General features: G+C 37.2%; 2 protein-coding genes, 2 non-coding genes and 1 pseudogene across 7 annotated transcripts; 3 read left to right on the forward strand and 2 right to left on the reverse strand.

Moving 5' to 3' along the window:
• Positions 1-18,137: 18,137 nt before the first annotated feature.
• Positions 18,138-18,244, forward strand: LOC141699534 (small nucleolar RNA R71). The gene has a single exon (XR_012565986.1). It is a non-coding gene; the product is annotated as a small nucleolar RNA R71 (small nucleolar RNA).
• Positions 18,245-25,310: 7,066 nt separating this feature from the next.
• Positions 25,311-28,477, forward strand: LOC141695215 (receptor-like cytosolic serine/threonine-protein kinase RBK2). Of its 4 annotated transcripts, none has more exons than XM_074499471.1 (9): positions 25,311-25,467; positions 25,872-26,235; positions 26,320-26,571; positions 26,684-26,838; positions 27,017-27,096; positions 27,212-27,347; positions 27,452-27,601; positions 27,791-28,002; positions 28,108-28,477. In XM_074499471.1, the coding sequence occupies exons 2-8, from the start codon at positions 25,890-25,892 to the stop codon at positions 27,974-27,976; spliced, it is 1,305 nt and encodes a 434-aa protein (XP_074355572.1). In that variant the 5' UTR covers positions 25,311-25,467; positions 25,872-25,889; the 3' UTR covers positions 27,977-28,002; positions 28,108-28,477. The 4 variants fall into 4 exon arrangements, with proteins under 4 accessions (XP_074355572.1, XP_074355571.1, XP_074355569.1 ...); XM_074499470.1 differs by having other exon boundaries at positions 27,791-27,994; positions 28,108-28,476; XM_074499468.1 differs by having other exon boundaries at positions 27,791-28,477.
• A 911-nt stretch (positions 28,478-29,388) lies between these two features.
• On the reverse strand, positions 29,389-30,341 carry LOC141695216 (NAC domain-containing protein 41-like). Its single transcript, XM_074499473.1, has 3 exons — positions 30,116-30,341; positions 29,689-29,960; positions 29,389-29,574 (listed from the first exon to the last, which is right to left on the reverse strand). Exons 1-3 carry the CDS (start codon positions 30,300-30,302, stop codon positions 29,515-29,517), a joined length of 519 nt encoding a protein of 172 aa, XP_074355574.1. The 5' UTR covers positions 30,303-30,341; the 3' UTR covers positions 29,389-29,514.
• A 15,849-nt stretch (positions 30,342-46,190) lies between these two features.
• LOC141695892 (uncharacterized) lies at positions 46,191-50,739 on the reverse strand (annotated as a pseudogene).
• Positions 50,740-51,157: 418 nt separating this feature from the next.
• LOC141698969 (small nucleolar RNA R71) lies at positions 51,158-51,264 on the forward strand. Its single transcript, XR_012565463.1, has one exon. It is a non-coding gene; the product is annotated as a small nucleolar RNA R71 (small nucleolar RNA).
• Positions 51,265-72,089: the final 20,825 nt, after the last annotated feature.

Genomic DNA, 72,089 nt, shown 5'->3' on the forward strand with positions numbered 1-72,089 from the left:
GGATTCTGGTGAGACATAACAGGCGTAGCATACAGAGGTGACATAGACATTTTAGGCATGGAGGGATTTGAAGGCATGGGAGCATTTTTAACAGATTTGCAATTGTCAGATAGGTGATTAACACTTTTACAATGCACACAGCTTTTTTCTAGGAGCATACCTATCAGGTGTGTAATTGTTATGTTTATTAATCCCTACCTTCCCATTTCTTTTAGATTTTCTTTTAGTTTCCTTCTTATCCTCAACCAACTTGAGCCTATCTTTTAGCTGATCTAAAGTCATGTGTCCTATATTCACCTTACTGACATCTCTGGATGTGCTAGCTCCTTCTTTGACAAAGTTCTTGAGAGTTGAATCATTCCTTTTATTGAGACTTTTATTTTTAAAAGAACTTGCCTGTTTTAATTGATGAGCCTTCAACGGATGCTCCTTTTCTTCCTTCAACGGATAACTTTCATCATCTGTTGATTCCACATCCGTTGACAATCCATCAATTAATTCTAACTCATTTTTGTTTTTCTTCCAGGCATCCTCACAGAATGATTCAATTCCCTGAACCTTTGCAATCTGAACACTAACATCCCTAGATGTTTTCCAGGCCTTGATTACCTCTTGCTCACTTTCTAACTGTGTAGAAAGAATTTCTACTTTCTTAACAGCTTCTGCTAGTTCACTCTCAACAGTCAAGCATTTAAGTTTCATATTTTCAAGCTCAATTACCTGATCCTCTAACACAGCATTCCTATCACTTAAAAACACATTATTCTCCTTGATCCTAGTGTTTTCTTTTGCTAGTGATTTAAGGGAAACACGCAAATGATATAATTCATTGGTCATATCATTTATGGCTTCATTGCATTCATGTTTAGAAAGCTGAGAGAGATCAGTAGTAATTACCTGGTTGCTTGATGAACTAGTTTCATTTTCATCAGAATTAGCCATCAGGGCTAGGTTGACATATATTACATCATCATCTTCATTTACCCCATCTGCTGCCCAATCATCTTGAGTGAGAAAAGCTCTTTCCTTTTGTTTGAGCAAATCAAAATACTTCTTTTTGTAATCAACTTGCTCAAATTTCTTTTTCTCAGAATTTGGCTTCCTACACTCACTTGCAAAGTGTCCACTAATGCCACAGTTGTAACATTTGAACTTTGATTTGTCCACCATGTTTTTGTTTGGCTTAGTGAACTTTGTGTTTTTTCTGAACTTCATTTTTGCAAACCTCCTGGACAGAAAGGCCAAATGTTCTTCAATATCATCAGATTCATCCTGACTGGAATTGTCTTCATCCTCAGCAACTTGCTCTTTACCCTTGCTTGATTCTGATTTGCTTGTACCAATTTTGAGACTTGGCATTGTCTTCTCCTCATTCCTAGCTTCCATCTTCTCACTGTCAGCTACAAGAGCAACTGTTCCTCCTTTTCTCTTTCCCTTTTCCAACAACTCATCCTGCTCCATTTCAAGTTCATAAGTCTTCAGAATTCCATATAATCTTTCAAGTGTGAAGTTCTTATAATCTTGAGAATTTCTCAAAGAGACAGTCATGGGCTTCCACTCCTTTGGCAGAGACCTAAGAAATTTTAAGTTGGAATCCTTGACTTGGTACACTCTACCATACAGCTTCAATCCATTCAACAGTTTCTGAAACCTGTTGAAGGTATCATTTAGTGATTCACCTTCTTCAAAGTGAAAATATTCATACTGTTGAATAAGAAGCTGCATCTTGTTTTCTCTGACCTGCTCAGTACCTTCACAGATGATTTGTACAGTATCCCAAACTTCCTTTGCCGTTTGGCTATTGATGATATTGTCAAACATATCTTGATCTAAGCCATTAAACAAAATGTTCATGGCTCTCTTATCCTTGCGGATTTCTTCCATGTCTTTAATAGTCCATTCTGCTTTTGGCTTGGGAATGGACTGTCCAACAGCAACTGTTACAGTAGCAGCTGTGGCTACTTTGTGAGGGATGTGAGGACCATTTTCAATACAGTTGATGTAGCTTTCATCTTGAGAAAGAAGATGTAAATGCATCTTCACTTTCCAGTGATGATAATTATCTTTTTCCAGGACTGGGATCTTTACACCAATATCCTTCCTATTCATGATGTTAGCAGGAGGATTCTTCTGTGCACTCGTGATGTTAGAAGAATAGATCTTTAAACTCTTTGTATGTTAAGAGCTTGCTCTGATACCAATTGTTATTCCCAGTGGACTAACAATGAGATTTACAGAAGGGGGGTTGAATGTAAATCTCAAAACTTTTTCAAGTTTTGAGCAGTTTCTAAGGCTAAGTGTTTGAGTGATCAAATGTGTGTGAATTGCTTGAAGCTGATGCAGACAGATATATATTCAAACACAAATGTAATGAACACAAGGAACTTAAAAAAAAACTTTTCTGAGGTGGATTTGTTGTTCCACCAGAGATGTGTTATTTCAGAAAATCTGTGATTAAATCACAGCTGCTTCCTAGTACAAACTAGATGATTTTCTCTTTTGATATTTCTAAACAGCTCAAGGAAAATTCATATCTAATTACTAGCTGCTATTTGGTTTATATATCTCACCAAGTTTACAAGTGAAGATAAACTTTAAAATACAATTGAAAAGATTCTTTACATGTTTCTTCTTCATTTCTCTATCCAATGCAATCTAGAGTAATCTGTAAATCTTTGATTACTTCCTTGTTTGCATCAGAATGGAAATGCTGCATTTTCTTGATTCCCCCTAGAGGCTTCCACATTCCAGTATGTCTCTGTCAATCCATGTGCCTCTGTCAGCTTGTGAATTGTCACTATCAACTGCTAATGAACTAAGCATCCGTTGAAGCTTTCATCCGTTGATGCCTTATCCGTTGAGGCTTTATCCGTTGAAGCTTTATCCGTTGATGCATTATCAGTTGAAGTCTTTATCCGTTGAAGCACTTATCTGTTGATGGATATTATCCTTTGAAGCATTTATCCGTTGATGGATATTATCTGTTGAAGCATTGTTTCTTATCCGTTGAAGGTCTTCAATATCCGTTAACACTTCTTCACTTATACAAAATTACAAGGCATGAAATATTTACAATTAGCCCTCCTATTTGTACATCCATTAGTAGTCAACATGACTGATTATTTCCTAACAACATCTAAGAATTACAGCTTGATACCAGAGAGTGAAATGTGCTACAATACTAAACTTATTGCTAAGTAAAGCTACTCCTTCAACGGATAGCCAAGATGGTCTTATCCGTTGAGGCTACAAACACTAGATTTCTACTTAAGTGTTTTGCTTAACTTATCATCAAACTAATACACATATTCCTAACATTAGTCTTCACCAAACTTGTTCTCATGGACATTTGTTCTAGTGGACGTTTTAGTCTACACAAAACTTTTTCTCGTTCGGCGCCAAATTTTCCAAAAAATTTCAAGAAATTTCCTAGGAGGGTCACCGGAGATCCTTCAGGAGGTCCTGGATCAACCTTACAGGAGGTTTTGGTCGGCCCCAAGACCTCCATATAAAGGACTCGGCCCCTCTTGCTCTTGGTCGGCCATGGATCCACCTTTATGGTGAGCTTGGTCGTCCGGGAGGTGAACGTTCTCCGAACTTTTCTGTATTCATCCCCGTAAATGTTCTGAGCTTGTTATGGTAAATTTCCTACTCTTTTTGGGGGGGACATTCTACTCTTTTTCTAGTGAACGTCCTGATCCTATTCTCGTGAATGTTCTGCTCTTCATGAAAGTTGCTTCTCAAAATGTTCCCATAATCAAGTCGTGGCTATAAATGGTCATTGATGTTGAATTAAGAGCTTGATCTTGCTCTAATCTTTCTGTTTTCACTAATCTTTGTGATTGGTGTAATACATAACAAATTAGTGTGATAGGGGAATTGCTGCTATTCTTTCTGAAGAGCCTGGGTAAAAGAAAAGTTTGAGAGTAAGAGCGAGTCATGGGTATGGCTCGTGAATGGGCTAAGAACACCCTACTCCCCAGGCGGAGTGTTTCACGCATTAGCTGACCGAATTAAGACTTACAACTTTTGTTTAGCCTTTATCAGGTATTCTTGGAGGACTGATACGATAAGCAATGTTCCTGCATCACTTTGTTCATTTATTATGTCCTTTTTTCTAATTTCTTGATTATTTTCCTACAATTCTTTGGTCTTTTTTTGATAGATACCTGCTAGCACGAACCAGGATGAGTTGTGACCTGTTGTAGCAGGTACCTCTTTTCCTATAAAAGAAGATGAGAAGTTCTCATTTTTATTTATACTTTCATTTCGCAACTCCTCTCAAATTCTCTCAAGTTTTATAACTCTCAACTTCTCAAGTTTTTCAAGATGTCTTAAGGTCCTAGCTACCCTTCTATCTCAGCTAAGGAAGCCATGCACAAGAGAGCAACAATTCGATCACTAAAAGGTATAGCTTTCATTTCTTTCTATTCCCTTAACCGTCATTCTAACAATTTAAAGAGAATGCTTGATGAGCGGCTAACGAGTATCTGAGCACCATTTATTTTGATACATTTAAGCACAAGAGCGTGCTCGATGAAGAGGACATCGATAAGATTCAGTCAAGTTACCCCCGGCTTTACATGTAGAGGTTTGCAAGGCCAAGTCCAATGAGAGGACTTACAACCTGAGTGCCAACAAATTGTATATGTATAAGACAGCTTTGAAATCCGGGGTAAGGTTTCCACTGCACCCATTCATTATGAGACTCCTTGCTGAGTTAAAGGTTCACCTGTGCCAGCTTTACCACAATGGGTAGGCTTTCATCATTATTTTCATCATGGGATGCAACAACCTTGGCATTCCACTGAATGTCTCAATATTTTGAAGTATTTTTATGTTGAAGGCATCCCCTTCCTCTAGGCCCGGTTGGGTTCTTCTATAACACAGTCCCCGTGTTCTTCATATTGTGAACACACACTCTCTCCACAACTCTACTCAACAGTGGAACAAAAATTTTGTGGTCTTGGAGTAGAAGGAGAGCGAATGGGGAGTCTACTTCAGATGTGATTTCAGTTGTCCACTAGACAGTGTTCACTACATCCTCCACCTTACAGAGCTGAGCTTTACGATCGTGATCGCCTTATTGACGATGATGGAAGAACCCCTTATTGGGAGTTTGTTACAGAGAGGAAGCTCATGAAGGCTGACATTAGCATCCTCTCTAAAGAGGGTATTCATTTTTATTTTATCTCAAACTTGGTCAAGTTTGTTCTTATATCCATCTTTCCATGGTTTGTAACCCAATTGTCCTTCGGGACTAACTTGTTATCCTTCGGGAACTTATCTATGCATCATTTGGTTTAATTTTATACTTGTCTTTTATTTTTGGCATTTGGTCCTTCAGGACTTACAATTTTTAGATGCTCGTACTTAAATAAATTGATAGACAGGTTGATAGAAAAAACTTGCATAAATAGATAATATCTTTGAAAAACGGGCCCAACCCTTAGATAAGATGGTTTTGTCGACCTTATTTATATATCTATTACTAAGTACTAGGAACATGTTGTGAACGTCCTAAACATAACAAACCTTCAGGTTTGAAGTGTGCCAAGTGCGGGGAACTTCATCACCGTTCAAGTTCTCTAACTTGTAGGATTCTCGTCCTAATGTCTTCTTGACCTTATAAGGCCCTTCCCAGTTAGGAGCTAGTTTTCCTCTCTCCCTGACTCCCGATGCCTCAATCTTCCTTAAGACCAAGTCTCCTTGCTGAACGAACCTTTCATTAACCCTTATATTGTAATAGAGGGAGGCTCTTCATTTATGCTCTGCATTACGGGCGTTGGACTCATCTCTGACCTCATTAATGAGATCAAGAGCGATCCTCATGTCTTCTTCATTAATTTTTGGTTCATAAGCTTCAACTCTAGGAGATCCATGGGTTATTTCAAGGGGTACCACAGGTTCGGCTACATAAGCCAGCATGAATGGGGTAACTTCAGTTGTTACTTTGCAGGTGGTTCGATATGCTTAAATTATTGGCAGTAACTCATCCGCCCAAGTGTTCCACAAGTGTTTGACCCTTTTCTTTAGTCCATCAAGGATAATTCGGTTAGTAACATCTTCCTGCCCGTTTGCCTATGGATGGGCAACCGAGGTAACGTGAAGCTCTATGCTATTACTGTCACAGTATTCCTTGAACTTTACATTATCAAATTGTCTCCCATTATCTCTGACAAGGATGTGGGGGATACCAAACTGACATATCACATATTCCCAAAAGAATTGGGTAATTTGCTTGGTGGTTATCTTGGCCAGTTCCTTAGCCTCAATCCACTTTTTGAAGTGGTCTATGGCTACCAAAATTAACTTCTTTTGTCCCAATGCCACATGAAATGAACCAAGTATATCCACTCCCTACATCACAAAAAGGATAGGTGTGCTGATGGATGTAAGCCTCTCTGGGGCTATAGTACTATTGGAGCATGCCACTGGCCTTAGTCGTTACAAAAACCTTTTCATCGGCTAACATCGTTGGCCAGTAGAACCCCAGTCGAGTTGTTTTGTGAGTGAGGGCCCTGCCCCCTAAGTGCTACTCACAAATCCCCTTATGGGCTTTCTTAAGCGCCTCATCTGCTTCAAGAGGTCTCAGGCACTTCAAGTACGGAATAACAAAGGACCTTTTGTACAAAAGGCCTTCAATCTACGATTATCTCATTGCTCTCACCGAAAACTTGCGTGCCTTATGGGCGTGGTAGGGAGCCATCCAGTCTCAAGATGAGTTTTAATTGGATCTATCCAACAATTTTCCACACCAATTGGTGCTATCAAATTTATGACATATATAGTGGGGGTCTTCAGACCCTGAAAGTAGATACTTCTCGGGTAGTTCTCGATTTCAGACGAGGCGAACTTAGATACGACATCGACCGTAGTGTTTTCTTCTCTCAGAATATGTTCAGCGTATCATTCATCAAAATGAGTCAGTATTCCCTTGATGACTTTCAGTTACTTGGCCATTGTATCCTCCTTGGCCTCAAACTCTCCATTGGCTTGAGCAACCATAAGTCCCGAATCTTCACAAATCTTAAGATTTTTGGCCCTCACGGCTCTAGCCAAGCCTAAGCCGGCTATCAAAGCTTATTATTCTGCTTCGTTGTTCGTAGTCGGGAAATCCAACCTCAAAGCGTACTCAATCATGAACCCTTCAGGGCTTTACAAGACTAGGCCTGCACCACTAGATTTTATTTTGGACGCTCCATTAGAATGAAGAACCCAATACTCTTTCAGAGTCACACCTTCATCTTTCTCCTTTTTTCTCCTTCTGGGATTACTATCTCTTTCCCCCTCGACTTTGTGATCTCCAATGGTGCACTCGACCACGAAGTCTGCTAAGGCCTGAGTCTTGATGGTTGTTCGAGGCTTGTATTTGATGTTAAATTCTACTAACTCAATTTCCCACCTTATGAGTCGGCCACTTGCCTTCATGTTGTGAATAATGTTCCTCAAAGATTAATCCGTCATGACTTCGATCTTGTAGGCCTGAAAGTATGGTCTTAACTTCCTTGAGGCTATGACGAGGGCAAGTGTGTTAGTCGCTAAACACGCGCTAATGTTACATGCAAGTATACGCGTTCGCAAGTAGTATAAGATATAAATCAGATTTGATCCCACAGAGACTGTATTGGTTAACTAATCAACTCATTCACTTAAGCAACAATGTATGGTTATTATTCAATGCTAAGAAGATAACAAAATAAGGTTGTTTATAACTAAGAATTAAACTAATTATTATAACTACGAGAATAAGATAGACTGAGTTAATATATATGACAAACATGTGATTCTAACTTCATTAAGTACTTCATTAGCATACAATGGTGATGACACTAATCAGACAACACGAAACTAATAAACACCAACTTTCGTTGCATGAGTACCATTCTACCAAACATCCACAAAAGAGATAGAAGCTGAATAGGCACCAATTATATTGAGACCCTATATGTCTATAGAATTTGACGACATAACGGTTTAAGCACAAGTTATCTATATTAATTACATAGGGCAAGTAAGATGGTTAAAATTACCTACGAATCTTGCATAACAATATATGAGCCTATGCTAGCATGGAATGTTCTAAATCCTTAAATTTACTTTCGCTTCATTAAGAATTAACACACTATCTTATAAGTTCGCGACGCTCACAAGATGAATACGCACAACCATAACTAGGATATCATACAATCACCACACACTAAGGCATCGAAACAATTTAACTAAAGAAATCCATAAATAAATCCGCTAGAACCCCACGATAACGATTAGCCCATAATCGAACTCATCGCCAACGTGGGTTCTAATCAAAATATGATATAGCAGATGTAGTCTTTAAACGAATAAATAAACCAAAGTACAAACGAGAGTAAAGGTTCATCAAAATAAGAAACAAGCATCCAAATTACAACTTAAAATAAAGATTCACAAGAATAAACTAGATCATCTTTGCCTTTATTGAATTGTGCCCAAAAGGCCTCTTGTCGTCTTCTGCTTGCTTGATGTCTTGATCTCTCTGAATATCTCGTAAAAAATGACCTAAGTTATGTTTATATAGCAGTCCATGCATCCCAGGAGTCCAGCAATTCGAATTATAAAAGAATCAAGATTTGTTTATCCCGACCCAGCGTGGCCGCGCACTTCACCAGCGTGGGCGCGCTGACTTCCTAATCTCCTGGCGCGGCCGCGCGCTTCACCAGTGCGGGCACTCCTGCCTTCTACCAAAAATGATTTTTTCCTTTTCTTTATTCCTTGCAGCTTTGAGCCAACCTTTCAAGCTTTTATTCCAGCACATCCTAAACACCATATTAGCATCAAAACAATGTTAACTCACATGATTCACGAAGTAAAGCCTGAAATGCAAAAACACTTGAAAAAACGTTAAAACACAAATAACTTGAGTATAAATACACCAACTCAAAGCTTATTAGAGCATAAATAAGTGTCATAAATACCACTTAGTACACCCCCAAACTTGAATTGATGCTTGTTGATAAGTGGCATTTTATACCACTTAGAGCGTCTCATAACGGCTTGAATTGGTGTCTTGAACTTGAGTATTTTGTGTATTTAACGCATTTTCTAGTATTTTTGCATTCCAGGGTATAACTTGCTTAGATAGGTGGTTTTCATCAAATAAAGCTTAAGAAAGTGCTTGGAATCAGTCTAGGGGAGATGAGCGAAGAAATCAGCAAAAAAAGAAGCAAAATAAAATATCTTTCCAAATGGGTAGCAGGCGCCCGCCTGGAGAGAGCAGGCGCCCGCGCGCTAGCATGCGCCCGCGTGGAGACAACAGGCAACTGCCTGCGGGCGGAATTTTAGAATCTGGATTTTATTAATTCTATTACAATTGGGCTTCCGTTAGCGCTGGTTCTCTTGGGCTATTATATAAACCTTATGGAAAGACATTTTCTTCAGAGAAGAGATAATCAAGAGCGAAGGCAAGAAGATTGAGAAGACCGTTTTAGCACGCAATAACGAAGAAGAGGGATCATACGTTTATCTTGTGATTCTTTTAATTCGTTGTAACAGTGGATGCTAGTTTTCTTTATGCTTTGAACCTTAATACTCTTGTGACGTACTTCATTATTTATTAAGTATTTTTAATCTTTATATCATTGTGTTTTTATCATGCTTTTATATGAACCCATGATGACGATGAGTTCTATTATGGGCTAATCGTGATCATGGGATCCTAGCGGATTTACTATAGATTTCTTTAGTTAATTGTTTAATACCTTGGTATGTGGTGATTGTATGATATCTAGTATAGGTTGTGCTTATTCGTCTTATATGCGTCGTGAACATGTAAGATAGCCTGTTAATTTCTTGTGAAGCGACAGTGAATCTTGATATTTAGAACTTGCCATGCTAGCATAGGTTCATGTATTGTATGCATGATTAGTGGGTAACTCTAACCGTTTTACTTGCCCTGTGAAATCATCATGAATAACTTATGCTTAAATCATTATGTTGTCAAATTTTGTAGACATATAGGGTCTCAACATAATTGATGCCTATTCAACTTCTATCTTAATTGTGGATGCTTGGTAGAATGGTATTCGTACAACGAAAGTTGGCATTTATCAGTTTCGTGTTGTTCGATTAATATCATCACCATTACTTGCTAAGGGTAATAACAATAACTATTGAATGAAGTAGTAATGAAGTTAGGATCTCATGTGTGTTTAATATTATTAATTCAAGTATTTAATTCTCGTAGTTAATATTAGTTAATCAACCTTGATTGTTATTGTCTTGGCATTGAAGAATAATCATACATTGGTGAGTAAGTGTTAATTAGATATAATTAATAAGAGTCACTGTGGGAACGAACTAGAAATCATTATATATTACTTGCGAACGCGTATACTTGCGTGAATTATTTAGCATATGCTTTGTGCCTAACACTTGTCCTCAAGCATAAACAGACTCAAAGAACAAGAAATAAAAATGCATGAATGCAACTATATGAATGCAACGATCCCCAAAGAATAACTAAACCAATCAACCAGCAACACCTCAGCAAATGCAATTATTCGCATAAAGATCCATCAAATCTCACAAATCAACCTACACACCAGAGACATGCGTGTGTGCAAATGCATACAAATATACTATCGCAACTGGATCGACAATTATAACTCACTACTTATCAAAGCAATCGCAAGTTTATAAATAGAATAAAAACTAGACTCAAAATAACTTATAACACTTCAACTCTTATATCGGAGTTAACATAGAGTCATGCTTTATTCACAACAAAATAACATAAATATGCTTATTTGATCGTGCAATGAGTGAGGTCCACAAAAGACTTATACAATAGCACCCATGTGGCGAGCGTTAGGTTAGCGGATCCCACACTATAGAAGCCTTAGGTCACTAGGCACAAAGTCCCCTAAGAACTTAATAACTTGATTACTAAAGAGCCCACTCGTGATCAATTATACATAACACTTATTCTTTTTCTTTTTTTTTCTTTTTTTCCTTTTTTTTCAACAATTTCTGAATGAGTGCGTTTCACTCCATTTCATTCAACCCTAGACTACTCATAAAAATATGAGCCGACTACTAGCCATTTGACACCTAGCCACATAACTAGCCATGAAATCCAATTTCTCCAATATTTAAATATCCATGTCTTTTATTATTAAGAGCATATCCTAGATTCTAAATATAAACAAGCGATTAAACCTCGACAATCAAACAAATCATGACTATGATCTAGCACTCTAGCAACCTATAAGACTTAGTGAAATACAAGTGTCTCTAGCATGCAAATCAATCCAATAAGACTCAACATCACTAAATACGACATCACTATACTAGCATCACTATCATCAATTAATCGAAAAAATTATCTAAGGGAATCATGATATAATGCAAATGCATGAAACTATATGAACAAACTATTATCATAAAAACTACCAAATTAAAAAAAACTATATGGAAAAATATATGCAACTATATGAAATAAAACTATCATGAACATGCAAACTATATGAGACTCACACAAACTATATTCATGAACATGCAAACTATATGAGACTCACATAAACTATATTCCTTCAACTACTACCCCCAAACTTAAAATATTCACTATCCTCAGTGAAGTTAATAGTAAGGAATCAGACATACCTACTGTGAATCAGAATCCTCACCCTCAAGGGGTGGAGTGTCAGGCATGTCCGGAGGTTGATACACGCAATCCTCACCAAAAACTGGCCACTGAATGTCAACTATGGTGGCTCTAAATGCAGTCCCAAGTGCCTGGGTGAGATCGCATGCAAACCAACTGTGGATGTCATGCATCGCATCCATCCTCCTCGCAAGACACATATACTGCGTCGAACTTAAACCAGCTCCCATCTCTGCTCCTGCTGCCTCCTGTTGCTGCTGTGATACTGACGGTCCAGCCTCCTCTCCATACTGAGCTCTCCAAGCTGCTCTACATGCATGCTGAGAATCTCCTGTTGTAGCTGCTTCGATAGGCACACCACCTGAAAAATGATCATATGTGTAACCAAGCCCCTTAGGATTGGGCTTCCCTCCATACCACTCAACCATGTTGTGCAGTGTAGAACTGTCAATAGGAGCACTGGGAATCTGAAGTTGCTAATATGCGATCCAATGAACACCAACTGCCACGCACAACTTCATCACAATAGACGCATGCGGAATAGCCCCGGTAGTACTTCCCCTCAAAAACCTCAGGATCCCCCTGATATATCACCATCCCCAAATCAATGTAATCACCCTGCAGAATACCCCGAAGCAGACGAGCACGCTCCACAGTAATCTTATGCACATACGAAGATGGCATGATGTTAGCACAAATAAATGAGTTCCAAGCCCGTGCATACCTGTTCATGCATGAAGCAGGGAATGTGAAGTAATCAGTAGTGCCCCTCTTGAACTTCCAATGAGTCTCAGGCACACAGAGAGTAGCAACGATGAGATCCAAATCGAAGTCCTCAAGAGTCTTATCGTTCCAAGTGTTCTGGCCCACCTTCTTCGCAGGCTGCTCAATCACCATCCTGATAGCCTCGGCACTGTACTCAACAGTCCTCCCTCTCACCACTGTGAAACCATTCTTCTCCGCCTTAGCGTTGGTGTAGAACTCCCGCACAACACTCATGGGCACAGCAGCGGGAGCCTCACAAAAAGGAACCCAACCCATCTCCAAAATCATCTCCAACAGCTTACCATCGTTCCCTGATGGCAGAAATCCTCTCTCCTTAGAAATAGGCTTCGAGAGAAGCTTCGCGTACTCCTCCTCAGCCTCAGGAGTAGAGAACCGGGCCTCACATCACTCGCACTAGAAAAATCGGTGGTGCTGCTTCCAACTTGAGTTCTCTGTCTTTTGGGTGCCATCAGGATTGAAAAAGAAAGAATAAAAGCTTAAGTGTTAGAGAGAATTTGTGTTTGAGAGTTTGTGGATTGATGGAGAAGTTGTATGCAAGTGTATGTATTTATAGGTGGAGGGGTGTGAAATTGATAAGGAATAGAAGTGGGAATTGATTATGGAAATCGTGGGAATAATAGAATTGATTAGGAGAGGGAATTATGGGATGTGGAAGAGTAAAAATCCGGTTAGAATTGATTTTGGAATTAAAATCCTGATTTTCTCTTAATAAACTGCTATTTTAATTTTTTTCTGAACAGGGACTCGGCGCGGCCGCGCGCTAGGACAGCGCGGGCGCCCTTGGTTTCTGGAAAAACGGCGCGGCCGCGCGCTTGGCCAGCGCGAGCGCGTCCAACTTCTGTACTTGGCCCTAACTTTTTTTCTTTTTCTAATTTTTTGTGTTTTTCTCTTTTCTTCTTGCTTCCTCTACCTACTAATGTACAACATACTTGGGTTGCCTCCCAAGAAGCGCTTCTTTTACGTCGCTAGCTCGACGTAGAATCTTGAGATCAAGTGGATAATAAAACGGCACTAACCACCTCGCGGTTTGCCGTATCACCATAATAATGCTTCAACCTTTGACCATTTACCTTGAATGCTTGGCCCGGATCATTCTCAAAAATTTTCACCACTCCATATGGAAACACAATTTTGATTATGAAGGGCCCTGAACATCTTGACTTCAACTTTCCAGGAAAAAGACGAAGATGGGAGTTGAATAAAAGAACTTGTTGCCCTAGCATAAATTTCTTGAGCACTAGACCCCGATCGTGCCACCTCTTGACTTTCTCCTTATACATCTTGTTATTCTCATAAGCTTGAAGTCAAAACTCATCACGTTCATTAAATTAAAGCATCCTCTTCTTTCCAACCGCTTCCAAATCCAGATTTAATTTCTTCAAAGCCCAATAAGCTTTATGCTCAAGCTCCACAGGCAAATGACACCCCTTACCATAAACCAACTGAAATGGCGACATTCCCAGCAGAGTCTTATATACTGTTCTATACGCCCAAACAGCTTCATCAAGCTTCAAAGACCAATCCTTCATTGATGGACATACACTTTCTCCAAAATGCGCTTGATCTCCCTATTAGATACCTCAGCTTGACCATTTGTCTGAGGATGATAAGCCGTAGCAATGTGATGATTTACATTATACCTTTTCATCATGGCAGTGAACTTGCGGTTGCAAAAATGCGACCCCTCATCACTGATTATGACTCTTGGAGTCCCAAACCTTGTGAATATCTGCTTGTGAAGAAAATTAGGCACCACTTTCGCATCATTTTTTGGCAACGCCTTAACTTCAACCCATTTTGACACGTAATCAACCGCCAACAGGATATACTGATTGTTGCAAGATGAGACAAATGGCCCATGAAGTCAATTCCTCAAACATCGAAGACCTCAACCTCGAGAAGCATATTAAGAGGCATCTCATCCTTCTTAGACATATTACCCACCCGTGACATCGATCGCATTTCAAAATGAACTGATGAGCATCTTTAAACAACGTTGGCCAAAAGAAACCTGCTTGAAGAACACGAGCTGCTGTCTTTTCTCCACCATAATGTCCTCCATAAGCCATTGAGTGGCAATCTCGCAGGATCCCCCCCTGTTTCGCTGTAAGGAATACATCTCCTGATGATTTGGTCAGCTCCTTGGCGAAAAAGAAATGGCTCATCCCACATATACCACTTCACTTCATGTAGAAACTTCTTCCTTTGAGCATAAGATAAGTCAGGAGGCATGATGTTACTCACAAGGTAGTTCACAATGTCTTCAAACCACGGCTCTTCTTCTTGCACTCCAAACAGCCGCTCGTCGGGAAAAGACTCATTTATCAAGGTCTTATCCAATAAAGTAGCATTAGGATTCTCTAAATGTGAGAGATGATCAGCGACTTGATTTTCAGTTCCTTTTCTGTCCTTGATCTCTAGTTCAAATTCTTGGAGCAAAAAAACCCATCTAATCAATCTAGGCTTCGAGACCTTCTTTGAGACGAGATATCGAATTGCAGCCTGATCAGTAAAAACTGTCAACTTGGTCCCAAGTAGCTAAGATCGAAATTTCTCAAAACCATAGACAATAGCCAAAAGTTCTTTCTCCGTAGTAGTTTAATTCAGTTGAGCACCGTTGAGGGTCTTACTAGCATAGTAGACCACATGAAATATGTTGTTCTTCCTCAGCCCAAGAACTGCTCCAACTGCATAATCACTTGCATCACACATCATCTCAAAAGGCTCATTCCAATCAGGTGCGCTTATGACAGGTGCCGTGATTAAACTTTTCTTCAATGTCTCAAACGCTGCAAGGCCCTCGTCATCAAATTTAAAAGGAACATCTTTCTCTAACAGACTGCACAAATGCTTTGAAATTTTCGAGAAGTCCTTGATGAAACGCTTGTAGAAACCCGCATGACCAAGAATACTGCAAATTCCCTTAACAGAAGTAGGTGGAGGAAGATTCTCAATGACCCCCACCTTGGCTTTGTCCACCTCTAGACCTTTATTAGAAACCTTGTGCCCGAGAATAATGCCCTGACACACCATAAAATGACATTTCTCCCAATTGAGAACCAGATTGGTTTCAACACACCTCTTGAAAACGTGTCCCAGATTCTACAAGCATTCATCAAAAGAATCGCCAAAGACTGAGAAGTCATCCATGAACACCTCCACATTATGGCCAATCATGTCGGAGAAGATGACCATCATACATCTCTGAAATGTGGCTGGTGCACCACACAGACCAAAAGAAACTCGTCTGAAAGCGAAAGTACCAAATGGACAAGTGAAGGTAGTCTTCTCCTGATCTTCTGGGGTGATACAAATCTGATTGTAACCCGAGTAACCATCCAGAAGACAATAATACTTATGACCAGCTAACTTGTCAAGCATATGATCAATAAAGGGCAATGGAAAGTGGTCTTTCCTAGTGGCTTTATTCAGCTTCCTATAGTCCATGCAGACTCTCCACCCCGTGACTGTCCTTGTAGGAATAAGCTCATTCTTCTCATTTGCTACCACAGTAATTCTACCTTTCTTTGGCACACATTGAACCGGGCTTACCCATGAACTGTCAGAGATAGGATAGATGATCCCTGCATCTAGCCACTTTAGAATTTCCTTCTTTACTACTTCCTTCATGATAGGATTAAGTCTTATTTGTTGCTCGACAGTAGGCTTGCTACCTTCTTCTAGCAGAATTTTATGCATGTAGTAAGAAGGGTTGATTCCCTTGATATCTGCTATAGTCCATCCAATTGTTGATTTGAACTCTCTCAGAATTCTCAAAAGCTTTTCCTTATCGCTACCTGAAAGGTCAGATGTAATAATAACAGGAAGAGTAGATGCATCGCCTAAAAAAGCATACCTCAATGTTCAGGTAAAGGCTTAAGCTCGAGAGTAGGAGCTTCCTCAATTGAAAGCTTGAGGCGTTTAGGAGCCTTGCTCAATTCTTCCATTCCAAGAGATTAAAAAGGCATATTGATCTTCCTCTTTCAGAGAGAAGCATTCAAATATTGCAATTGCTCATCACCTTCGTCATCTTCACTGTCCGAATTTCCCAATAAGGCTTTTTCTAAGGCATCAGACCTCAGCATTTGATCAAGTTCCGTTATGACCACCGAATCGACCAACTCGACTTTTAAGCACTCCTCATTATCAGTAGGAAATTTCATAGCATTGAACACATTGAAAGTTACATCCTGATCCAACACTCGCATTGTAAGATCGCCCTTCTGCACATCAATCAAGGTTCGGCCAGTTGCCAAGAAAGGCCTTCCCAAGTTTATGGGAATCTTCTTATCCTCCTCAAAATCAAGAATGACGATATCAGCAGGGAAGATGAGTTTATCCACTTTGACCAAGACATCCTCCACAATACCTCTCGGATATGTAATAGAACGGTCGGCCAACTACAAGGTCATATAAGCCAGTTTAGGATCAGGTAGATCTAACTGCTTAAAGATTGACAAATGCATCAGATTGATGCTAGCTCCCAAGTCACATAAGCATCTATCAAAAGACATTTTTCCAATATTACATGGAATAGTGAAGCTTCTTGAATCTTTAAGCTTTGGAGGCAACTTCTGCTGCAGCATAGCACTACATTCCTACGTGAGAGCGACAGTCTCTAAATCATCTAGCTTCACTTTCTGAGAGAGAATACCTTTCATAAACTTTGCATAATTAGGCATCTGCTCGAGAGCCTCAGCAAAAGGTATGTTGATATGAAGTTTCTTGAACATCTCCAGAAACTTCTCGAATTGCTTGTCCAGTTTTTTCTTCTGCAGCCTCTTAGGAAAAGGCGGTGGAAGATAGATCTGTTTTTCCCCTGTATTACCCTCAGGCAGAGTGTGCTCAACAGTAGTCTTCCTTGGTTCCACTTCTTCATCCTGCTACTTTGCTTTTTTCTCATCCCCAGCTTCTTCATTCCACTCTTGAGTTTGTACGGGATTCGCAACCTTCCCAAACCTCAAAGTGATTGCCTTTACCTGCTCCTTAGCTTCCTTCTTTCCTGTCACTTCAGTGTCACTAGGCAATGTACCAGATTGACGATTTAGCAAGGCATTGGCAATTTGCCCAATCTGATTTTCCAAGGTCTTGATAGAAACAGCTTGACTCTTGCACATGAGCTTCAACTCCTCTAATTCAGATTTTTCATTAGCTTGTTACAACTGGAGTTGTTGTTTTGGTGCATACTGCGGTTGACGAAAACCAGGGGTTGTACTGCTTGGATGGATACTACTGATAAGGCTGTTGAACCGCATTCTGAGCGTTGCTCCAACTGAAATTAGGATTATTGCGGTTGTTAGGATGATAGGTGGTTGGCACAGGTTGCTGCGATCGCTGGAAGTTGCTCATGAACTGAGCTGATTCACTAGAAATTGCACACTGATCAGTCTCATGAGCACCAGCACAAAGCTCACAGACACTAGTGATTTGATTAACTCCATAATTAGCCAAAGTTTCCACCTTCATTGTCAAAGCCTTAAGTTGGGCAGCTATAGCAGTTGCTGCATCCAACTCCAGAATTCCTGCAACTTTCCCCTGATTTAATCTCTAGGAAGGATTCTGGTACTCATTAGCAGCCATCAGTTCAATAAGTTCATAAGCTTCATCATAGCTCTTAGCCCACAAGGCTCCTCCTGATGCTGCATCAAGCATGGGTCTAGAAGTAGCACCCAATCCATTGTATAAATAGTTGATAATCATCCAATCAGGCATGCCATAGTGTGGGCACTTCCTTAGTATCTCCTTATATCGATCCCAAGCCTCATACAGAGATTTTCCAGTTTGTTGAGCAAACTGAGTAAGAGCATTCCTAATTGTTGCAGTCTTCTCTATGGGGAAGAATTTAGTGAGAAACTTTTGAGCGAGATCTTCCCAAGTGGTGATAGATCCTGCCGGTAGAGAGTGTAACCAGCACTTTTCCTTGTCCCTCAAAGAGAATGGGAAGAGTCGTAGCTTGATAGCATCTTCAGTCACATCATTGAACTTAAAAGTGTCGCAAATCTCGATGAAATCCCTGATGTGCATGTTGGGGTCTTCGGTAGGAGAACCCCTAAACTGAACTGAGTTCTGTATCATCTGGATTGTGCTTGACTTGATCTTAAAAGTGTTAGCCCTAATGGCTGGTCTAATGATGTTAGACTGAATGTCATTAATCTTAGGCTTAGAATAGTTCATCAAAGCCTTCGAATTTTCTACTTGATCACCCATAGCTTCTACAATTGGCTCTTCAACTTTCTATTCTTCTTCTACCTTCTTTTCTTCCTCAAAAACTTCCTTACGAACTACCACAAGTTCTTCCTCAGCTTTATCCAGTGTTCTCTTACGAGTACGCGAACGCGTATGCATACACCCTCGCTAGATCACCTGAAATAAAACAAGGAAACAAATAAGTAACAATGTCCGAGTCAATAAACTTTAACGACCACTGATGAAAAGCACATAAACTAATAATTAACACTGCAGTCCCCGGCAGCGGCGCCAAAAACTTGTTAGTCACTAAACACGCGCTAATATTACACGCAAGTATACGCGTTCGCAAGTAGTATAAGATATAAATCAGATTCAATCCCATAGAGACTGTATTGGTTAACTAATCAACTCATGCACTTAAGCAACAATGTATGGTTATTATTCAATGCTAAGACGATAACAAAGTAAGGTTGTTTATAACTAATATTAAAACTACGAGAATAAGATAGACTGAGTTAATATATATGAAAAACATCGGATTTTAACTTCATTAAGTACTTCATTCAATAGCCTTATTGTTCTTATCCTTAGCATGCAATGGTGATGACACTAATCATACAACACGAAATTGATAAATGCCAACTTTCGTTGCACGAGTACCATTCTACCAGACATCAACAAAAGAGATAGAAGCTGAATAGGCACCAATTATATTGAGACCCTATATGTCTATAGAATTTGACAACATAACGGTTTAAGCACAAGTTATCTATCTTGATTACATAGGGCAAGTAAGATGGTTAAAATTACCTACGAATCATGCATAACAATACATGAACCTATGCTAGCATGGCAAGTTCTAAATCCTTAAATTCACTTTCGTTTTATTAAGAATTAACACACTATCTTATAAGTTCGCGACGCTCACAAGAAGAATACGCACAACCATAACTAGGATATCATACAATCACCACACACTAAGGCATCGAAACAATTTCACTAAAGAAATCCATAAATAAATCCGTTAGAACCCCACGATAACGATTAGCCCATAATCGAACTCATCGCCTACGTGGGTTCCAATGAAAATATGATATAACAAACGTAGTCTTTATATGAATAAATAAACTAAAGTACAAACAAGAGTAAAGGTTCAGCAAAACAAGAAACAAGCATCCAAATTACAACTTAAAACAAAGATTCACAAGAATAAACTAGATCATCTTCGTCTTTGTTGAATTGTGCACAAAAGGTCTATTGTCGTCTTCTCCTTGCTTGATGTCTTGATCTCTCTAAATATCTCTTAAAAAATGACCTAAGTTATATTTATATAGCATTCCATGCATCCCAGGAGTCCAACAATTTGAATTATAAAAGAATCAGGAATTGTTTATCCCGACCCAGCGCGGCCGCGCGCTTCACCAGTGCGGCCGCACTAACTTCCTGATCTCCCGGCGTAGCCGCGCGCTTCACCAGCGCGGGCGCTCCTGCCTTCTGCCAAAAATTATTTTTTTCCTCTTCTTTATTCCTTGCAGCTTCGAGCCAACCTTTCAAGCTTTTATTCCAGCACATCCTAAACACCATATTAGCATCAAAACAATGCTAATTCACCTGATTCACGAAGGAAAGCCTGAAATGCAAAAACAATTGAAAACACATTAAAACACAAATAACTTGAGTACAAATACACCAACTCAAAGCTTATTAGAGCATAAATAAGTGTCATAAATGCCACTTAACAAAGTACAAACTTCTCAGTGGTGGAATAGTTCAATTCCGCTCTGTGGAGTACTTTACTCACATAGTAGACGGGATTATGGAGCTTCTGTTCTTCCTTTAACCAGGATGACACTCACGGCTTGTTTAGATATTATGAGTTTTAAATAAAGGATGTCCTCTGGACTAGGTCTGGCCATTAACGGGGCCTCGATCATGTACTTCTTCAGCTTCTTGAAGGCCTCTTCGCTCTCAGTTGTTCACTCAAAATTCTTCACCTTTTTAAGGGCTTTAAAAAAGGGAAGACATTCATCTCCATATTTGAAGATGAACCTCTTTAGAGCTGCGATTCTTCCGGTCAGGTTCTGAACATCCTTGATGGAGTGTGGTGGCTCCATGTCTAGGATGACTTTGATCTTGTCGGGGTTGGCCTCGATTCCCCTCTTTGAGACTATGTGACCCAAAATTTTTCTAGACCAAATAACAAAAGCACCCTTGGTGGGGTTTAACATCATCTTGTGGTGTCTCAGCACTTCAACATATCATCAATATAGACCTCCACGTTCTTTCCAATAAGATGGGCAAATATCTTATTTACAAATATTTAGTAAATAGCTCCTGCATTCTTAAGTCCAAAAGCCATAATAAGATAACAAAAGACACCAAAGTCAGTTATGAAAGATACCTTGGGGGTGTCATCTTTGTGCATTTTGATCTGATTGTAACCGCTGAAGCCATCCATGAAACTCATCATCTCATGCCCAATGGTAGCATTGATTAGAGTATCAATCCTTGGTAAGGGGTAGCAGTATTTAGGACATGCATCATTCAAGTCAGTGAAGTCGATGAACATTCTCCACTTCCCATTGGCCTTCTTGACCATTATGGGGTTGGCCAGCCACTCAAGGAATTGCACGTTCTTTATGAATCCAACTTCTAGAAGCTTCTCGACCTCCTGTTTAATGGCTTCCAGCCTGTTAGGGGAATAGGTCCTCTTCTTCTGCTTTACGGCCTTCCGAGTTGGAAGGGGCATAAGTTATAAGGTGGGTGTCAATCCGAGGCATATCAGATGTCGTCCAAGCAAAGACATCATTGTTCTTTTATAAGAAAGTTGTCAATTGGCCTTTCAGGGGCTTGTTCAAAGACGCTCCAATATATGTGACCTTCTCCGGGTCTAAGAAGTCTAGGGGAATTGGGACTAAGTCCTATGCTGGCTTCCCCGAAGTTCTTCATTCTCATGGAAATCCATATCTTCTATGGGAAGAACTTTCCCCCAAATCTATTGGGCCTAAGTGCTGCAACATAGCAACTGCGAGCCATTTTTTGATCTCCTTTTGCCTCACCAACACCGTTCATAATCAGGAACTTCAACACCATGTGGTAGGTCGAGTCCATGGCCTTGAACGCATGGATTCAGTTTCTTCCCATTATAGCGTTGTAGGTAGAGGTTTCCTTAACAACCTGAAAGTTAACATCTGTGTGGCCTCTCTGGGCTCCTCCTCAATAGTCACGGGAAGTTGTATCAGTCCTTTGACTTGGCATTCCACTTAGTTAAACCCGTAGATCAGTGCATCAGATGGAGTTAACTGGGAGTCATTGTACCCCATCCTTAGGAACGTGTCATGAACATAATATCAACAGAAGCTCCATTATCCACTAGGACCCTTATAACAGGACAATTTCCAATTATTGGAGTGATAACTAGAGGGTCGTCCCGAGGAAATTTCAAACCTTCAAGTTTGGGGTCACCGAACTCGAGCGTCATCTCTGACTGAGAATGCTTAAAAGGCTTTACGACCATACTCAATACTTTTCTCGCATAAGCTTTTCGAGAGTTCCTTGTAGTCCCAGCTGCCGTAGAGCCTCCCGATATCATGTTGATTACCGGCCCTCGAGGCTGTGGGTTACGATCCCTGTCGTTACCTCTTCGATCGTCATCTCTTCGATCATTATCTCTTTTTGGCCTCCAGCCTCTTCACCCTTGGTGAAGCGTCCGAACTTTCATCTTCGAATCAAATACTCAATCTCATCCTTGAGTTGCCTACAATCATCAGTATCATGGCCAACATCTTTATGGAACCTACAGTATCGGCCCTTGTCTCTTTTTTTGGGGTCTCCCCTTAATGGCTTCGGCCATCTGAACTCTTTGTCCTTCTCAATTTCCATAATGATTTGTCTCCTTGGAGCGACCAACCTTGCATATTTAGTGAACCTTCGTGTTTGATTTTTCTTGGAAGAGGCGTTAGAGCTTTTTCTAGTTCGAGGATACTTGTCCTTGGCGTCACTCCTAATCTGTCTTCCGCTTCTTGTTTCCTGTGGGCTCGTTATACACCACCGTCTTCTTCATACTTTCCTCTACCTTTATATACTTTCTGGCTCTATCCTGGAGCTGCAACATGCTTTTAGAAGGGCGTTTGGTCAGAGACAACTTTAAAGAACTCATTTCTAGTCCCTTGTTGTAGGGCTATCATAGCTACCTTGTCGTCGAGATCTGGGACCTTCAGGGCCTCCTTCGTGAATCGCTTCAGGTAGCCTCTAAGGGACTCCTTTGTTCCTTAAACTAAACCATGAAAGAAGCTGAACTCTTCTCGTGTACTCTGCCAATAATGAATTGCTTGATGAAATCTTGGCTTAAATCTTTAAAAGATTCAATCGAGTTGGGGGTAAGCGACAATACCATCTTTGAGCCATACCCGATAAGGTTAGAGGAAAGGCCCACTTAATAGTACTGTTCACGAGTTTTAGTAACAGGGCGCTAGAGAACGTCCTGGCATGGTTAGTTGGGTCACTAATACCATCATATGCTTTGATGGTGGGTATCTTGAATTTCCTCGAGATATGGGAATTCATTATCTCTTCAGTTAATGCTGGATTTAGATCATCAGGATCTCCTAGGGGCATCAAAACACTTGGATCAGCTCTTGGGGTCGCAACCCTTTTCCTTGGTGTTGGACCATCAAGGTCTATGATATGAGGAAAATTCCTTTTCCTTGCCACATGTGGGGGTCTTGGTGCCTGGTGCATCTCTAGATCATGCTTCAGTCTTTGGATCTCAGCTTCATGAGTGCGGATCCTTTATTGTACATTTTGGGAAATCGTCCCTTCAGTGCTCCTGGGCTGTTGATAACCACTAGACATTGGCTCCTTACCTGCATATCTCCTCCTGGGAGCGACTTCATCGTCCGATGAGTCGGAGTCTCTAACAGAGTAGGGTCCAGAGAATTCTCGGTTCTCAGGGATGAGAGCCAAGCTACAGACGTATTGGGGCGTACACCCTTGTCCTTCGTTTCGATTAGAGTGTCCAATTCCTCCGATCTCGGGGTATGGAAACATCCCGTAAAGGGGGTTGGTAGTCCCTGGGAACACGATTGTTGAGTACTCATACCCAACATGTTGAGGGTTTATCGTTGCTTGTAGTTGCTGAAATTGGGGATTCGTCCTTTGAGGAGCCGGGGAATTCGTCCCTGGTGGCGGATCTTGGATTTGGGGATTCATCATATGCCTCTATAGGGGTTCCTCCTTGGGTGGTAGCATAGGTCGAGTGTGAGGGTATCTCCACGATTAATGTGATTGTTTGTGATGGGATGGGATCGTCAGTTCCATTTTTGATCATGCTTTGTGTGAGTACCATAGTTGTTGTTGTTTTCCCACATATGGCTTCAAATGTTGTGGAATAAAACTAGGGGTTGTTAGTATTTAATGTTAGGGTTTGTAAGCTTTAATGGTTGTTCTCGCGGTGGGGATCGAGATGCCTACGCATCTCCGTGTAGTAGAAAATCAAGCCAAAAGCGTAGTTCTAGGTTGAGGGGTAGAACCCTTTATATATAGATGAGTCTATGGTTAGACTTGTGTTTTAGATGGTAATTATGACTCGTGTAAGTCAAGGGATTCTAGATTCTTTTTTGTAGGAGTTAGTGTCCATGTTGGACGTCATGTCTCTGTTATTTTAGCAATATTGGGCCTAATCCACGAACAACTCATGTTCATATGTTCGTGGACCTTGACAACCTCTGCTAGTGGGTCTTGATTGCTTGAGCCTTCTCTAATCTGTTACGAACTTAGATCAGTCTGATTTGCATTGAGTTTTGGATAAGAATCTCAAGCGTAATTAATACAATATTTAATATATATTTAAGATGTATTTTCTATTTATATCGCGTCTATTAATTTTTTAGGTTGATTTATGCAAGAAAAAGGAAAAGATACGGGGTAATTCATACAAAAATGACGTTAATATTGGAAAAGGCGTGTATCACGTCCCTAATTACTTAACGTCTAATTGATATCGATTAACGGATTGACTAGTGAGACTCCGTATTCGACCAAGTGAAGGATTTAAATCAGAAAAACGTTAATATTGGATTTTTTTGTTCAAAAATTTGAACAATAAAACATGTATACTTCATGATCGATTGATTGTATTTTTCCTAAAAAATAATTAGCTAAAATGACTTACAGTGGTGCTTAAACAAATTACAAATTGTATCTTAAGAAAGAAAGTTATTACCTTTGTGTACTCTATATAGATAAAGATTTATTAAAAAAAAAGAATCAAAATATTGTTTTGTAGCATAATTTATTGATTTTTTTGAAATATGCGAATTTTTAAGTTATTTATGCAACAATATGTTTTTTAATTTTTATTTATAAAAAATACAAATAATTGTTTTCAACTTTTTTGCAAAATACAATTTTGCAAGATATAATCAGATTCAATCTCCAATGCAATCGCACCCAATCAGAATAAATTTCAATTATTTTTCATAAATATGATTGCACATCATGATATTTTGAAAAGATAGTAAAATCATAAATAAATTTTAAAATTCAATTGGGGGTTGGGTGAATATATAAATTACAAAAGGGGTAGGCACTCAGAGGGAAATATTCTGAAATAAAATGTAGCCCAGAAATTAGAGGAAAATTGTTTGCGAAGCAGAAGCAGTATTAAATAAAGCACATACAAGTATTATCCTGTAAACTTAAAACATACTACAAATTTATGTCTCCCACCTCTTCATTTCTGTAACCCCTCTTTGCTCTTTCTTAACTCATACATTTATTCATTCTCTTTTTTTTGTCCCTCATCATTTTATTTCTCCTGAATCATCTTCAAACAATTATTAGTTATAATGGTATGTCATCTTACCCTTCTTTCTCCTCTGTTTCTTCGTATATGTTATTATAATGTCAGTATTTGTTGTGTCAGTTCATGTAAGTATGTTCTTTACATATATGCACATATTTATATATATATTGAACTTAACTGGAAACCAAGTATGTTAGTATATGGATCAGTTCATGTAAGTATGTTTGTGTTTCAAGATTCTGTTGCATGGTCGCATAGACTTCGATTACATGATGGAAAATTTACAAAACCCAATATTATTTGCTGTTGCGTGTCGATGTTTCTTTTTGATTTTCTTGAAATTTGTTGAAGAAAGAGAGTGGTTTATGTTTAAAGTACTAATTTTTTTGTTGAACTAGAATCTTTGTTAGGCTGCCTGTTTATGTTTCTTCTGTTTTTCTTGTATGGTAGATAAATTAGTTTTGAGGCATGGAGAAAGAAAAAGAAGATGCATTCTCACCTACTGGAGTACTAGAGGACTATTTGAACAGTTTAGAATCTGATAGTGTCTCTACTAAAGAAAGTACTTCAGATTTTGAAGACAATCACTTCTCAAAACCCCCCTCTAGATGGGCTGGTTTTGTAAAATTGCTTAAAAACAAGTCAAGAAGACATTTAGGCACACTGCATCCTCTTAATCTTTCTAAAAGATTTAGCAGCAGTATGAGAGAAATAGCAAGTCCTCACGCAGATTCGGATTTGAATTATTTTAAGCCTCATTGGAAGAATTTCACTCTATCGCAACTCCAATCTGCTACCAATAATTTTTCCCATGGTTAGTGATTTTCATGAGACTCTAGATAGCATTGTTGCATAAATTTGTCCATTTTTTGACTTGGTTTGATTTGTCTCGTTACAGATAATCTGATTGGAAAGGGAGGTTATGCCGAAGTTTATAAAGGATGCTTGCGAAATGGCCAGCTAATTGCAGTTAAAAAACTGATGAAAGGGTCATCTGAGGAGAGAATAGGAGACTTCTTAGCAGAGCTTGGAATTATGGCTCATGTCAACCATCCTAATACTGCCAAGTTAATTGGTTATGGGGTTGAGGGAGGCGTGTACCTTGTTCTCGAGCTTTCTGCTCATGGTAGTTTGGCATCGCTGCTTCATGGTCAGTAATTTAATATCTCAAGTTCTTTAAGGTTATATTTTCTTTTAAAGTTTGCAAATTGGCATTTTTTGTGTCCTGAATTTAAGTATGATTAATTGTTTATCATATATAGGTTCAAACACAAGATTGGAATGGAGAATCAGATATAAGATCGCTATGGGAACAGCTGAAGGGATAGTATATCTTCATGAAGGTGGTCAAAGAAGGATTATCCACAGAGATATCAAGGCTGCAAATATATTACTTACAAAGGACTTTGAGCCTCAGGTAACGCCTTCGATTAAAATAATATATTTATCAAATTTAAATAGATACTTTGGGAATTTAACTTCAAACTTCATATTCCTTATTGTTCTTTCTAAGCACTGGTAAGAACTACCCAAATTCAGCTTCGTGATTGACTTAATTGAGAATTTTTATCATACATAATCTGTTTCGTATCCAGATTTGTGACTTTGGTCTTGCAAAATGGCTCCCGGAGCACTGGACTCACCACACTGTGTTATCATTTGAAGGCACATTTGGGTTCGTCGATCTGTCTTGTGTTGTCTTATTGGTTGGTTATCTGATTTTAGTTGTACTTTTCAAAAGATTTAATTTCAATGATTGCAATTATCTCTGGTATACATGGTTTTGGCAGCTATCTTGCTCCGGAGTTTTTGATGCATGGCATTGTAGATGAGAAAACTGATGTGTTCGCCTTTGGAGTACTGCTATTGGAACTTATTAGTGGACGTCGAGCTCTGGATTACTCACAACAAAGCCTTGTAATGTGGGTATGTCCTGATCTACTCTTTCCTTCACTTCTCAGAAATTTCCTTACTAATTAATACTTGTAGAAAGTTATTTTGTCCCCTAAGATTGAATTTGTTCATGACAGGCAAAGCCTTTGCTAAAGAAAAATAACATCAGGGAGCTTGTCGATCCTTCACTCCTTGATGATTACAACCCCCTACAGATGAACCTCATGGTTTTATCTGCTTTTCTCTGCGTGCAACAGTCATCTATCAGGCGTCCTCAAATGAATCAGGCATGTAATAAATAACTCTCAAAATCAAGTCACCAGTATATGTGAATAAAAATTGACAAGCCAAATTCCTGTTAGACCTTATAGGACAAAGATTTAAGTATCTGATACCAACCTTAACAGGATGGATGTAAATGTATTTAAATTTAACCCTCAAAATGTCATTAAAAAAAATCTTATTATGTTTTGCAGGTCTTACAAATTTTAAAAGGTGATCACAGCAGCTTGGAAATGGTGAAAAGATGTAGAAAATCAACATTTTGGAGGAGGTATTACGAAGAGCTATTTGATGCTGAGGATCATCACTTAAACCGAGTTGAGGACTCAGACGTTCTTAATGGGCGGAAACAGATGCCTCTCAAAGAATGGCTAGTTTGAACTTCCATGCTTCCATTGGTAATCCAGTAAGAATATTTTGTTAGTCCAATTGGCATTTATATATACACACATATAGTTTTAGTCCCCTGCCCGGAGTCTAAATCAGTATACTCTGTTTTCGCCTCCCACAGATTATGCTAGTTGCAAGAGGTGATAAAATTGAAGATCAAGTTGGAAAGTAAAACAATAATTTATGCTCAGTTTTTGATAGGTCTAATGTTGTCTTCAAGATGTAAATTATTCCACTGATAGAACAAACTCTGTTTTAGTAAAAGAATACACACTATCAAGCACTCAATGATAAAGATCATGATATGTTTAAGGCGGCAGAAGCCCAAGTCTTGCTGAGTTGCAAAGATCATGATATGTACCAGCAGATATCACTGTGAAACTCCAACATGCATTTTACTATCTCCAACAACTAAGGGGACCAAACGACACATTTTGTCATTTTCTTCATGGTTTTTAAACTTTTTACTTAACGGTCAAATATTTCATTACCTTTTGGACAGATAATGTTCAATGAAGCCCTTCAGCAGCTTTGCTTTCTAAAGAAGTGCTTGCACTTTTACTTTTTCAATTATCATTCAAAAAATAGAATATATAAACCAAATTAAAAAAAATTCCCCTATTTCACATCACTTACCAGTCATAAAAACATTACAATAAAATTTGGAGAAACTCGAATATTAAGAAAAAATATAATTTTTGTAGAATTTTTTGAGAGGCTACAAAAGGCCAAAAAACAAAACAGGACTAATAAATAGGTGCACAAAGTCCAATTTGTTCACACTATGTGACGCCTATGAATGTTTCTAATAGCCAATTTTTGACTTGCAAAGTTGCAGCAACGGTAACATATTCAGATTTTCGAGATGGTAAATGTACAGTGATCTGCCAAAACAGAATCCAGGACACCCGGATTCAAATCAAAGTTGGCCAGTAAATTATTTTTTACTCTTCAAGACATTACATGCAAATTTACTTTGACAATGCTTAAAACTCAGGTTAAGTTTTGCAGAGTGTTTTCACAAAACTTCTGGTTTTAGAGAACACATCAGACTTCATTCCTATCCTATTCCACAGAGACCGATTGTGTAAAGAATTCGAGCGGTGATCATTTAAAAGAAAACTGCGATGAAACTAGCGATGAGTATCAATAATTTTACTGAACCTCATGTGGTGAGAAAAAAGCTAAAACATAGAAGATGAAACATAAGTAGACATCATTCTGAATCTCAAACATGCATATTTATCAAAGGCAGACATGATTTGGAATCTCCAACATTTTAAAAACAATCACAGGGAACATCAGAGAGCGGTCCACAAACATTCTTTATGATATATGTTTTTCAACTTTTATTAAAGGATTCAAAAAATTTGATTCTTAAACATAGTATGTACACTTGCAAATTCTGCATTTATCTAGTCAAGTTTTAATCATATCCTGGTCACAACTACATGCCCCGTAAGCTGCTCATTATGTACAATTGTATAGACTATAGTATACACTGGAATAGATCAATTGTATCTGCGTCTCATTCGTGATTAGTTCGACCACCCTTGTAAACTTTGCAGATTGTCCACTCTCTATTTTCCTGTGTTTGGAAAAGAAAAGCTTATTAACCATATGAGCAATTTAACACAAAGTAAGCATTCAAAGTCCTGTATTAACAATACCAGTAGAACTTAAATCTCGAAATTATAAGTACCTCGTTAAGTGGATTGTCCAGGAGCTTATATTCCACCATAAGCCATGAGGTCTTGCGTTTGTTGACGTTGTAATAAACTAGATGCGTCTCCACTCCAATTGGAACTCCGTTGGAACCTTTGATTTCTTCGCCCTTCTGAGAGGCCTTCCAGTTGCCTAGAGAATTTCCTTGACCGTCAACAATGGATCTACTGAATTTTTTTCCGTTCACATGTTTTCTCTTCACCATAGTATAAAAATACATATATTCATCCCTATGAATAATTGCAGAACCTGCATGCATATTATAGTTAATTAACAACAAAAATTAGCGGTATTAGAAACAAAGAACATAAGATTATAACATTCTGCAAGTAATTTTTGTACCAACACGTGAATTTCGTTACGAATCAACGTAAATACATAGTAGTTACAGAGCAGGTACGCACCTTTTAGTTGATCAGGATTAACGTTGCTATAAAGATCAACATGCTCGTTGATACTGCCCGGATAATTTGTATATCCAAGAACCCAGGGTTGAAGATAATGAACTAGTAGTTCCAATGCAGTAGGCTGAAAGTGAAATCCAGGACTTATTTTGTTAACACCTGAGCTCTGCCCTAATTCTTGTTCCATTGCATACTAAACCTCGTATAAGTTCTACAACTGAAGAGAAACAAAGAATCACAGCAAGATGAATAAAATTTAGATCATGAAATTATTATTATATACAGTTAAAGGTTCATCTACCAGGAATAGGATAGGATTTACAGTCCGGCGAAAATAATTTATTTTCCTACAGAATCTCGTTACAAGACTGACATATATTTTCTATTCCTACATTATCTAGTTTTACTAGTGTTAGTCGGAAAGGAAATAAAAAATAAAAAGAGTAAATTGTATTAGGTGTACCTGAAGTTTGGAAAAGTTGCACTTTATTTACCTGTATTTTAAATATTTAGCAAAAAGCATAATGGACTTTCTAAATCTCTGCAAAACGTGGACTTCTGTGAAGTTAAGTCAACTCCGAAAGAGTATTTTTGTAAAATCAAGTGAGCAACAACTATTTACTGATTTTCTATATATAAAACCCTGAATTTCAATTTGTAAACTACCCAAATGGGTTCTAGCCCCCAAATTCAAAAACCTAATTTATTACTTGAACTTCTATCTTTGCAATTGATGGATGAGTGTTATGTATATCGGTTCTTAGTTGTTGAATGACCAGCTTGGACCGAGAATAATGGTTACATTCGTTAATCGTCAAATGGGTTGTAAGTATTTCCGGTGGGTTGATCCACCGGTTTACGATCGTGGCCGTGTTTTATACTTGGATTGCTTAGAAGAGTTCAGATGAATGAATAGGAACTGATGTCCTTACAAGAGAAATAAAAGATGATGAGCAAAATAAGGATTAGGCCTTCTTTTCTTTTCAACATTGTTTTTGTAATTGTTCTTGTTGTTGTTTACTTTGACCGCTATGGAATCGAATCTGATGAACAGAGGGGGCGGCGATTGCGGCCGCCACCCGAAACTCCGGCATAATCATGAAATTAGTCTTAAAATTTATGGAAAAAATTACATATTTATATATTTAGTGGTAAAAAAATTTTATATTTGATTTTTGGCCCCTCAAAAATATATAAATTTTATGAATTTAGTACTAATATTAATAATATTTACAATAGTTATGAATTTATATATATACAGGAATTTAAGTATATTTTGTATATTGAAATTGTTAAAAATAATATTTATTAAACCTTTTCATGGGGATAAAATGGTTATTCTTGAGAACCTGGATGTACATGGGATTGGCCATCCTTATGAACAGCATCATCTTTTTCTTCCAAAGTGTATAGTTAATTTTATCAAAGGCTGGTATCTTGATACTGCTTATCTTTTGTGCACTCATTCTTCCAAGATCTTTATCTGTTTACTTTCAGATTTTGCTCTGATACCACTTGTTAGATATTGAATGCAACACCGGGGGGGTGAATGTGTTTCTTGAATGTTTAGCCTTTTACACTTGTTTGGATTTTATGTGAACAAAGTAGTTTAGATTTTGCAGAGATATTGTGTTTACAGAAATAAATCAACAAGCACAGTATTTTCAAAACTCACTTAATTTGTATTAATTAAGTGGGTCTTGCTACAAATTCTGTGTTCTTAAGAAAATAAGAACTCAGCTTCAATCTTAAGAGAATACAAGAAAATCCGAATCTTTTTGTTACTTGTGAACTAAGGACGAGTGCATACTTTATAGACTAGTAACACGGTTTTACAAGACTTGCACTAAAATGTACTAAACTACTTTCTAAAGCAACCTTTTTCTCTTTCCATTTTTAACTTAGCAAATCTATGCAGAATCTTGCAGGTCTATGACCATCCTTTGTCCAGGTAATCTTGGCCCTTGATCTTGTATTCTTCCAGCTATTTTGAAGACTTTTCAATCTAGTGAATAGATCATTTATTGACTGATAATCTTGAATCTTGAACTTGTCTACATTCTGTATTTGAGAAGTATGTCAAGATCTCCAATTTGTTCTATTGAGAAGTGACATCTCGATAAGTATAATGACTTATTGAGATCTCTGAGTTCTCTATAGGTATACTTGACTTGTCAATGTCTCTAGTTCCTTGCATGTGAAATGACTTGTCGATAAGTATGAGATCTCTACATGTAAAAATGACTTATCGATATCTCTGAGATCTCTATATACACATTTTGACTTATCGATATCTCTGAGATCTCTATAAGAGAAATTGACTTGTCGATATCTCCAATTCTTAACATCTTCATTTTACTTGTTGATATCTATGAGATCTCTATATGAGGGGTTGACTTGTCAATATCTCAAATTCTTAACATCTTCATTTGACTTGTCGATATCCTGAGACTTCTCTATAAGCCATTTTGGACTTCTCGATAAGTCATTCTGGACTTCTCGAATGACTTCTCGATATGACTTTATTTGTGATTTGTCGATATCTTGACTTAGAACATTTTTCATAAAACAGTTTTATTCAACTCCAAGCTTCTGCACTTTTCTCTGAGGCATGATCATGGTTTAATCTTCTTCCAGAGTTTATTCCTTAGCTTGAATCTGTTCATAGAAAAATCCTTCAGTCTAATCTCTAACCTTCTTACAGACTCAATAAATACAATACAAAATACAAAATTGATTATCAAACAACTAAATCTTAGGGTTGTCAATGTGACTTAGTCTTGTTATTATACAGGCATGTCTTGCACAACAATCTCCCCTAATTTATGAGAATATTGCTTATCACAAATTCATGCCTGATAACAACACTAACCCCAAGCTAAAATCAAATACATACAAATTGACAAATACAAATTCTTTATACATTGAGTAGTTACATCAGTTCAAACATTACAGACACTAGGTGAATTTTTCATAGCCTGGTTCTTTCCTAATGAGGTCATTGAGATTTACTAGCACTTGGAGTTTTTCAATTAATTCTGCCCCTCTTAAGGCTTCTACCAGCTTGAGTCATTCATCCAATGAGTAACTTTTTAGGTAACCAACTCTGAACCTTGAAAATCTGCCAACTTGAATGTTTAGAAAATGTCCATCTTTTGATACTCTACTCAGGCCCCTTGCCTTGAGTTCATTTGATCTCTTTTCAAACATCTCTATCTCCCTAGCTTATTGCATTTCCCTTTCCCCTTTTCAGCCTTTATTCTTGCATGTCTTTCATTCCTTTCTCTCAGCCTCTCAGACATTACAACCTTCTATATTCTTGTACTTGTATCCTTGTCCTTCATCAAACTAATCACCCTCTTCAATTCCGTGGTTAAAAATATTTCCATTACTTCCCTACTAAGCAAAATGAAGGAGCCATCCAAATAGTAGATTCTGACTTCTGCCAAAGAGACAACCCAAACTCCGACTATTTCTTCAGATAGTTGTTGAAAATAGTCATCATCTGTTATACTCATGTTTAGTGGCATAAATTCATCTTAATTAAAGCAGTTCCAGATGACACCAGTATCAGCTTGCAATTTCTTAGTTTTTCTCCCAACAGTCTTGAAGTGAGTTTTGGTTGGAGGCTTGAATAAAGGCAGGTTTGTGATTTTCTTCAGTGTGACTTAGATGGATTTGATTGGTATCTTGAGTAACGAGTTTGTAGTTTGTTTGACTAGGAATTTAGGCTTTTGAGGTAGGATTGGTTGAGATTGTGTTTGGCTTGGTTTGGAGGTTTGATTATGTTGGATTTTTGTAACTTTTATTTCTTGGACAATTTTATTCTTTGAGTCCCCTTTCCATCTTTTCCCTTTTTCTTTACATCATCCTTCTTATCTTCATTTTTTTCTCTTCTCATACACCTTGTTGCCTGTTTCTTTAGAAGATTGACTTGGATTTGAGCCAGAAGATTTGTGCTCATCCTTCTTCTGCTCATCATCATCCCAATCATCTTTATTGTTAATTTGGGCTCTAGGCAACAGGTCATCAGCATTCTCAAGTATCTTCCCAATATCTTGATTACTTCATCATCTTCTACAGTCTTGTTCCTCTTTATTTTCAAATCAGTCTCCAGTATCATAATCAGCCTCAAGTTCCCCATGACACAGTGCTTTGGGATCATGAAATGTCTGCACTTTTTGGTTGATGAACGAATGTAGGTCACTCCCTTTCTAGGTTGCAGATATGCTTTTGGAAAAGCAGCTACTTGAGCCTTCTTAAGTTCATTTAGCAAGAGAGTGTCCTCTGGAATCACCCCCTTGACTTTGTTGATTAGGATGTCCAGCTAAAGTGCTCTTTTAGATATGAGATAGTTGAGAGACACCTGCATACAACTGTCCACATTAGAGTCATTGATGTTGGCTACAATCCTCCCCTATGCAAAGTTATCTCTTGTCACCATAATCACCCCTAGAAAGTTGATGTTTCCATCCAAAGCCTTTTTGTAGGTGAAGAAGTTGTTGGTTAGAGAGATCCTGAGAGCCCTGAGCAATTCATCAAATTCTTTATCCAAACAGGGGCCTTCAGCTGCTTTTTGTAGTCTCTCTGCCCCAACATCAACTTGACTTTTCTTCTGAGCTGTGGCTTGGCTGGATGATGATTTTAACAGTCTGACTTCTATCTCCCCCTTAGTCTTGGTACCAGGAAAGATGAGAGGAGTAGGAATTTCAGGCCTAACTGCTTCTGGAAAGGAAGGATGATGAATGTTCAAAGCACCCATAATAGCTCCTAGATAAACAGAATTTTGCAGTTGTAGGTGTTTGTGAGAGTCTACTAGGGACTTTATGTCCTGCTATTGACTTTGCACCAGATTAGTGAGAGCATGAACTTATGTTGTAAGAGAATCAGTGGAGGCTTGAAGAGTGGAGACCTGTTGTTGTAGAGACTGTATTTGTAGATTGGTTGAGGTGGAGAGTGGTTGTTGTGAGCTGGATAAGGGAGGAGCACCAAAAGTGGCTTGAACAAATTCTTTGATTCCCTCCATCAATAATGAAGAAGGTTCAAATCTTGCATTATAAAGTTGCTCCAACTTGACCTTGGTGTCATTGTTGCTAGTGATTTGTTGTTGGACAACTTCATGAAGAGCCATAAATGATTGCTTTAGGTTTTTGATGCTGATCTCCACACCAGTCATATCAAACTTGGCCATTTACTCAGTAAATTTATTGAATTTATATTTAATCTCATTTGAGATGGCACAAGTTGATCAATCTTGTCTGTCACCAACTTCCTGATCTTGTCTTGATGACTCTCCAGTCTTTTTTTCAATGCTTTACCAATGAGATGGAAAACTTTGAGTTCTGCCTTATAGACCTCTGTGATAGCATAATATACTTCCTGTGGACTGAGAGCCTTGGCATTGCTTCCTAGGATGGTGACATATTTTTCTCCGAATCTAGCCAAGACCTCATCCATATCCAAACTGAAATCCTTAGATAGCCAAGCATCCACATTCCCATCCTGCTCAGTTTCATCAACAAAGATTTTGAGGGGAGTTGTCCCTTTCTGAGGAACCTCTAATTGAATTTGAGAGGATTTAGATAGCTCCCCCTCAGGAGTACTACTCTCAAACCTATCAATCTGTGAAAATTTTTAAGCACATGAAGGTGCTTGAGTAACATTCACAGGGTCTTCAGTTAAAACTGATGAAACCCATGTGGTTTTGATGGTGTCATTAAGGTATTCCCCAACTAGTAGCCTCTCACCATCTAAATGTGGTTCCTGGGTGGTGATCACAGTTTCTTGAAATGTGTCACTTGATTTTGGCAACACTTGAGATGTGGATTCAAGTGTTTCATTATATGAAGAAGAAATTTGAGATATAAGATTAGTGATGTTAACATTGAGTGTTGGTAGCTCCCCTGAATAAATGAGTGAGCTTCAATTGATGTGCTCTCAATATGTGTGCCAACCTTATTTCTTCTTTCATCAACTTGAGAGTGCTCAAGTTGGGGTACAGACTCTTTACAAATTGCACTGGGGAAAGTGCTTTGTTCAATAGAGACACCATGTTGAGAGGATGCCTCTTGAGTCTATTTAATTCCCTCTTTTACAATTGCATCCTTTTGGGAGGATACAGAGTTAGCTCCATGAATGGTCAGCTCAATTTTCTTTGACTTCTTTGGCTTTTGACTAGGGTAGACTCTAGTTGAATTCGGTCCTCACCACTCTCATTTGCTACATTTAAGGGTTCCTGCTTTCTCTTCTTTTTACTCACTCCAGCCTGTTGAGAGGATGAAGTGGTTGGCTTCCTAGCTTCTAGTGGTAATGAATAAAGGGTCTCAATTATGGAAGGCCCCTGTTGGTGTTCTTGTGTTTGTACTTCCATGGGTACAGGTGCCATCACTGTATTAGATACTGTACTTGACCTTATGTCAGGCATATGGTAGGGGTAGGTCCTAAATCTTTCTAATATGAAGCTAGTGAGATTTAGTGCTACCTCCACCTTATTCTTTGTACTAAGTGACCCAAATAAAATTTTGGACACTTGCTTATAATTGTTTATTTTGTTTCTATCAATACCTTCAAGCATATGTATGTCTGCCACTTTATGACTTAAAGTAGACGTAATCAATCTAGGAAAGAAAATTTCCTTAACTCTTGTCGCGAAAGGCATTGTGAGCTTTGTACTGCGTTCTACTAGGATCAATAGCCCCACATTAATATACTTGTTATGAGCCATGAAGAACATCAGTTTCTAGACCACACTGGATATATTGTCATACCCAGTCTTCCTGCGGGTGAAATCTCTCACAATTGCATCAAAGAGAAAATATCATTCCCTCATGAGATTCTTCTTGTTCAGGCTGGACAGATTAATCTTCTCACTGTAGTTTATGAAATCCATAAACTCAGCTTACTCCTGTAGAGTTGGTACTTCCACCATGCTAGCTGTAGGAATGCCCAGTGCATTGTTGATATCCTTAGCATCAAATTCCACTCGTCTGCCTTGAATTAAGCAGTACACCACCATTGACACAGCTTGATCATCATGCACCACAATATTGACCACATCAGAGTTCCATAAATGATCGAGTACATCCAGATACTGAATTGGATTGGCAGTAAGAGCACCTGCAAGATATGACTCAGAAAGAAACTTCACAAAACATTTGAAACTAGCAGGAACCTGGTTAGTATCTATGAAAGCCAAGTAGTTGGTGCCCTCCTTTGGGATGAAAGCTCTAATATTATTTGTAGCCATTGTGAGTGTATGAATTTGAGTGGGTAAACATTTAAAAAAAAACTCAAAATGAGAGAGAACGGTTAAGGTTTGCAAAAACTAGGTCAATTGAGATCTCGAAAGCGTAAAGATGGGTTATGTCGAGATGTCTGGTTATTTATAGAAAAAGGTAAGTGACTTGTCGAGAATTAGAAATAAACATTTGGGATTTGCTTATCGAGAAGTCACGTGAATGAATGGATACATATCGAGATGTCACTGTCTTGACTCTTGTTGAGAACTAGATAGTGACTTATCGAGATATCAAATAAATACCTGGTTTGTCCGGAATGGACTGAATTTTTCCAATTTTTATTTGAATAAATCAAAATAAAATTAGAATGATTTTGTATCAAAAGTATTTTACCAAAATAATTCATTAATTAAAATATTTCAGTTTTAAGTTATCGAGAAGTCTAAAATATAGACTTGAAGAGAACTCTATGAGTAAACATATGTCGAGATATCTACAAGACTTATCGAGAAGTCATAATGAGGCTTGTAGAGAAGTCCTTTGAGAAGTCAGGAAAAAGACTTATCGAGAACTCTATCGAGAAGTCTCAAAATTACTTGTCGAGAAGTCATTTAGACTTATAGAGAACTCAGTTCTCTATACATTTTTGTTCTTTTCAGTTCTGTCTTATATTAACTTCACATATTGAAAATGTGAATTAACAGTTAGAAAGTTTCTCTTAGAATTTTGAAAAATTTCAAGTTAAATTTTGAATTTTGAAAGATAAATATACAGAGAATTCTGAAATATTTATAGATCATATTCCAGCTAATTTCCAATTAAATCAAATTAATTTTGATTTATTAAAAATTAATCTGCTGCAACATATTAGCTGAGTTCTTGCCTTTAGGATGAAAAATTTAACATTCTTATTTCACCAACAAGTCTAGTGAAAGCTGCTTCATCCAAAGGTTCAGTGAAAATGTCAGCTAATTGCTATTCTGTTGGAACAAAAATGAGCTCAGTAGTACCATTTGCAGCATGTTCTCTAATAAAATGGTACCTTACATCAATGTCCTTAGTTCTAGAATGATTAACTGGATTAGAAATAATAGATATAGCACTAGTATTGTCACACATAATTGGAATTTTGTGTAACACTAGGCGATAGTCCATTTATTGATTTCTAATCCAAAACACTTGAGCAAATCAAATTCCAGCAGCTATGTATTCAACCTCAGCTGTGGAAGTTGACACAGATTGTTGTTTCTTACTGTAGCAAGTTACAAGTCTTTGTCCAAGAAATTGACAGCTTCCACTAGTACTTTTCCTGTCAACCCTGCATCCAGCAAAATTTGCATCTGTGTTTCCAACAACTTCAAATCCTGTTCCCCTAGGATACCATAGTCCCAAGTTTGGTGTTCCCTTTAAGTATCTGAAATCCTTTTCACATCCATCAAATGTGATTCCTTGGGATTGGCTTGAAATCTAGCACACAGACATGTTACAAAAAAATGTGTTAGGAATATATTGTGTACTTGATGATAACTTGAACAAAACACTTAGTAGATTTTATTTAAGTGAAATTGTAGCTTTCAACAGATGATCATTTCAACATCTGTTGAAAGAGTAGCTTATATAATAATAAGACTAGTAGCACATTTCTGCATACCTAAGTAACTTAGTGAACTAGATGTTGTAGAATGTTTAAGTCATCATTGACTACTAGATTGATATGCAAGATAGGGTGGTTAATTGTGAATATTATATGCCTTGTAATCTTGTATAAATGAAATGGAGTCAAATGGCAAGAAGACAGTCTCAACGGATGATTCACAAAGTTTCAACAGATGATCAACATAAGTCTCGACAGATGATCAATCTGAGTTTCAACGGATGATCAACCAAAGTTTTAACTGATGATCAGATTCAAAAGAGCAGTTGATAGTGACTTGATAGCCACATGAGTTGGTTGTATATAAATGGAATGTGGCAACCTAATTCAGGTTTTAGAGAACAAAAGAAGCATTTCCATTTCCATGCTAAACAGAAGATATTCAAAGATGCTGGAAAGAGAAGTGTAGCAACATGTAATTAGACTAGAAATAGTTTTTCTTAATATCTTGTATTTTTATCATGTAACTTGTGATATATAAACCAAGGGTAGCAAGTTGAAAAGTATCCAAGTAAGAAAGCATTTTACCATAGAAATAGATAAGGCAAAATCTGTAAGAATTTCTCTGTTCTTGTTTTTTAACTTGTTAGCAGCTGTTTACATTTTGTAACACGGAGTTCTCTACTTAATATATATCTATGGTGGAAAAGTTCAATCCACCAGAAAGTTTTTAATTACTTGTATATAAATGCTTTGTGTTTTGATTTCTATTTAACTCTCATTCCGCACTATTGCAAAATCAAACACAGTTATTTATTTGCAGAAGAACTGTTCTTAAAATTTAAAAGAAGCCAGAATTCCATTCAACCCCCCTTCTGTAATTCTTGTTTAGATTGTTTGGGAATAACAATTGGTATTAGATCCAGCTCTTGAAGAACAAAGAGTTTAAAGATCACAACAACTAACAAGATGAGCAGAAAAGATGTTGGAGTAAGATTCTATTTCTGGACAAAGATAACTATCACCATTGGAAGGTGAAAATACACCTGTATCTCCTATCTCAAGATGAAGCATATGTGGACTGCATTGAGAAAGGTCCACATGTCCCTATAAGAGATGCTACAGGAAATGAACCATCTTTCCCAAAACCTAGAGCAGAATGGTCTGATCCTGATATTGAACAAGTTCATAAGGATAAAAAGGCCATGAACATCTTGTTTAATGGTGTTGATGGTGACATGTTTGACAACATCATAAACTGCAAAACTGCTAAGGATGACTGGGACATAATTCAAGTTATATATGATGGAACTGAACAGGTAAGGGAAAATAAAATACAACTCTTGATTCAGCAATATGAGCATTTCCACAGTGAAGAAAGTGAATTACTCACTAACATTTTCAATAGATTTCAAAAATTACTGAATGCTCTAAAACTGCATGGAAGGATCTATCAAACAAAAGATTCAAACCTCATATTCCTTAGATCTCTGCCAAAAGAATGAAAGCCTAAGACAGTCTCATTGAGAAATTCTCAAGATTACAAGGAATTCACCTTGGATAGACTGTATGAGATTCTAAATACTTATGAGCTTGAAATAGAGCAAGATGAGAAGATGGAGAAAGGAAGAAAGAATGGAGGATCCATTGCATTAGTTGTTGAGCAAGAAAAGGAGAAGGAGACAAAGGTTGAAGCTGTTGAATCTGCATCAAACCATAGAGTTTGTAAAGGAAAGGGAAAAGGGCTAGTAGATGAACATGAAGACAATCTTAGTCAGGATGTCATGGATGACATAGATGAACAACTTGCTTTTCTATCCAAGAGATTTTCAAAGCTCAAATTCAAGAAGAATTTTGGAGCAGCCAAGTCAAACAGAAACATGGTTGATAAGTCCAAATTCAAATATTTCAAGTGTGGCTTGGCAGGTCATTTTGCTAGTGAATGTAGAAAGTCTGATTCTGGAAAAAAGAAGTTTGAGTATGTTGATTACAAACAAAAATACTTTGAGTTGCTCAAATAAAAGGAAAGGGCATTCATCACACAAGAAAATGACTGGGCTATAGATGGATTAGAAGAGGATGAAGACACAAGCTATGTGAATCTAGCACTTATGGCCAAATCAGAGGAAACATAGGTCAGTTCATCCAGTAATCAGGTAATCACCACTAACCTAGCACATTTATCTAAAGCTGAGTGTAATGATGCTATAAATGACATGTCCACTGAATTATACCATCTGCGTGTCACATTCAAGTCGCTCACTAAAGAAAACCCCAAACTTAAATAGAACAATTTATTTTTAAGTGAAAGAAATAATGTGCTAGAGACTCAATTTGTTGAGTTTGAAAAATTAAAGATAGAATGCAAGATTGCTAAAGATGAACTAACTAAATCCTTAAAGAAAGAGGAGATTTTAAGAAAGCAGCTTGAACGAGAACAAGAAGTAATTAAGGCATGTAAATCATCTAGAGATGTCCATGCTCAAATCACTAAAGTTCAAGGTATAGAATCCTTTTGTGATGAAGCCTGGAAAAAGAACAAGGAGAAACTAGATTCTAATTTTGTAGAAGGACTTTCTACAGATGTGGATTCAACAGATGATGAATATCATCCGTCGAAAGATCTAAAGAATCATCCGTCGAGTGAGAAAAAAGCCTATTAGCAAAGCCAAACTAGCTAAGCTAAATGAGAAATATGGATCAGTTTCTAATAAGAACTTTGTTCCAGGAGAAACAAGTAAAGTGAACAAGAACAAGAGAGTCAATGTAGGGCATCTGTCTATCAAGCAATTGAATGACCGATCGGAGAAAATTGAAGTAAAAGTAGAATCTAAAAGGAAAAACAATATAAATGGGAAAGTAGGAATTAACAAACGTAACAACTACACACCTGATAAATATGCACCAAGAAAAATATGTGTTAAGTGAGGTAGTGTTAATCACTTGTTTGTTAATTATAAACTTGATATGCCTACTTCCATGTCCGCACCACCTTCATTTCCCAGCATGCCTGTAAATCTAATGCCTGCACATAATTTGAATGCACAGTTTGCTAATATGCCATTTACACAAAATCCTTACTATGCTGCATTTAGTATGCCACAAATGCCATTTAGTATGCCATACTCGAATAACATGTTTGCACAGAATATGCCTTTCCATGTTAATCAGCATGTGCATGATAATTCTGCAATGATGAATGGTTTTAAGGATTCTACTCTATGGGCTAAGGATGAACTTCAAATTCCTAAGTCAAATGAGGACAAGCCTAAGAAACCTAAGAAAAAGGCTAACAAAACAGGACCCAAGGAAACTTGGTTACCAAAATCAACTTGATTTGATTTTATTGTGTACAGGGAAACATAAAAAGTCTTTGGTATTGGGATAGTGGGTGCTCAAGGCACATGACTGGAGATTCTACCCTGCTCACTGAGTTCAAGGAAAGAGCTGGCCCAAGTATCACTTTTGGAGATGACAACAAGGGTTATACTATGTGATATGGCTTGATTTCAAAGGATAATGTCATCATTGAAGAAGTTGCCCTAGTGGATGGACTCAAGCACAATTTATTGAGTATCATCCAGATTTGTGACAAGGGCAACTCGGTAATATTTAATTCTGAAGCCTGTGTTGTGACTAACAAGAGAAGAAACAAAGTAGTTCTCATAGGAGTAAGAAAAGGGAATGTGTACTTAGCTGATTTCAACTCATCAAATGCAGAATCTGTCACTTGTCTATTCAGCAAGGCAAGTCAAGATGAAAGTTGGCTATGGCACAAGAAGCTGTCTAACCTTAACTACTGTGAATGAGCTAGTCAAGAAAAACTTGGTAAGAGGTATTCCTCAAGTGGAATTCTCAAAGGATGGATTGTGTGATGCATGTCAGAAAGGAAAGAAAATCAAGGCATCATTCAGAAAGAAGCTTGATTCAACAATTGAAGAACCTTTGCAACTATTGCACATGGATTTATTTAGACCAGTTAATATATTGTCAATCTCAAGAAAAAGATATTGCCTAGTAATTGTGGATGATTTCTCAAAGTTCGCTTGGATATATTTTCTAAAATCTAAAGATGGAGCTAGTGAAATCATCATCAATCACATTAGGCAAGTCAACAATCATCATGATTTCAAAGTAAGAAGAATCAGGAGTGACAATGAAACTGAGTTCAAGAATTCTATGATGAGATCATTTTGTGAAGAGAATGGGATCATGCATGAATTCTCAGCAGCAAGAACCCCACAACAAAATGGTGTGGTGGAAAGGAAAAACAGATCTCTTATTGAAGCTGCAGGGACAATGCTAGAAGAATCATTTTTGGGCTGAAGCTGTACATACTGCATGCTACACTCAGAATATTTCTTTAGTTAATCAAGCAAAATGCATGACACCCTACCAATTTTTCAAGAATAAGAATCCAACACTAAATTTCTTCATGTCTTTGGCTATAAATGCTATATCTTAAGGAATCAAACTAATCGGCATGGGAAGTTTGATGACAAAGCAGATGAAGGCATTTTTGTTGGATATACAGTTGGAAAAGCATATAGAGTCTATAATCTTAGAACAAATTTTTTTATGGAATATGTTCATGTTGTGTTTGATGATAAAAAGATTGAAGGACTGCAAGATGGAGATTTCCATAAAAGACTCAAATTTGACAATGTTGAGATAATTTGTGAAGATAGTGATGAAAGTGATCAAGAACAAATATCTAAGGCAAATGCAGAAAAGTCTACAACCAATGAAGCACACAACTCAACATCCATCCAAAGACCAAGTGCATCATCCGTTGGTAGACAATCTGTATCATCTTTCGAAAGGAAAAACTCAACATCCGTTGAACAATCAATATTTTTGAGGGACAATATAGATCACAATCAGAAAGGAACCCAACTACAAGTCAAAGATCCATTAACTCAGGGGGAGTTTCTTCTATCAAAACTCTGTCACACATCAAGACAATAATGAGGCCTCTTCATCTAGAGCTAATCTACCTCAAAAGAGAAAATGGACTAGAGATCACCCATTTGAACTGATCATTGGTGATGCATCTTCAAGAGTGAAAACAAGAAAAATAACTCAAGAGTAATGTCTATATAGCAGCTTTCTATCTCAGGAAGAGCCTAAAAAGGTAGAGGATGCTCTGTTGGATCCTGATTGGGGTTTAGCTATGCATGAGGAGCTAAACCAATTTGAAAGGAATAAAGTGTGAAAGCTGTTACCCAAGCCTAAAGGAAAGAATCCTATTGACACTAAGTGGTTATTCAGAAACAAGATGGATAAAAATGGCATAGTAGTCAGGAACAAAGCTAGATTGGTTGCTAAGGGCTATTGTCAACAAGAAGGAATTGGTTTTGATTAAACCTTTGCTCATGTTGCAAGACTTGAAGCCATCAGAATCTTCTTAGCCTATGCAGCCCATGCCAATTTCAAGGTCTATTAAATGGATGTCAAAAGTGCTTTTCTAAATGGAGACTTGGAGGACGAAGTCTATGTTAGTCAGCCTCCTGGTTTTGAAGATCCAAATTTCCCAGAATATGTCTACTACCTCTTGAAAGCACTTTATGAATTGAAGCAAGCACCTAGAGCCTGGTATGATACTTTGTCAAAGTTTCTCTTAGAAAATCACTTCACAAGAGGTACTGACATTAATTGAAGAGAGTGTTTACAACTTTTGAGAGCTACTACAATGGAAATGAAAACTAGATCTAAAAATTGAAAAGAGAGGCTACTACTAAATTTAGGGTAAACTAAGATAAAACTAAGGTGTTGAATACAAGGGGGAAGGAGCGTATTTATAGCTAAAAGGTAGGGTTTAGGGTAGAGTTGGTTGAATCTTGGTCATTCAAGTGTGAGGAGTGTTTTGTTGATCTTGACCATTGATTGTAGCCGACTCCTATTTCCTTTTCCTTTTTTTTCTTTTCTTCTTTTTCTTCTTCCACTTTTTCCCTTCTTGCAATTTCCTTTTCTTTTTCTCTTTTTCTGCTTTTTGTACAAAATACCTATAAAAGCTACTAATTAAATTATTAAATTCGGGAGCAAACAATAAATAGGTATGAATTAATGCAAAATTATGAGATTATCAAATGTCCCCATACCTATCTTTTGCTCGTCCTCGAGTAAAATCAAAAATAAAAATGCTAACTAAGAAAAATCCTATGCTCCTTTTCATAGGCGTGACGGGAAATTTTAGGTTTACCAACCCGTTAAACCCATGGACGATCTCCATAGGAGGAGTGTTGTCTCCTAAAGGTTTACAGAAGATATACCCATAAAATATTTGAGACAATATAACAAGTATCTACCTTAATTTTACTCTAATGTTCATTGGCGTTAACAAGAAGATACTATAAATAAAATACATGCCTTAAAGACACTCATAATAATAGCCAAGATGTAGGTGACTCAAATCTGCTTATGTTGACTTAAATTTTTTTACAAAAGATCCCAAGGTGTGTAGTGAATTTAAGGCCTTTGATGGATTTAAATGTCTAAGAACATTTTCTCTTTTTCAACTAATATTGAACTGACCCATTCTCTATCAAAACAAGTATCTAGCCAAACTTCACAAAATTATTCTTTTCTTTTTTTTCCAATTGACTTTATGATGTCTGTTTTCTTAGGCTTTCTATGTTACCCATGTAGCGAGCTTTAGGTCAGTGACTCCCAAATCAGATGGTTTTAGGGCACTAGGTTTTGAAATTCCCCAACGAACTTAATAACTCGAGTAACAAAGGCTACAAAACAAGACTAGTCAATTTTACTTGTGCCTATTATCTAAAGATTTTTGTTTATAAGAACAATGGGTATTGAAGTAGTTTATTCATCTTTTTTTCTACTTTTTTTTTGCTTTTTTCAACTTTTTTTTCTTTCTTTTTTTCTTTTCGCAAAGGCTTGATTTGACATTGTTTCAACATGTGGGTTCTCTCTTAAGTATCGAATAATATCCCTAAACAATCTCTCCAAAAAAGGTCTTGTGCAAAAGTGCCGTCTTGGAATCTAGAGTGAAAACTATTCAACACAAGTTTCAAAAAGACACCTTACTTAACTACGTTTAAATAATCTAAAAGGCACTATACATTTAAGTTTTTGAAAACATGTTAACACCAACTACTATTAAAGTTCAAGAGAGAGTAAAACAACTAAGCTAAAAATATCTCTAATTTTTTGAATTTTTTGATTTTTCAATTTTTTTTTGAATTTTCTGTTTTTTAAGAATTACACTACAACCCTCCCCCATACCTAAATCATGCATTGTCCTCAATGTATGCAAAAGAGAGAAATAAGCAAGGAGAATGATGAGAATATACCTGATAAGGGATGAAGAGAGTTAAAACTACCTACTGAAAGAGACTTACTTGATCATGGGTCAATGAGGTGGATGACCTCTTCCTCGGAATCGACTGGCAACTCTAAAAATGGTTTGAGACGTTGTCCATTAACTTTGAATATTTCACCATTTTTAAAATTTTCAATTTCAATAGCACCATGAGGAGAAACTACTTTAACAATGTAAGGTCCCTCCCAATTAGATCTCAATTTTCCGGGAAACAAATGAAGCCGAGAATTGTACAAAAGAACCTTTTGACCGGGAGAAAAGGATTTTCTCAAAATTGATTTATCATGAAAAACTTTGGTTCTTTCTTTATAGATTTTAGCATTTTCATAAGCATCATTTCTCATTTCCTCTATCTCAGACAATTGCAACTTCCTATGACTACCGGCAGTGGGTAAATCAAAATTAAACTCCCTAATGGCCCACAAGGCTCGATGTTCAAGTTCAACCGGCAAATGACAAGCTTTACCAAACACAAGCCGATAAGGAGACATACCCAAGATAGTCTTAAACGCGGTCCTATAGGCCCATAAAGCATCTATCAACTTAGTTGACCAATCCTTCCTATTGGAGTTGACATTCTTTTTTAAAATCTGTTTGATTTGCCTATTTGAGACTTCAACTTGACCACTAGTTTGAGGATGATAAGGGGTGGCCAATTTATGAGTGATCGAGTACTTTTTTAAGAGAGACTCAAAATGATGGTTCTTGAAATGTTTGCCTTGATCACTAATGATAGCTCTAGGTGTACCAAATCGAGAAAAGATATTCTCTTTTAAAAATTTAAGAACAACCTTATTATCATTAGACTTAGTTGGAATGGCCCCGACCCATATAGACATATAATCGACCACTAAGAGAATGTAGAGGTTGCCAAATGAACAAGGAAATGGGCCCATAAAATCTATCCCCCAAACATCGAAAATTTCGATAATTAGGATCAGATTCATTGGCATCATATTACGTCTTGTGATCTTTCCTAAGTGTTGACACCTACTACAAGTGGCACAGAATTCCGCGGAATTCTTAAACAAACTAGGCTAATAGAAACCACTTTGGAGTATCTTAGCCGTCGTCTTTTTGGCACTAAAATGACCTCCACAAGCTTGATCATGACAAAAGGAAATGACACTTCTAAACTCGTGATTTGGGACACACCTTATAATGATTTGATCCGGGAAATATTTGAAGAGATAAGGGTCATCCCAAAAGAAGTATTTGACTTGTGAAAAGAATTTGGATTTATCTTGCTTAGACCAATGAGTCGGAATGTTGCCAGTGACAAGGTAATTAACAATGTCGGTAAACCAAGGGAGGGTAGAGATAGAAAGAAGGTGTTAATCCAAAAAATATTCATTCAAAGGCAAGTCAACGGTTGACTCTACTACCAATCGAGAGAGATGATCGGCAATGACGTTTTCAGACCCCTTCTTATCCCTAATTTCTAGGTCAAATTCTTGAAGCAACCACCTAATCAAATGAGCTTTTGAGTCCTTTTTCGAGAAAAGATATCGAAGGGCGGCATGATCAGTGTAAACAATGATTTTCGAACCAATAAATAAGATCTAAACTTCTCGAGGGTAAATACTACGGCTAAAAGCTCTTTTTCGGTGGTTGAGTAATTAAGTTGGGCATCATTTAAGGTCTTGCTAGCGTAGTATATGACATGAGGTATCTTATTGATTCGTTACCCTAAAACTGCCCCAACTGCATAGTCGGAGGCATCACACATCAACTCAAAAGGCTCATTCCAATCGGGAGATTTAATTATCGGGGACGAAGTCAATTCTTTCTTAAGGTGTTCAAACGATTGTAAAAAATCACTATTGAACTCGAATTTGACATCTTTGGAAAGAAGATTGGTCAAGGGTCTTGCCTTTTTACTAAAATCCTTAATGAAATGCCTATAAAAATCCGCATGTCCTAAAAATGAACGAATTGGTTTGACCGATTTTGGTGGAGGGAGACTAGCAATGAGATCAATTTTAGCTTTATCAACTTCAATTCCCTTATACGAGATTTTATGACCAAGGACGATTCCTTCTTTAACCATAAAATGACATTTTTCCTAATTAAGAATGAGGTTCATTTTTTTACACCTTTTCAAAACTAAGTCAAGATGGTTTAAACATTGATGAAAAGAAGAACCAAAGATGAAAAAATCATCTATAAAAATTTCTAGGAATTCACCTACCATATCGGAAAATATGCTCATCATGCATCATTGAAATATAGCAGGGGCCGTGGTCAAACCAAAAGCTAGACGACGATAAGCGAACGTTCCGAAAGGACATGTGAACGTAGTCTTTTCTTGATCTTCGGGAGCAATATGGATTTGAAAATATCCGGAAAAACCATCTAGAAAACAATAGTAGGAATGACCCGCTAACCTTTCTAACATTTGATCGATGAATGGTAAAGGAAAATGATCTTTTCTAGTGGCAGAATTGAGTTTCCTATAATTTATACACACTCTCCAACTAGATTGAACACGAGTGGGAACTTGCTCGTCATTCTCGTTGGTCACTACAGTAATACCCGATTTCTTAGGTACTACTTGAATCGGACTCACCCACGAGCTATCCGATATGGGAAAGATGATCCCATTATTTAAGAACTTAAGAATTTCCTTCCTAACAACTTCCATCAAAGTTGGGTTCAACCTCCTTTGTGGCTCCCTAACTGGTTTAGCATTATCAACTAAGTGAATTCTATGTTGGACAATTGCCGGACTAATTCCTTTAATATCAGAAATACTCCAATCTATGGCTTCTTTTTTCTCTCTAAGCACACTTAAAAGTTCCTCTTCTTGAGATTCATTAGGACCAAGAAACATGTACTTAAGAGTGTTAGGAAGAGGTTTGAGTTCTAATTCTGGTGGACTTGGCTCAACTGGTTCACTAGCTTGATAAAGGGACAAAGGAGGTGGTTCAAGCTCTTGGTTAGTTATAGGAATGGTGGACTCTAACATTTCATTGACCTTATTAGTGTAATCGGAATCAACCCAATTTTGACCAAAATGATTTAAGCAAAAGTCAAGAGCATCATCGACACTCATGGTTTCATGATCAAGCATTTTATCAATTAAATTAATCTCCATGTGTTGGTCAAAATAGTCATTGGATTGGTTCCCGACATAAAAAATATTAAGATCAATGGTCACATTTCCAAATGTTAGTTTCATTAAACCGTTCCTACAATTAATCAAGGCATTGGAAGTGGCTAGAAAAGGTCTTCCTAGAATGATTAGAATTTGATTTTTAGGATTTTTGACCGGTTCAGTTTCTAGGACCACAAAATCAATGGGAAAAACAAAATCACCAACCTTAATCAACACATCTTCAATTATTCCCTTAGGAATTTTGACAGAACGGTCGGCTAATTGAAGTGTGACATTGGTCTTTTGAAGCTCACCTAGACCGAGTTCTTGGTAGACAGAATATGGAAGAAGATTCACACTAGCACCTAAGTCAAGTAAAGCTTTGTCAACAAAAGTGTTTCCTATGACACAAGAAATAGTAGGACAACCGGGGTCCTTATATTTCATGGGAATTTCATTCGAGAGAATTGAACTAACTTGAGATGTCAAAAAGCCTTTCTTAGGAACATGAGTGGTTCATTTATGAGTACACAACTCTTTTAGAAACTTAGTATATGAAGGAATTTGTTGAATGGCATCTAAAAGAGGAAGGTTGACCTTGACTTGCTTGAAAACTTCTAAGATCTTCTCTACTTGAGCCGATTGTTTGTTCGAAATAAGTCGTTGAGGATACGGAGCTTTTGGCTTAAAGACTCTTTCGTTAGACACATCGGGGCTAGGTTTCGAAGGTGGTGCAATCAGATGAGGTGTTTCGCTAGATTCGAAATCCTCGGGTTGCTTTGAGTGATCTAGACTCGGACTCAAAGGTGAGGGATTAGGTTCCGAACTCGAATTCTCTTCTTCGTTCACACCAACTCGATTTCTCACTTGATTTCCCGACCGTAGAGAGATGACGGCATTCATATCATGAGGTTTTTGATTAAGCGGGAATTTAGGATTTACCTCGGGTTGACTTGGAAACTTATTCTTCTCGTGCTCAAAAATCGTGTTGGCTAATTGACTCATTTGAACCTCTAACTTAGATATAGCTTGGGCATTGGAATTCAATAATTGCCTATCTTGGGTCATGGTTTGCATGAAGGCTTGAGATTGAGTCAAATTAGTTTGAGATTTTAGCAAAGCCTCGATACTCTTTTTTAAGGAATTAAGTCTCTTATCCGAATCATTAAACCCGGGAGGATTCAAGGGTGCTTGAATTAGGTTTGGATGAGGATTTTGACTAGAAGTGGGGTAAGAGTTCGGATTGGGGCTTTTGGAAAGTGGGTTGAGGAGATTGGTAGTTTTGGCCTTGGGTCCATGAGAAATTCGAGTAGTTCTTCCACCCGGGATTGTATGTGGGTGCGAAAGGGTCATTCCTAGGTCTAGGTTGAAACATAGCATTCACTTGCTTAAACTCTTGAAATTTTGAGGTCCATGATTATGAGAGTTATAGTTCGCACACATAGACGCTTGGGAAGGGGCATTAGTGGTTTCTAAAGCTTCTAATCTTCTAGTGAGAGTAGCTAACTTTGCTTTGGTTGCTATAGAATTACCAACTAAATGCAAGCCTTTGTTAGCTAATGAACCGAGTGTTTCATTATGCTTACTATGCTCCCTATTCGATTCCCTAGTAGACTCCCACAACATGGTCTTCTCTACTAGTTCCTCAAAAAACTCCCAACCCTGATCCTCGTATTTTTCCATGAATTTGCCTTGACAAATAGAATCTAACAACGCGGTTGTAGAACTATCTAAGGCCTTGTAAACAATCTTACAAAGTCTCCACTTTTCTATTCCATGGTGGGGACATTGGGACAATTTTTTTTTAAATCTATCAAAATATTTCCAAAAAGACTCGTTTTCCTTTTGATGAAATTTATTAATCTCATTTGTAAGTCTCGTAGTCTTATGGTTTGGAAAATAATTTTTTAGAAAAATGACTACGAATCCCTCCCAAGTTGAAATAGAATTAACCGGTAGGCTAACCATTTTTTAGCATTTTCTTTAGGAGCGAAATGGATTACTCTAAGCTTAATGGAATCCTCGGTCAATTGTTGGATTTTTTGTAAAGCACAAACCTCCTCAAATTCATGAATAAAAAGATACGGATCCTCACCTTCACTCCCGGTAAATTTAGGTAACATGCTAATATGATGACCTTTAATTTCAAAATTGTTACCATTAACCGGTGGAAGAGTAATACAAGAAGGTTGGGCCGAACGGGCGGGGTAACAATGATCCTTAAGAGAAACTGCCATGTTCACTACGGGTTCAAGAATTTCTATGGGTTCGGATTCCGATGAGGAAGTACGCTCAATTGGTCTCACTAAGCTAGAGGAATTATCTCTAATCCACGTAGTACGCATAAACAGGATATGAATCAAGTAGCAAATAAGTGCAAGAATTTAAAACACGCAAAAGAAAGGGTGTAAAATCGAAAGAAAAATTCTAAATCTATGGTTCCCTAAAAAACTCTAGACTTGCTCCTAACAAAAAGATATTACTAAAATTCACAAAACTAAAAGTATTCTTTCTGATTGTCCAGGTAGGTGCAAGCATTGCCAAGAGGCTAAACACCAGCCTAGTCACCAATCTAAATGGCCAGGTAAGCTTTCGATAGCCTAGACACCAAAGAATGAATACTTAGAGATTTGATCGTTCCAGGTTTTCTTCCTAGTTGAGCGCGAAGTCCTAGGGGCTAATGTCTACTTAATTTTATTAACAAGGCTATGGTATGGAAAATTATGGATTTAATGGTTGTGGGCCAAGGAAAAAGTGATGAAATCCCTCTCTTTATCTTGTGATGAGGTTTTACCCTTAAAATTTATTTAAATGATGCAACACACAACGAGATATAAAAGCGATAAACAATTATGGATGCTTTAAACTACGTGTCCTAACTAAAGAAAAGAAGAGATTTAACGTACCTTGGGTCCTCCAACAATCACCACAATTTATAAGTGTAATTCCCTAACAATACAACAAGAATTACAGAAGGGGGGTTGAATGTAATTCTGGATACTTTTTGAGATTAATCAAAAATGGTTCTAACTTAATAATATATAAGTGTTTGATTTGCAAAGTGCGGAATGAAGAGTTAGATAAATCAAAACACAAGTAATAAAAATACAAGTCTTTAAAAATTTTCTGGTGGATTTGAATGTATCAACTAGAGATATATATATATCAAGAGAACTCTGTGAAGCTTGAATAGCTCACAGCTACTTACAAATATGAACAACTAAACTTACAGAAAAATGCTACAGTATAGCTTACAATTATTTCTCTGAGAATGTATTTTCTTAGTCTTCTTGTTGTTGTTCTATTTGCTACTCTTGGTTTATATATCACCAAGATTACACAGTAATAAGACAAGATAATAAAACAAAACCTATCAAGTCTAATACCATGCTACTTCACTACTCTATTCCAGCATCTTTGAATATCTTCATAATAGAATGGAAATGGTAATGCTTCTTTGTTCTCAAAAACCCAACTGAATAGGCTGCCACATTCCTTTTGCAAACACTCGACGCATGTGACTGTGTTGTAACTGTTAACAGATGTTTGAATTGATCATCCGTCGGGTACATGATTATCATCCGTCGGGTTGCCTTGTTGATCAATCGTCGGGTAGCTTTGTTGATTATCCGTCGGGTAGCTATTTGACACTTGACTTCATTTCATTTATGCAGAATTACAAGACATCTTATATTTACAATTAATCAACCTATTTTGCATATCTAATTAAAGTCAATATGACTTATATGCTACTACAGAATCTATACAAAGGTGTTTGTAGAAATGTGCTACATGACTTATTATTACATAAGTTACTCACTCGATGGATGTCAAATCATCATCCGTCGGGACTATATTGAGTCATCCGCCGAGACTATATTTGATCATCTGTCGAGTGCTACATTTTTCACTAAGTTGAATCTACTAAGGTGTTTTGTTAATGTAATCATCAAGTTCACAACATATTCCCAATAATCTCCCCCAATTTATGTCTACTATAATTGTAGCCATAAATTAAGAGAAACTTGATGATAACAAAACACTCTAAAAATACAGATTTAAAAAGTAGTAGATAAAACTAAAAAGTGTTGCATTAGTTACTGAAATAATTTACAAGACAAAGTGTACAAAGATTCGCTCACAATCATTTTCAAGGTGCTCCTCTAGTCTGAGCAGATTTATCTATTTCCTTGATTGTCTGGATTTCTTCTCAAGGCTCCTGTTGTTTTCTTCTATCTGATTATGGAGCTGTGTGTGGAATTCAAGTTCATCAGATTCTGAAAGATCCAGCATTCCTTGCATTTTCAAAAGAGTCTCATTGCTAGAGATGCTCAACTGGTCCTCTAATCTGAAGAATCTTCTAACTCCCTTATCATCGATGAATTCTATCAACCAGTAGGGCCTTAGATGCACTCTACTCACTATGTAAGGAATAGTTAAAGTCTTTGGGAGTGCATCTTTGGCTCTAATACTCCTCAGTTCTTCAATCTTCTTTAGAACTAATATTCTAGTTGTCATATTGAATCAGTACAGATTGGCTCTCTCGAAGAATCCTGTGAAGTGGCCATTGTATCTCTTTTCCTCCCCTGTACTTGAATACTAACCTTTCAGGTAGATTCCTGTAAGCATCAATTCCTCTAACTTCTTCCAGTTCATCTAGATAGAGGTTTAGATCAGAGAATTCCTTGATGTCACAGATGTACATGATATCTCCCTTGTTGACCTTGGTTTGAACTTTGGTTAGGGACTTGGATCTAAGAGTTGAGGGCTTCACTTTCTTGACTGCTCTAGTTCTTGTCTTCTTTGGCTTCATGAAATGAGGTAGATTGAGTTCAGGAATTGGTAGACTATCCCACCCTATTGGCTCATCCTTTGGAATGATAGGTTCACCATGGAAATTCTTGGATAGATTTATCTTGAATTCTTCATGTGCCACAGAGGGCATGGATGTTTGAGTTATTGTAGAAGTAGACTTTTTGGGAAACTGATCTTCCAATCCTTCTTCATCAAAGTTCACCTTTATCTTGGAGTGAAGTTTGTATGTAAATCTTCTTTTCTGCTATGATTCTTCTTGTATTTTCAGATCCTTAGATCCAGTGGTTTCAGATGGTTGTTCAGGAATTTGTTGTGTGGGTTTCACAGCTTGCAACTTGGCCAAGATAGTAGCTTGCTCCTTATTTTATCTGAGCTTTTTAGCATCTAGAGCAACTTGCTTCTTTTCTTGCTTCAATCTTGCCTTTTCTTCCCTTTTTGCTTCAACAAATTGAGGGTGTCCATCCACCGCACAAATTTCCTTACCATTTCTGAAAACCTTGGCAATTCTTCTTTTCAATGCTGAATCAGCTGGATCCTTGTAGAATGCAATAGATCTTGACAACAGTTTCTTCTCATCAGGCTTTGGTGTCTCATACACTGTGTCCAAAGGGTTCTTTAGTAAAGATTTTGGGTAGTTCACCTTTGGCTTCATGATTAGATCTACCTTTGGGTATTTGATGCAGGATGTCTGGCCTTTTTCCAGATAGTTCATGCTCATATCATTGACAGAAATTTTCCTGACTTGTGAGTGATGAATAACTGATTTTTCTGGCTTCTTTGCTAGACCAATCTTCTGTTGAATATCCTCATCAATTTTCTCCCAGTTTATTGGACTAAACTGCTTCTTCTCAGCTGCTCTCAAGGTGGCTGCTACTTCATTAATTAGATCAATGCTATCTTTAGTTGGTGGCTTTGTGAAAGCAATTGTTGGCACAATTGCTTTACTCACTTGAATGTTGAGCACTTTTTGCTCCCCCTCACTCTTAGAATCTCTTTCTCCCCCTTTTTGTTATCATCAAGCTGAGTAGAGGAGGAGGTCTGTGCAGCCACCAGTTTCTGAAGCAAGTCTGTTTATTGAGCTTGGTGTAGATGGATTGCTGTAAGAGAAGCTTCTATAGCAATCATTCTTTTGTCCAAAGAATCCACCTTGGTTGCAAGATCAGAGTTTTTCCTGAGCTGTCTTTTGATGTCTATCATTGTTATCTCTGGAAGTCTAGCTTCCAACTTGTCAGACATTTCTTTCTTAAGTTGATCAATTTCATTTTTGATGAGGGGGACATTTTGACTTTGTTGGTAACCTGATATTTGCTATAGTTGGAGAGATGCAAGGTGTGCTTGCAGAAGCTTCTTGGTGCTACCATTTGTGGATGATTGAAGTGCAGACTGTGTTTGGCTGATAAGTTGGATGAGTGTTGTCTTGAAATAGTGTTCATCACACTGCTTTGAAAATGCCCAAGATGGCATGCCTGATCTTGAACTAGGGCCTACTTCTCCCCTTATATCCAATGACTCTTCTTTACTATCTCCACCCTCACCTCCAAAGAATTCTTCTGAACTAGTAGTCTCATAATCAACATCACCAGCTGTGGAAGGCAAAGCTGTGATGGCATCCTTAGCTCTTTGCATGGACTGTGTGGTGTGCACCAAGTTAAGCATCCTTTCTATATTGTCATTGTCCTGTCCAGCTAAAAGTTGATATGCTGGAACAGGGTGAGTAAATGTCTCAGCATCTAAGGAGGTAGAATCTATAACAGCTTGAGTTTGCTGAGATAGTCCCTCCCTGTCTGCATCCTGGACATTCATTAACTCACTTACAATGACATCCACCCTTATGTCTCCTGTACCTGCATTTCTCTCATTATCTCTCTTTTCTTGCATCAAGGTCTCACCTTGGCTCCCCACCCTCACACCCTCACCTTCACCATCTAAGGTGGGACTCCTCACACTCATTTTTGCTAGTTCTGAAGAAAAGGACTGCATTGGATCACTCTTTTCCTCTCCTTTTTCCTGAAAGCAACCCAGACTCTCAATCATGTCACTACCTTCCCTCAATCCTAATAGTGATTGCACAATTACTAAGTCATCTACACTTGTAACTATAGTTGAACTTTGGAGTTGTACAAAGACACCCGACGGATGAGAAATATCCATCGGGGTAGTAATTTGACTATCCGACGGATGACTGCTGTTAGGCACATCCGTCGGGATACAATCACTACTCGACGGATGGACAATATCCATCGAGTGAGTAGAAATGAATGAGTTTGGAGTGGAGACTATTGTGGACTCTGTGCAGATTGATGAAAATTTTGGCACAGATGTCTCAACAGTCTCAGAAAGAAATAACAAGTGAGCCAACAAATCATCTAGAAGTTGATGCTCACTTGGATGGATTTTTGGCTTCTCCAACAGAGTTAAAGATGGAGAATATGGTTGTGATGTTTGAATCATGTCAACATCCAAAGATTGTGTGGGAGAATTTGGGGTTGAGGTGTTTCAATTTGTACAGATTTTGGCTATGATTCCATATTTGTTGGAGCCACATCAATTTGACTTTGAGATGGTGTAGTGACTGGGTCTTTAACTCCAGTTTGCACTGTGTGTGTACCTTGTGCATCCCCAAGGGTTTTAGATTTCTTCTCTCTTGTGTAGGTTTGTGGTGAACTTGTGTCCCTACCCCTTTTGTTCTGTGCTCCTGGTTGAGAGCTTGTTTCACTAGTTACATCCTTTTGGGAGGATGAAACTAGAATTGAGCTTTTATCCTTATTAACAACCACATTTTATTGGGAAACTGTGGTGTGGCTTGGTTTGGGTACACTAAGCTCACCATCCTTATCCTTAGGGCTTATTTGATTTTCAATCTGCCCCTCACCTGTCTTACCCACCTTCACACTCCCCTCTTTGTGTTTAGTGGATTTTACAACTGGCATATTTTGAGAGAAACCAGAGGGGGCTTTCTTTGTCTTTGGTTTTGAAACTTTGGTTTTGGTAGCTTGGGTAGGCATCTGTCTGGTCATTGACACAGATGCCACTGCTACACTAGAAGGCAAAGAAATGGTTATGGTTGGAAGAGTAGAGACAGTTTCCTCACTTACCTGAGGTGCCTCAATTACTGGAAAGTAGAAGAGTGGCACCTCTTTGTGGTGATCTGCTCTGTTGTGATCTGCAATAATTCTTCTTTCTTGAACCCAACAGTCTAACTTGTTGATTGGGTTCTCAAGCATAATATCCTGAGAGAGGTGGTTAGAAAGCATCATGAAAAATCTAGCATAATAAACATTCTTACCCCTCTTATTAATCTCCCCTAACTTAAACCCCAACTCAAACAAGATTAGATCACTAAAATTGAAGTATTTATCAGTTACTAGCATGTAGAGCATATTGAGCATGGAGATATTAATAGAATCAAAATTGCTAATTTTACCAGAAAATACTTTAGTAACTACATCACACAGATAACTCCATTCTTTCCTAAGACCCAATCTCCTAATTTCACTTAATTTAGAGATGGTGAGTGCATAACCCATGGATTTTAACATGTTAACAATATCAGTGTCTATGTGTGGAGTAGTGACAGTATTATCAGGAATCTTAAAGCATGCTTTAACAATGTCGCTATTAACACATAATTCATTACCTTTAATAGTGAAAGTGATGGTCTTGTCAGTTGAGTTGTACACTGCAGTCGTCCATATTTCCTCCACAACCTCACAGTAGATAGTGGGAGACTCCAGCATGGCATATTTGAGCTTACAACCTTACACAAAATCCATCATTTTATGGTAGTCGCCAGACTGTTGAATCCCCTTGTTCACTAGAGCCATGAAATTGTTCTCTCATAGATAAAGCCAGTTTGAGACATGATTTTGACGAATGGTGCCATTGTTAGAGAGTAAAAATTACAGAGAGAGAGGGTAATTGCTTTTGAGAAAGAGAGAAGTTAGTGCAGATGAATTGAGAATGATAAAAGAAAAGAAATGAAAATGAATTTAGCTTTTATACTATCTCAAAAATAACTGTCAAAAATAATTAAGTAAAATAAAGTGACCAATAAAAATTGCCCAAAATAGCCGTTTAAAAATAAACTGTAAAAATTCCATCACTTATCCATCGTGTTATGCTTACAAACTGTAAGTATACTCGATGGATAATGTTCAGAAAATCAACGGCTAGGAATGAGACAATTCGACGGATGAGGATAAATCAGTTATCCGTCGAGATATAAAAATTCCAGAAAAATATTTGATTTTATTAACAAATTGCATTTCGACAGATGATCAAACTCGATGGATAATAATCATCCGTCGGGATGTAAATTTTGACTTAGCCAAAATTTCATCCAACACTGAAAAATAAATTAAATTTCTGGCTACTTTACAACTTGCAAAATATCTGAAAAGATTCAAGAAAAATTAAGCATACCTAACTCACTTACCAACCTTGAAAATGTGGATTCATCCATTGGCTTGGTAAATATATCTGCAAGTTGTGTTTTACTTGGAACAAAATATAGTTCCACAGTACCATTCATTACATGTTCCCTTATGAAGTGGTACTTGATATCTATAAGCTTTGTTCTTGAATGCTGTACTGGATTCTCAGTGATGGCAATTGCACTTGTGTTATCACAGAAAATAAGAATTCTTTCCACTTGCAGACCATAGTCTAGAAATTGGTTTTTCATCCACAAAATTTGTGCACAACAACTGCCAGCAGCAATATATTCAGCTTCAGCTGTAGAAGTGGAAACTGAATTTTGCTTTTTACTGAACCAGGACACAAGCTTGTTTTCTAGAAATTGACAAGTTCCTGCAGTACTTTTTCTATCAATTCTACAACCTGCATAATCTGTATCTGAATAACCAGTTAGAACAAAACCTGAATCTCTAGGTTACCAAATGCCAAGTTTTGGTGTACCTTTGAGATATCTGAAAATTCTCTTAATAGAAATTAAATGAGATTCTCTAGGATCAGCCTGAAATCTAGCACAAAGACATGTAGCAAACATTATATTTGGCCTACTAGCTGTTAAGTATAGAAGTGAGCCAACCATGCCTCTATAACTTGAAATATCCACAGGCTTTTGAGTAGTGTTTAATTCAAGTTTAGTTGCAGTGGCCATGGGAGTTTTTGCAGATGTGCAATCTATTAGTTCAAACTTCTTTAAAAGATCATAAATGTATTTAGTTTGACTAATGAATATTCCATCACTAACTTGGTTAACTTGCAAACCAAGAAAGTAAGTTAGTTCTCCCATCATGCTCAATTCATACTTACTTTGCATCAATTTCGCAAATGTTTTGCAAAGTTTTTCATCTATAGAGCCAAAAATAATATCATCTACATTAATTTGAACAAGTATGCTAGAGCCATTAACATTTCTAAAGAATAAAGTTTTGTCTACAGTACCTCTAGTGAAGTGATTCTCTAAAAGAAACTTTGATAAAGTGTCATACTAGGCTTTAAGTGCTTGCTTCAATCCATAGAGTGCTTTTAAAAGATAATATACATGATCAGGTAGATTTGGATCTTCAAAACCAGGAGGCTGACTGACATAGACTTCCTCCTCCAGATCTCCATTTAGAAAAGCACTCTTGACATCCATTTGATAGACTTTGAAATTGGCATTGGCTGCATAGGCTAAGAAAATTCTGATGGCTTCAAGTCTTGCAACAAGAGCAAAGTTTTCATCAAAATCTATTCCTTCTTGTTGATAGTAGCCCTTAGCAACCAATCTAGCTTTGTTCCTGACTACTATACCATTATCATCCATCTTGTTTCTGAATACCCATTTGGTGTCTATTGGATTCTTTTTTTTAGGCTTAGGTACCAGCTTCCAAACATTGTTCCTTTCAAATTGGTTTAGCTCCTCCTGCATTGCTAAAATCCAATCAGGATCCAACAAAGCTTTTTCTACCTTCTTTGGTTCTTCCTTAGATAGGAAACTGCTATATAGACATTCTTCTTGAGTTGCTCTCCTTGTTTGAACTCTAGAAGATACATCACCAATAATGAGCTCAAAGGGGTGATCCTTTGTCCATTTTCTTTATTGAGGTAAATTAGCTCTAAATGAAGAGGCCCCATTGTTGTCTTGATGTGTGATTGAGTTTTGATTATTAGAAACTCCCCCTGAGTTTGTAAATCTATGATTTGAGAAAGAGGGACTTTTTGTAAGTGATCTTTTCTGACTTTTAGCTTCTTTTGATGACCCGACGGATGGTGAATTTTGAGTTTCGACGGATGAAGCTGATTATCTCTCGATGGATGATGCAGGTTGTCTGCCGATGGATGAAGCATTTTGTAACTCGATGGATGTTGAGTTATTAGCTTCCTTTATTGTAGATTTTTCTGCACTAACCATCTCCACATTGTCAAATTTGAGGCTATCATGGTAATCTCCATCTTGCAGTCCTTCAATCTTTTTATCATCAAACACAACATGTATTGATTCCATAACAATGTTGGTTCTCAGATTGTAGACTCTGTATGCTTTACCAACAACATATCCAACAAACTTCCCATTCTGATCAGTTTAATTTCTCAAGATATAACATTTGCAGCCAAAGACATGAAGAAAATTTAGAGTTGGCTTCTTGTTCTTGAACAATTGGTAGGGAGTCATGCATTTTGCTTGATTAACCAAAGAAATATTCTGAGTGTAGCATGCAGTATTTACAGCTTCAGCCCAGAAGTATGTTGGTAACTTTGATTCTTCAAGCATTGTCCTTGCAGCTTCAATAAGTGATCTGTTCTTTCTTTCTACTACTCCATTTTGTTGTGGAGTTCTTGTTACTGAAAACTCATGCATAATCCCATTCTCTTCACAAAATGCTCTCATGTGAAAATTCTTGAACTCAGTTCCATTGTCACTCTTGATTCTTCTAACTTTGAAATTAGGATGATTGTTGACTTGCCTTATGTGACTGATGATGATTTAACTAGCCTCATCTTTAGACTTAAGGAAATATGTCCAAGAGAACTTTGAGAAATCATCTACAATTACTAGGAAAAATCTTTTCCTTGAGATGGACAACACATTGACTGGTCCAAACAAATCCATGTGTACCAATTGCAAAGGTTCTTCAATTGTTGAATCAAGCTTCTTTCTGAATGATGTTTTGATTTGTTTACCCTTTTGGCAAGCATCACACAGTCCATCCTTAGAAAATTCCACTTGAGGAATACCTCTAACCAGTTTTTTCTTTACAAGTTCATTCATGGTCTTGAAGTTTAGATGAGATAGCTTCTTGTGCCATAGCCAACTTTCATCTTGACTTGCTTTACTAAGAAGACAAGTAACAGATTCCGCATTTGATGAGTTGAAGTCAGCTAGGTACACATTTCCTTTCTCACTCCAGTGAGAACCACTTTGTTGCTCCTCTTGTTTGTCACAACACAGGCTTCTATATTGAAGGTTACTGAATTACCTTTATCACAAAGCTGGCTGATACTCAGCAAATTGTGCTTGAGATCATCCACTTAGGCAACCTCCTCAATGATGACATTATCTTTTGAAATCAAGCCATATCCCACAATATAACCCTTGCTGTCATCTCCAAAAGTAATACTTGGGCCAGCTCTTTCCTTGAACTCTGTGAGCAGGGTAGAATCTCCAGTCATGTGTCTTGAACAACCACTATCTAAGTACCACAGATTCTTTCTGTTTCCCTGCACATATTAAAATCAAATCAAGTTGATTTTGGTACCCAAGTTTGCTTGGGTCCTTCCTTGTTAGCTTTCTTCTTTTGTTTTATAGGTTTTGTCTCATTTGACTTGGGGATATCAGATTCATCCATAGTCATATGAGTTGCTTTGAAACCATTCATTAAAACAGAAGTATCATGCACATTTTGATTAACAGGAAATGGCATGCTATTTGCAAACATGTTATTCCAGTAGGGCATGCTAAATGGCATTTGAGGCATACTAAATGCAGCATAATAAGGATTAGGTGCAAATGGCATATTAGCAAACTGTGCATTCATATTCTGTGTAGACATAGCATTTATAGGCATAGAAGGCATATCACTCATGTTGGGAAAAGAAGGTGGTACAGTCATGAAAGTAGGCATGGCAAATTTGCAATTAACAGACAGATGATTAACACTACCAACACTACCACACTTAACACAGATTTTTCTAGGAGCATACTTATCAGATGTGTAGTTGTTATGTTTGTTAATCCCTACTTTCCCATTTCTATTGTTTTTCTTTTTAGCCTCTGTTTTAACCTCAATCTTATCTAGTCTGCCATTCAATTGCTTGATGGACAGATGACCAACATTCACTTTCTTCTCCTTCTTCACTTGACTAGATTCTTCTGAAATAAAGTTTTTGGAAACTGATCCATATTTTTCATTTAACTTGGAAAGTTTGGCTTTACTCACAGGTTTGCTTACAGCCGACGGATGAGGATTTATGTCACTTGATGGATAACCTTTTTGATTATCCGACGGATGACTCTCATCATCCGTCGAGTCTACATCTGTTAGAAATCCTTCAACCAAATTAGATTCTAGCTTCTCTTTACTCTTTTTCCAGGCTTCATCACAGAAGGACTCAATACCTTGAACTTAAGTGATTTGAGCATGAACATCTCTAGATAATTTCCATGCCTTAATCACCTCTTGTTCTCGATCAAGCTTCTTCTTCAAAGTTCTTCTTTCTTCAAGGACTCAGTTAATTCCTCCTTAGCAATCTTACATTCTATTTTCAATTTTTTAAATTCAATAAATTGAGACTCTAACACATTATTCCTCTCACTTAAAAACAAATTGTTTTCTTTGATTTTAGTATTTTCCTTAGTGAGGGACTTAAGTGTAACACACAAATGATATAATTCTATAGACATGTCATTTATTGCATCATTACACTCAGCTTTAGATAAATGTGCAAGCTTAGTGGTGATTACCTGATTACTTGAAGAACTTGTCTCTGTTTTATCATACTTGGCCATTAGGACTAGATTGACATAGCTGACATCTTCATCCTCATCCAGAACATCTGCTGCCCAGTCACTTTCTTGTGTAATAAAAGCCCTTTCCTTTTGTTTGAGCAACTCAAAATACTTCTGTTTATAATCCACAGGCTCAAACATTTTCTTGCTGGAATCTGACGTTCTACATTCACTGGCAAAGTGCCCTGCCAAGCCACATTTGAAACATTTGAATTTTGATTTATCCACCATGTTTCTATTTGGCTTAGCTGCTCCAAAGTTCTTCTTGAACTTGAGCTTGTCAAATGTTCTGGAAAGAAATGCAAGATGTTCATCAATATCATCCATATCATCTTGGCTCAAAGAATCTTCATTTTCTGCTACCAGCCCCTTTTCCTTGTTTTCACAGACTTTTGAAGTAGACTCAACAACTTCTATCTTCATATCCTTCTCTTTCTCTAACTCAGCAACCAGTGCAATGGACCCTCCTTTCTTTCTCCCTTTCTCCATTCTTTCATCTTGCTCTATTTCAAGCTCATAAGTCTTTAGAATGCCATACAGTCTCTCTAGTGTAAACTCCTTGTATTCTTGTGAATTTCTCAAAGAGATTGTCATTGGTTTCCATTCTTTTGGAAGGGATCTCAGGAATTTGAGGTTAGAATCTTTGGTTTGGTAGACTCTTCCATGCAGCTTCAGAGCATTTAGTAGCTTTTGAAATCTACTAAAGATATCAGTGAGAGTTTCACCTTCTTCACAGTAGAAATGCTCATATTGCTGAATTAGTAACTGCATCTTGTTTTCTCTAACTTGTTCAGTGCCATCACAAATTATTTGAATGGTGTCCCAAACCTCCTTGGTTGTCTTGCAATTGATGATGTTGTCAAACATGTCACCATCAACTCCATTGAATAAAATATTAATGGCCTTCTTATCTTTCCTGACTTGTTCAATATCAGGATTTGACCATTCATGCCTTGGCTTGGGAACTGATGGCTCATTTCCAGTTGCAGCTCTCATTGGTACATGAGGACCTCTCTCTATGCAATCCACATAGGCCTCATCTTGAGAAAGTAAATGAAGATGCATCTTTACCTTCTAGTGATGGTAATTATCAGTGTCCAGATAAGGAATCTTGACTCCAACATCCTTCTTGTTCATCTTGTTGTTTGTTATGATCTTTAAACTCTTTGTACTTCAAGAGCTTGCTCTAATACCAATTGTTATTCCCTAACAATACAACAAGAATTACAGAAGGGGGGGGGGTTGAATGTAATTCTGGCTACTTTTTGAGATTATTAAAAAATGGTTCTAACTTAATAATATATAAGTGTTTAATTTGCAAAGTGCGGAATGAAGAGTTAGTTAAATCAAAACACAAGTAATAAAAACATAAGTCTTTAAAAACTTTATGTTGGATTTAAATGTATCCACCAGATATATATATATATATATATCAAGAGAACCCTGTGAAGCTTGAATAGGTCACAGTTGCTTACAAATATGAACAACTAAACTTACAGAGAAATGCTACAGGATACATCTTACAATTGTTTCTCTGAGAATGTATTTGCTTAGTCTTCTTGTTGTTGTTGTTCTATTTGCTACTCTTGGTTTATATATCACCAAGATTACATAGTAATAAGACAAGATAATAAAACAAAACCTATCAAGTCTAATACTATGCTACTTAACTACTCTATTCCAGCATCTTTGAATATCTTCATAATAGCATGGAAATGGTAATGCTTCTTTGTTCTCAAAAACCCAGCTGAATAGGCTACCACATTCCTTTTGCAAACACTCGACGCATGTGACTGTGTTGTCACTGTCAACAGATGTTTGAATTGATCATCCATCGGGTACATGATTTTCATCCGTTGGGTTTCCTTGTTGATCACCCGTCGGATAGCTTTGTTGATCATCCGTCGGGTAGCTATTTGACACTTGACTTCATTTCATTTATGCAGAATTATAAGACATCTTATATTTACAATTAATCAACCTATTCTGAATATCTAATTAAAGTCAACATGACTTATATGCTACTACAAAATCTATACAAACGTGTTTGCATAAATGTGCTACATGACTTATTGTTACATAAGCTATTCACTCAATGAATGTCAAATCATCATCCATCGGGACTATATTGAGTCATCCGTCGGGACTATATTTGATCATCCGTCGAGTGCTACATTTTTCACTAAGTTGAATCTACTAAGGTTTTTTGTTAATATAATCATCAAGTTCAAAACATATTCCCAACAATAAGGTACGAAAAATCAAAAACAAGAAAAGAAAATCTAAGATGATGTGCTCCTAGGTGATAAAATGCATGATGCAACAAGTATGTATTTAACTAACTATTTTTTTAATTTTTAAATTTTCAATTTTTTTGTGAATTTTTTTTATGACTAGTGAAAAATACGAAAAGAGAGAGATACAGTATCCCAAACAAGCTTCCAAAAATTCCTTCGAGTCTGGGAAATTTTTGAAGTTCCAACGAGCTTTCCAAATCTTCAATTTTCTAGAAAAATCAGACAAAGGGAGAAAGGAAAACTAATTCAAAAAATTAGAAATTAAGGCATAAAAAATAATTATAGTCCCCGGAAGCGGCGCCAAAAATAATTAAGTCTTCCATCAATTACATTGATCTACATAGCGGATGTTAGATTTGATTAGGCAATTAGTGCAGTAGATTGCATCTACGTTATGATGATAATGTTACACTTGTAACTAGTCTCTCTTTCTTTATTTTTAAATTAGTACAATACCATTTATCTATGAAAGTGTTTTCTTACAATCATATCGGTTTACCAGACAACTGTCGTTGGCCTAGGACAATCGACATGTGTAGGTATTGGTGGAGATCCTTTCAATGGGACAAATTTTGTTGATTGCATGAAGAAGTTTATTATTGATCCGCAGACAAAAGGTGTTTTTTCCTGCTATAAATTTCTATTTAGTGCATTCTTCTATGATACACTGTTGATTTTTCTCTTTATTAGCAGTACTGTGCATTCATTATATATTGAGAATCTAGCCTTCAATGTTTCACGGTTATGGAACAGTTATCATAAGATTGAAAATTTTAAAGATCGATGGTTCAACATAATCTGTCTCACTGTGTCTTCACTTGTTTATAGCTAGCACGTACTAAGAATGTTTATAATGCATGAATTATAAGGCTTTTTCCCTGGAGATATTTTAGCAGTGAACTGTATTATTGTGGTGTTGTTGGGTTAGACATCGGCTCTCATCTTGGATCAAGTTTGTCATTGGGGGTACACTCGACATAGTAATAAAGTCAAGGCCAGCTGTAGGCAATTTAAGGCTCAGCTAAATAAGTGTTGTGTATATGTGCATTTACAAGTACATTCATATCAGCAAATCCAAACTAGATAAGCTAAATGAGAAATATGGCTCAGTTTCTAATAAGAACTTTGTTCCAGGAGAAACAAGTCAAGTGAACAAGAACAAGAGAGTCAATGTAAGGCATATGTCTATCAAGCAATTGAATGACAGATCGGAAAAAATTGAAGTAAAAGTAGAATCAAAAAGGAAAAATAATAAAAACGGGAAAGTAGGAATTAACAAACATAACAAATACACACCTGATAAATATGTACCAAGAAAGAATTGTGTTAAGTGTGGTAGTGTTAATCACTTTTTTGTTAATTACAAACTTGCTATGCCTGCTTCCATGTCTACACCACCTTCATTTCCCAACATGCCTATAAATGTTATGCCTACACATAATTAGAATGCATAGTTTGCTAATATGCCATTCGCACAAAATCCTTACTATGCTGTATTTAGTATGCCACAAATGCCATTTAGCATGCCATACTGGAATAATATGTTTGTATATAATATGCCTTTCCATGTTAATCAGCATGTGCATGATAATTCTGCAATGATGAATGATTTTAAGGATTTTACTCAATTGGCTAAGGATGAACTTCGAATGCCTAAGTCAAATAAGGACAAGCCTAAGAAACCTAAGAAAAAGGCTTACAAAATAGGACCCAAGGAAACTTGGTTACCAAAATCAACTTGATTTGATTCTATTGTGTGCAGGGAAACAGAAAGAATCTTTGGTATTTGGATAGTGGGTGCTCAAGGCACATGACTGAAGATTCTACCCTGCTCACTGAGTTCAAGGAAAGAGCTGGCCCAAGTATCACTTTTGGAGATGACAACAAGGGTTATACTGTGGGATATGGCTTGATTTCAAAGTAAATGTCATCATTGAAGAAGTTGCCCTAGTGGATGGACTCAAGCACAATTTGTTGAGTATGAGCCAGCTTTGTGACAAGGGCAACTCGGTAACATTTAATTCTGAAGCCAGTGTTGTGACTAACAAGAGAAGCAACAAAGTAATTCTCACTGGAGTAAGAAAAGGGAATGTGTACTTAGCTGATTTCAACTCATCAAATGCAGAATCTGTCTTTTGTCTATTCTGCAAGGCAAGTCAAGATGAAAGTTGGCTATGGCACAAGAAGCTGTCCCACCTTAACTACTATGAATGAGCTAGTCAGGATAGACTTGGTAAGAGGTATTCCTCAAGTGGAATTCTCAAAGGATGGACTGTGTGATGTATGTCAGAAAGGAAAGAAAATCAAGGCATCATTCAGAAAGAAGCTTGATTCAACAATTGAAGAACCTTTGCAACTATTGCACTTGGATTTACTTGGACCAGTCAATATATTGTCCATCTCAAGAAAAAGATACTACCTTGTAATTGTGGATGATTTCTCAAAGTTCTCTTCAACATATTTTCTAAAATCTAAAGATGAAGCTAGTGAAATCATCATCAATCACATAAGGCAAGTCAACAATCATCATGATTTCAAAGTAAGAAGAATCAGTACTGACAATGGAACTGAGTTCAAGAATTCTGTGATGAGATCATTTTGTGAAGAGAATGGGATCATGCATGAATTCTCAGCAGCAAGAACCCCACAACAAAATGGTGTGGTGGAAAGGAAAAATAGATCTCTTATTGAAGCTGCAAGGACAATGCTAGAAGAATCATTTTTGGGCTGAAGCTGTAAATACTGCATGCTACACTCAGAAGATTTCTTTAGTTAATCAAGCAAAATGCATGACACCCTACCAATTGTTCAAGAATAAGAATCCAACACTAAATTTCTTCATGTCTTTGGCTGTAAATGCTATATCTTAAGGAATCAAACTGATCAGTATGGGAAGTTTGATGACAAAGCAGATGAAGGCATTTTTGTTGGACATGCAGTTGGAAAAGCATATAGAGTCTATAATCTCAGAACAAACATTGTTATGGAATATGTAAATATTGTGTTTGATGATTAAAAGATTAAAGGACTGCAAGATGGAGATTTCCATGAAAGTCTCAAATTTGACAATGTTGAGATGATTTGTGAAGAGAGTGATGATGAAAGTGATCAAGAACAAATATCTAAGGCAAATGCAGAAAACTCTACAACCAATGAAGCACACAACTCAACATCCATCGAAAGACCAAGTGCATCATCCGTTGGTACACAATCTGCATCATCTTTCGAAAGGCAAAACTCAACATCCGTTGAACCATCAATAGAGATTGAGGGACAATACAGATCACAATCAGAAAGGACCCCAACTACAAGTCAAAGATCCATTAACTCAGGGGGAGTTTCTTCTAATCAAAACTCCGTCACACATCAAGAGAATAATGAGGCCTCTTCATCTAGAGCTAATCTACCTCAATAGAGAAAATATACTAGAGATCACCCATTTGAACTGATCATTGGTGATGCATCTTCAAGAGTGAAAACAAGAAAAATAACTCAAGAGTAATGTCTATATAGCAGCTTTCTATCTCAGGAAGAGCCTAAAAAGGTAGAGGATGCTCTGTTGGATCCTGATTGGGGTTTAGCTATGCATGAGGAGCTAAACCAATTTGAAAGGAATAAAGTGTGAAAGCTGTTACCCAAGCCTAAAGGAAAGAATCCTATTGACACTAAGTGGTTATTCAGAAACAAGATGGATAAAAATGGCATAGTAGTCAGGAACAAAGCTAGATTGGTTGCTAAGGGCTATTGTCAACAAGAAGGAATTGGTTTTGATTAAACCTTTGCTCATGTTGCAAGACTTGAAGCCATCAGAATCTTCTTAGCCTATGCAGCCCATGCCAATTTCAAGGTCTATTAAATGGATGTCAAAAGTGCTTTTCTAAATGGAGACTTGGAGGACGAAGTCTATGTTAGTCAGCCTCCTGGTTTTGAAGATCCAAATTTCCCAGAATATGTCTACTACCTCTTGAAAGCACTTTATGAATTGAAGCAAGCACCTAGAGCCTGGTATGATACTTTGTCAAAGTTTCTCTTAGAAAATCACTTCACAAGAGGTACTGACATTAATTGAAGAGAGTGTTTACAACTTTTGAGAGCTACTACAATGGAAATGAAAACTAGATCTAAAAATTGAAAAGAGAGGCTACTACTAAATTTAGGGTAAACTAAGATAAAACTAAGGTGTTGAATACAAGGGGGAAGGAGCGTATTTATAGCTAAAAGGTAGGGTTTAGGGTAGAGTTGGTTGAATCTTGGTCATTCAAGTGTGAGGAGTGTTTTGTTGATCTTGACCATTGATTATAGCCAACTCCTATTTTCTTTTCCTTTTTTTCTTCTTTTTCTTCTTCCACTTTTTCCCTTCTTGCAATTTCATTTTCTTTTTCTCTTTTTCTGCTTTTTGTACAAAATACCTATAAAAGCAACTAATTAAATTATTAAATTCGGGAGCAAGCAATGAATATGTATTAACTAATGCAAAATTATGAGATTATCAGGTACTGTTGACAAAACTCTGTTATTTAGAATTGTTAATGGTTCTAGTATACTTGTTTAAATTTATGTAGCTGATATTATATTTGGTTCTATAGATGAAAAACTTTGTAAAAGTTTGCCAAACTAGTGCAAAGTAAATATGAAATGAGCATGATGGGAGAACTAACTTACTTTCTTGGTTTACAAGTTAAGAAAGTTAGTAATGAAATATTCATTAGTTAAACCAATTATATTTATGATCTCTTGAAGAAGTTTGACTTAATGGATTGCATAATTGCAAAAACTCCCATGGCCATTGCAACTAAACTTGAATTAAATACTACTGAAAAGTCTGCGGATATTTCAAGTTATAGAGGCATGGTTGGCTCACTTTTATATTTAATAGCCAGTATGCCAGATATAATGTTTGCTACATGTTTTTGTGCTAGATTTCAGGCTGATCCTAGAGAATCTCATTAAATAGCTATTAAGAAAATTTTCAGATATCTTAAAGGAACACCAAAACTTGGCATTTGGTATCGTAGAGATTCTGGTTTTGATCTAACTGGTTATTCAGATGCAGATTATGCAGGTTGTAAAATTGATAGAAAGAGTACAACAAGAACCTGTCAATTTTTAGAAAATAAGCTAGTATACTGGTTCAGTAAAAAGCAAAACTCAGTTTCTACTTCTACAGGTGAAGCTGAATATATTGTAGCTGGTAGTTGTTGTACTCAAATTTTATCGATGAAAAATCAACTGTTGGACTATGGTCTACAGGTGAATAGGATATTTATTTCCTGTGACAACACAAGTGCCATTGCAATTACTGAAAATCCAGTACAACATTCAAGGACCAAGCACATTGACATCAAGTACCACTTCATTAAAGAGCATGTTATGAATGGTATTGTGGAACTTCATTTTGTTCCAAGTGAGAAACATCTTGCAGAAATCTTTACCAAGTCACTTGATGAATCCACCTTCACTAAGTTCGTAAATGAGTTAGGTATGCTTAATTACTCTTAATCGATAATTGAAATACAACCAGAGTAAAAGTTGGTATTTTCTGTCAAATATAAAATTTTGGCTAAGTCAAAATTTATATCTCAACGGATGTTCATTATCCGTTAAAAATGAACATCTGTTGAATTTTATTATCCGTAGAAATATCAATTATCACTCTAGGTACTTTTATCATTATCCGTCGAATTGCACTCAATCTTAGTCGTTAATTTTGAGCATCATCCATCGAATTTACTTACAGCCTGTATGTATATCTCAACGGATAATCTTAGAATTTTGACAGTTTTCTTTATTTTTGAAACGGCTATTTTGGGCTAATTGGTTACTTTATTTACTTTTTAATTTTTGACAGTTTAGTTCTGAGTAAGTATAAAAGCTAATTTCATTTCTATTTTTCACTTTTATCATTCTCAAGCAATTTCTCTAACTCTTTTCTTCCAAAGCAAATACACTTTTTCTGCAACTAACTCCAATCACAGAAATGGCACCCGTAGTCAAAATCATGTCCTCAACTGGGTTTATTTATGAAAAAAACAACTTTATGGCTCTGGTTAAAAAGAAAATTCCGGCTTCTGAAGATTATCACAAGATGATGAACTTCATACTGAACTGCAAATTGAGTTATGCCATGCTTGAATCTCCAACCATCTACTGTTAAGTTGTTGAGGAAATTTGGACTACAACAGTGTTCAACTCCAAGGACAAAACAATTACCTTCACTCTCAAAGGTAATGAGCACTGTATTAACTGTGATGCTATTGAGAAATGCTTCAAATTTCCTGAAAATAACACACTTGCTCACACACAGACACTGATATGAGTAATATGCTAGTTTCTATGGGCTATGCTTTTGATGCCACTAAATTAGGTAATGCTAGGAGATTGGGTCTTAGAAAAGAATGGAGTTTTCTGTGTGACTCATTTATCAAAGTGTTTTCTGGAAAAATTAGCAATTTTGATGTTGTATCGTACTCACTTGTACTCATGCTTTACATGCTTCTTAGTGATAAGTACTTCAATTTTAGCATTTCTGTTATATGAGTTAGGGAGTAAATTAGGGGATATTAAGAAGAGGTTTAAGAATATTTGTTATGCTAGATTCTTCATGATGATAACTAATTTTGTTTTTGAGAATCTCT

Source organism: Apium graveolens, chromosome 11, assembly GCF_009905375.1.
Source record: "Apium graveolens cultivar Ventura chromosome 11, ASM990537v1, whole genome shotgun sequence".
Lineage (NCBI taxonomy): Eukaryota > Viridiplantae > Streptophyta > Magnoliopsida > Apiales > Apiaceae > Apium > Apium graveolens.

Excerpts from the sequence above, each read along its gene's own strand:
- LOC141695215 (XM_074499468.1), top strand. The coding sequence starts at position 25,890 with ATGGAGAAAGAAAAAGAAGATGCATTCTCACCTACTGGAGTACTAGAG. Across the intron at positions 27,097-27,211 it reads TCATTTGAAGGCACATTTGG|CTATCTTGCTCCGGAGTTTT; the intron begins GTTCGTCGATCT and ends TGGTTTTGGCAG. Across the intron at positions 27,348-27,451 it reads AACAAAGCCTTGTAATGTGG|GCAAAGCCTTTGCTAAAGAA; the intron begins GTATGTCCTGAT and ends TGTTCATGACAG.
- LOC141695216 (XM_074499473.1), bottom strand. The coding sequence starts at position 30,302 with ATGGAACAAGAATTAGGGCAGAGCTCAGGTGTTAACAAAATAAGTCCT. Across the intron at positions 29,961-30,115 it reads TAATCCTGATCAACTAAAAG|GTTCTGCAATTATTCATAGG; the intron begins GTGCGTACCTGC and ends ATATGCATGCAG. Across the intron at positions 29,575-29,688 it reads TGGACAATCCACTTAACGAG|GAAAATAGAGAGTGGACAAT; the intron begins GTACTTATAATT and ends TTCCAAACACAG.